The sequence below is a fragment of the Antechinus flavipes genome, chromosome 1 (assembly GCF_016432865.1).
Source record: "Antechinus flavipes isolate AdamAnt ecotype Samford, QLD, Australia chromosome 1, AdamAnt_v2, whole genome shotgun sequence".
Lineage (NCBI taxonomy): Eukaryota > Metazoa > Chordata > Mammalia > Dasyuromorphia > Dasyuridae > Antechinus > Antechinus flavipes.
In genome coordinates, this window is record NC_067398.1 from 61,154,482 (window position 1) to 61,226,570 (window position 72,089).

Sequence of the window (72,089 nt, forward strand, 5' to 3'; positions counted from 1 at the left end):
AGAGTTATCAGATTCTCCCCTCCATGATCAGCCCCTTCCATTTGCCCCTTTACAGCATAGCACATTATTCAGGCTCTCCCTGGCTGGTGGCTGTTCTTTTTGGATTGCCTCAAGCTTATCAAAGCCCTTCCTAAAATGCGGCATTCAGAGCTGAACAGAGCTCTAGATGAGGTCTAATTAGACCAGGATAGTTTTCAATGACATGTGAGGATGTATCTGAGACATTAATTGTATTTGTAAAATTATTATTTGAAGAAAATTCTGGTATGTTATTGAAAAACCAATTGAATTAAGAATTTAAGTACTTCCAGTCTTTAAAATCAACTACCTATCACTCTTGACAAAGAATTGTAGAACACAGAATAAGATCATTACCCTAAAAGTAGACATGAGGGTCTGCTGCCTGGGGATATAGATAAAAAATCTTTTAGAAAGAGTAATTGGAAAACGAATAAGGTAGGGCTGCTATAAACAAAGGTTCCTTTTAAAAAAATGAGCTCCTCGATTTTATCTTAAGGTGGACATGTGATGTTTCAATGTGATTGACTGATGGGTTTACTGATATCTCCAGTCATCCCTTCTTACTTACCGGGATAACTATGACAAGCTGGGTAGTGATGTTGTAAAGGTTTGCGTACTTGTATCAGGTCATTCGAAATAAGCGATTTGAAGAGGTCTATGTAGTCACACACACACACACACACACACACACACACACACACACACACACACACATGCACGCACGCAGACAATAAAATGATGGATTTAATGTGGAAAAACACAGATCCCGAAGGCGGGGGCCATTCTGCCCTGGCGGCCCGGGGCGAGTGGGGGCGGGGGGGGGGAAGGGGAGGAGGTTGTCGCTGCCCATTCCGCCCAGTTACCCCGTTTCGAGCTTTATCTGCCCTGGTGCCTGGAGAGCTGCGGGGTCGGGGCGCGGGGTGCGGTGTGATGGGAAGGGAGGAGGTCCTAGGGGGCCGGGCCAGAAGCACGGGATTTCCGCCTAGGCAAGGCCGTTAGGCTGAATCCTGCGGGCGAAGGCCAGGTGGAGACTCCCGGGGCCAGAGCGACCCGAGCTTGGGCCGGGAGAGGGCCGGGCTGGGGAAGGCGGGGCGAATCGCAGCATCGTCGCTTAGTCTAGGATTGGGGGCGGGGACAGGACCTGGGCCGCCGAGACGGAAGCGATGAGGAGGCGGGGCTGGGCGTAGCCAGGGACCGAGACTCGGAGAAGTCCGCGGGGCTGGCGGAAGATGACTGAAGGGACTGGCCAGGCCGGGCCCGGCATGGGGACTCCGGCAGTGCTGCCGCTGGACGGGCTTCTGCACGTCTTCTCTTTCCTGGAGCCGCCGGATCTGCTCCGCGCGGCCCAGGTGGACAAGGTACGGGCCGGCAGCTCCTGTTTATTCGCCCGCCCGCGACCCCGACGGGCATCCCACACCCTGTCTAGTCCGGGTATCCCCGAGGCCCTGTGCATCCGCGTCCCCTCCCCCACCCCGCCACCCCGAAATGCTGGGGTCGAGCCAGGCGGCGCTGTCCTTGGGCTTCCGTGGGACCAGCAGGGTTTGGGCGGAGGCACAGGATCGGAATCCCTGGACACCCAGCGTCAGAGGAGGGTCCGGGCCGAACCCATCTCCCCGTTCTGGGCTTCTGGCCCAGGAGAGGCCTATGGATGACATCATCTCTCTTGGTTACCTTGGGATTCCTCAATTTCTCAGCCCCTGCCATTTCTGTCCTTTATAATATAGAGCAAAACCTAAAAGGCTGCTCTTCGGGCAATTTGGAGAGGCTTTATATGAGGGTCCCGGGGTCTCGACCAGGCCCATCTCCTGCCCCCTTCCTCCCTCCAAATTACCCCCCTACACACACACACACACACACACACACACACACACACACACACACACACCCTGCCATGCTTCCTGAATGTAAGCTAAGTGGAATAACCCTAGATATGGGATCACGAGGGGGATCTGAAGGAAAATTACCTGGCAACAGAGGCAGAGGTGGGGGAGATTTGATTCCCAGTTCGATGTTTTTCACCACCCTTACCTCATTTTGTGGTTTTTGCTGGGAATAGGATTTGAGGACATCTAAATAAATAGATATTTCCTCAAACGCATAACCTGAGGGGAAAAGGTTGGGGGAGGGGAATTCTCTCGGCTAGTTCTCTGGTTTGCTTTCTATATGATTGGCATTTGTTTTAGATAGACCAGGGGTGGGATCTAGGAGTTCAGATGATGTCATTTTCTTTCCAGTCTTCCATATCCACTGAATAGTTCCTTATCTCCATCTTCTTTAAAGATCAAAGACTTGTATTGACAGGTAGTCTGAGCTAAGGGTCAGAAGCTCTTCTGTGGCATGAGACTTGAAGTTTATTGGAAAAGGGGGAATCAATGGTCTGGGTTTTTTTTTTTTTTCTTTTAAAATAAAAGTAACCTCAGCTAAAGCCTTTTTTTCCAAGTTGAAAAAGCTAAAATTCAGTGATTTGGCCAAAAATAACAGCTTATAGAAAAAAGAATTGAATCTAGATTTCCTGATTCTAAATTCTTTCCTTGAAAAGCTACCCTCTATGTTCCCTAGTGTTAGGGTAAATTTATGGCAACTTGGACCTGAGGTTGTTAGTTTCAGAATAAATAAGCCTGAGATTTCAAAAGAACATTGGAAAGGCAGAAGGTATACTGAGCCTGGATGGTGAGTAGCTGAGTACTAGTTCTCTCCCATTCTCCTTTCCTTCGGGATTACTCCCTGAGAAGATCCAGGACCATCTTCAGTCATCCTGATCTATATCTTGCCATTGGATCTAGATGACTCTGGAGGGGAAAGGGAGGCAGGTGACCTTGCACAGCCGTTCCTCACTTAAATCCAATTCAGTTACATGTCATGGCATCACCTCCCTGATGTCATGGTCCTCTTTGAGAATGAAGGACAAACAACAATTCCCTGAGAGGATACTTACTTCTAAATAAACCATTAGAGAATGAGTCAAGAGACCAGAGTAACAGATATTTCCTAGAATGTTTCTCCCTTTCTCTTCCCAGGTCTGGAATGAAGCTGCTGAGTCTGCCTTCCTGTGGAGGTGAGTGAGTGAGTGAGGGAAGGAAGAATGAGGTTTGGAGGCTCAGGGAAAGAAAACAATCTATTGGCCTTTTACCAAATAAATACCTGCCCTCTGCTCAGCCTTGTCTTTTGATGGGGCAATAAAAAGAGCAGAGGAGAATGATTGAGGGAGATAGGACTTGGGAAATTTTTTTTTCTCATTCGTCAGGAATGATTTGTCTAGGATAATAACATTCATCGATGCTCCTTCAGTTTTTCTGCCTTTCCAGTCATTTTACATTCCTCCTCTTCCTCCTGCATTCTATCTTTCAGGTAGACTAGCTTATTGGCCATTGAGAGCTCAGGCCTTATCTTCATTGCAGGTATTGTGTCTTCTTCTGGAATTCCCAGACCCTTGGTATATTTGAACTTCATCTCTTATTTCTATGTCTTTATTGAGGCTGGCCCAAATATCTGTAATGTATTCCTTTACCAGTGTTTTAGAAAGGTAATGCAGTATAGCTTTAGATACAGAGGACTTGAGATCAAATTCTCCTCTAATGATTTCTACCAGCATGATTTTGGAGATGTTACTAAACTTTTCTTCATCTGTAAAATGGCATCTAAGGTTCCATCTATCTCAGTATCAAGCTTCTTAAACTATGGGTTGTGATCCCATATAAGGTCACAATGGGGGGGGGGAGGTTGCAGAATTATAATTTATTATCCAGTAAATATTTGATTCACCTACCTATTTTATATACCAATATATCCAGGATTGAATTAAATTTCTCAAGTGAAAAGAGGTTGAGAGTGGAAAAAGTTTAAGCTCTGCCTATGATCCTCTGATCGTAGAATCCTTAATTTCCTTTAAAGCTCAAGTGCTGGAGCTTAAGTGAAACTTTCTTGATTCCCTCTGGTTTTTAGTGTTTTTTTTTTTTTTTCCTCTTCATATTACCTTTATGTAAATTCTTCCATACAGGGGTTTTGCTTTATTATTTATTATGAAGGGATTTTGCTTTTAATGTACAGTAGTATTATATGTCTTTTGATAATTATATGGACCATTAAAAATTCCTTTGTGTAGCAGACCCATTTCTTGAAGGAAGGGGCACTTTCTAGAGAAGAGACATATTTCCTGCCCACTTTGACATTATACCACCCTTGGAATTATATTACATGACACCCTGCTTCCTAGAACCCTTCTTCCTTCTAACCCCTCCCAGGGTGCTAATCAGACTATCTGGATAATAATAATGATAGTTAGCATTTGTATAACACTTTGAGGCTTGCAAATACTTTGTAAATACCATATTTTATTCTCTACAATCTTCAACAAAGTAACATAATTATCTCTATTTTACAGATGAGGAAACTGAGGCAGACTGGTTAAATGATTTGCACAGGATGCACAGTAAGTGTCTGAGGTCAGATCTCAACTTAGGTTTTCCTCACTCCAGATCTAGGGTTCTATTCAATTCTATACCTATCTACCTTCAAAAAGCTTACAATTTAGGTTATAGGAAAAACCATATATAGTTATATAGATACATACAAAATAGATAGAAGGTCATTTGGGAGAAAAGACTTTAGGATTTGGGGGAACATTAAGAAAGGCCACATAGAGAACATAACAATGAAGCTAAGCCTTGATGGAAACTAGGGTTTCTAATAGGTGGAGCAAAGAAAGAAATGCATTCTAGTGCAATTGTGGATGTTATATATGGAGTGTTATAAATGTGGGAAAATAAGAAAGTCAGTTTGGCTAGATCACAGTATTCATAAGGGGAAGAAATAAACGGTAAAAATATAATAAGACTGAAAAGGTAGATTGAGACCAGATCAAAAAGAGGCTTTAAATTCCAAAGGAGTTTTTATTTGATCATAGATTGTAGAAGCAAAAAGGGAACCATCACATTTGAGTAAGAGAATGATGTTTTCAGAACTGTGCTTTTAGGAAAATCATTTTGACACTTTTGTAGAAAATGAATTGGGGTAAAGAAAATCCAATTTGGAAGCTGTTGTGATGGTTCAGGGGAGGGACAATATGTGCTTGAACTAGGATGGTGGATTTGAGTGAAGAAAAGGGGTTGGATGCAAGTCATATTGTGCAAGTAGAAATGATGAGAATTGGCTAGTGACTATATAGGTGAGGTATATGAAAGGGAGAAGTCATAAGTGATAATAAAGTTGTGAGCCCGGTTGACTAAGAAGATGGTAGTTCACTTGACAGAAATATGGAAGTATGGAAAAGAGGAAGATTTTTTTGGGAGGGGGAGGAGAAATGGATTCTGTTTTAAATGGATAGAATTTAAGATGTATAGTTATCATTTGGTGATGTTGAACTGGACCTCAAGAGAGAGAATAGACTGGATTTAGAAATCTAGGAGTCATCAACATAAAGATGATAGTTTAATTCATGTTAATTGATGAGGTCACCAAGTGAGAAAGTATAGAAAAGAGAAGGGAACCTAGGACAGGACTTAATCCAAAATTAGGGAGTGTTATACAGGTGATAACCCAGCAGAGGAAACTCAGAAGAAATGATCCAGCAATAAGGTGAAAAACCAAGAGAATAGCTGTTTCATGAAAAAGAATGAATTCAAGAAGGAAGTAGGGAGGGGGGAAGGAAATCACTTAATGACAACATACCCTTCAGAGAGATCAAGAAGGATAATCAGAGAAAAAAGACCATTCATTGAATTTGGCACATAAGAGATAACTGGTAACTTTGGAGAGAGAAGTTTCAGGTGAGTGATCAGGTTGGGAGCCAGAATACTGAGCTGAGAAATGAGTGAGAAGAGCTGAAGTGGGTTGAGATTGTAATGAGTATAGGCAGCTTTTTCAGAGAGTTTGGTTGAGAAAGAGAGAAGGAAAATAGGAAGATAGTTTAAGAATGATGTAGGGTTTAATGAGGACTTTTTAAGGAGGAAGGATGCTTGAATGTGTTTGACAACTAGGAAAGAACCAGTAGGCAAGGAAATGTAGAAGGTAGCAAAGAGAATAGAATGCTGGGCCTGGAGTCAAGAAGGCTCATCTTCCTGAGTTCAAATCTGGCCTCACACAAATAATAGGTATATAATCCTAAACAAGTTTTACTTCGGTTCCTCATCTATAAAATGAACTTAAAAATGAAATGGCAAACTATTCCAATATCTTTGCCAAGAAAACCCCAAATGAGGTCACAAAGAGTTAGATACGATTAAAACAAAAATGGGGGTATATATGATCAAGTGCAAGGTTGTTTGATACAGCAAATATTTTCACAATTTTCCATAAATGGCATGAAAGGCTATGCCTTAATTCTGTCTCCTTTCTCACCTCAAAAAATGTAAGAAGTATGAACAATGAAAGAAAGGAAGGAAAAGGACTTTCTCAAAGATAATTCATATAGACTTTAAAATAGCAGGACCATGTTGTCACCTTCCCACTGTTTTGCATGACTACTTGGTTCCTGCCCCTACCATACCTTTCCTGCTCCTCCCACACCCCTTGATAGGGAGTAAGCAGGCTAATAGCCCCAGAGATTAGACTAACCTCAGGTGGGCCAGTTACCTACCAAGGAAACTTTACCAGTTCTAGAAGTGTTTGTCACTACTCTCAGACTCCTGCTGTTTTTTTTTTCACTTTGGTCATCTGGTCTTTCCATTCCCACCCACCCTTCTCTAGGTCTGGCATTAAAGATTCCATGTGGTGAAAATTCAGAGGGGCTGCAGAGCAGGAGAATGTTGGAACATTAGCAGCTGGAGTGTATATCCAAAAAGAGTTTTTACCAATTCTTCCCCCCCCAAAAAAAAAAAAAAATTCATTGTAACCTGGCAGAAATCTCAAATTCCTCTCCTAAACAGGTTTGGGAGGAAAAGAAATTCTCCATATCTCTTTCTTTCTTACCCCTCCCTCTCTCTCCCTCTCTTTCTCTCAGCCTTCTCCTCTTTTTCTCTGTCTCCTACTTCTTCAATATCTCTTTCTTCTCTGAGTTGAATCCTGGGAAGATGAATAGATAGACAGAAGATGATAAATATATAGATAAATAGCCAAACAGACATATCGATAGACAGACAGATGGATAGATAGATATTGATAACTATCTATCTTTATTGATATAGTTATATATCAGAGAGCCTGAGGAAAGGATAAAAAAAGAAAATGTCCTAAAGGAGTGAAGATTGACATCAGAGATTCCCAGGATTCAACTTTAAAGAAGAAAGTATTTAAATAATAGTTAGAAGCTTGAACCCAGAAAGGAGAAAGGCAAGCTCACAAAGACCCCAAGAGTGTCTGGAAGTCCTAATAGACTAAGAGATCCAAAGCTTAGAACAGAATTTGGGAAAATAGCTATGGTATATACTTAAAAATCAAAGAAATAATTTTTAAATTTGGTAATTCAGCAACAACTATTAGAGCAAAGGTAAAATATATCAAAATTGAAAGAAGTTGAGAGATATCCATTGTGGAAGACAAGTGACCTGGAAAACAGGGCAAGGAGACCAAAACAGTGATCCTAGTGCCCAATTTATGAGGGGGAAAGAGTAAAAAGGAAAATTAACTATAATCCAATGTCACTAAGGAATATATAATAATATTGATGCACATATATTAAATAGCATTATAGTAAACTGGCATCAGTGATATATTTAAGGACTTTATTGTTATGGTTAGATTCATGCAAGGGATTCAGGAACTGTTTTACGTCAGAAAAAAATTGAAATAGAATCATATTACCAACTAAACAATAAAAATACATGATTACAATAAACCCTTTGCTAAGTGTAGTAGACATTAATGATCACTTTGTTTTTTCTTGTAATATAATCCTCGGAGAATTTCATTTTTCTTAAATCACTTTCTTTCACAAAAGTACAATATTTTGCTAGTCTTTATACAATTCAACTTAGAGAATTTCACTTTTTCTCAATCATTTTTTAAAATAACTTTTTATTGACAGAACCCATGCCAAGGTAATTTTTTTACAACATTATCCCTTGCACTCACTTCTGTTCCGATTTTTCCCCTCCCTCCCTCCACCCCCTCCCCCAGATGGCAAGCAGTCCTATACATGTTAAATATGTCACAGTATATCCTAGATACAATATATGTGTGCAGAACCGCACAGTTCTCTTGTTGCACAGGGAGAATTGAATTCAGAAGGTATCTCAATCATTTTTTATAACACTCTAAAAAAGCATAGGCATATGAAGACCCTTTTTTAGGATCAAAAGCATCCAAAATCAAGAGCAAGCATTATTTGTTACGGAGAAACATTAAAAGCTCTTCCAGCTGTTAGCACTAGTATGTAATTATACTACTAATTATAGCATTAAAGTAAGGGAAAAAAAATGAAGGGTGTAAGCAGAGGCAAGAAAGAACCAACATCTGGCTTTGCACATGATTATAGGACCATAGATCTAGAACTGGAAGGAACCTTCCGCGCCTCCCCCACCCCCGGGGCCTCCAGAAACTTTAATAGCACAAACTTTACATCCCTTGCATTCATCCTTTTCTCTCCACTCATGAGTCCACCCCTGTAGCTCACATTCTTATGCCCTCTTGCCTGGACAATCATGGCAGACTAATTGGGCTCTTGCATTCAGTTCTACTATATACACTTCAATCCATCCCTGCTGAATAGCCAGATTACTTTTCAGCCCAATTCTGACAATAATACTCTTACACTCGGTAAACATCCTTGACTCTCCATTGCCTCCAAGGTCAAATACAAGTTGCTATTTGGTCTTTAAAGCCTTGCACAATATGATTCCAGCCTTTTCCAGAATTACTTCACATTGCCACCTTCACCTACCCTGTGGTCAAGACAAAATGCCCTTCCTCCTGCTTTTTTGTTCATGACATTCCAGCTACCATCTTTGTGATGGCTGTTCACCATTCTGGGAAATGGCCTCTTCCTCCCTTCTCCCAAATTACAAAACCTTTTCTGTACCACTTAGCTGGTGATATTTACCTCCCTCCTTTCTCCAACTTCATATTGTCTTCCATATATTTAATATACGCCAGTATATGTTACATGTTGTCTTTCTCTCAACTAGACTATGTATGCTCCATAATGAGACGTGGTTTTGTATTTTGTTTTTGGTTTGCTGTCTCCAGCACCTAGCAAAATATTCTCAAATATTAGACTCTAAACAAATTCTTGTTGATTCCTTGATATTCCGTAATAAATGCCAATGGAAGTAAAAAGGGAATGGTATGTAAAAAAAACCCCAGAAGAATGGAATGAGGTATGTGTTGAATATTTGATTAAGGAGAAAATAACTAGAGACAGAGAAGATTCCACAAAAGAAACAATTTTAATCATTTGAAATGGAAGGTCCAAAGATGCCTTGAGATATGGCATTGTGGTAGGCATATATGTATATGGCCTCCCTTGGGGAGTATCCTAAAAGAGAATATTTATGTTTTAAATAAAACAAGTTCAAGCATGAATGTTAAAAATCAGCTGCATTATTTTATGGTCACACCTGGCTGATTTTAATTAACCTTGGCATTGACTCCTAGGTGCTTTTGGTTGAATTACTTACTCTTCTTTGGAAAATGGTTCTTATTAAGCATTTAGTAAGAATTTGAGGTTGTTTCCTGTGGCCAAGGACAAAGATCAAAATGGTTATGAATATCTATTGCGTATTGGCCATAAATTTTTCTATCATTTAGTGTTAAAAGAAGATGATGGGTCAGAATTATGTAAGTATATATAATAGACAAGTGACATTTAAAAAGAACCTGTGAATTTGAAAAAAATGTATATTTAGTATAATTGATGCCTTTCCCTAGTAAATAATGTTCTTCTGATCTTTATGCATTTTCCTGGAAATAAACCTGTGAGATATGTAGTGAAAAATACTATAATCCATATTTTATAGGTAAAGAAATTGCAGCTCAAGGAAGTCACTCTAGTAACACTTTGGATTTTTTTTTTTTTTTTTTTGCTTTCTAGTTTCTAACACACTGTTTCCTAAAATGTCCTGTGATTCCTGGGACAAAGATCATTTCATGATCTCTCATGAAAGCCATAACTGTTAAGCTTCTCCTCTACCTTTTCCCCCCAATTACTTTGTATTTATTTTGTATATATGTTTGCATGGCTTTTTTATTGTTTTCCCTCAATGGAATGTAAGATTTTTTGAAGGCATGTACTATTTAGGGGTTTTTCCCCCTTTTGTCCTTGTTTGTATCCTTACCACTTCAAACACAGTAGGTGCTTAATAAATAATTGTTCAATTTAACAATATGTATTTCAGATTTCTCCTCCAGTGAGGTTCACCTAAGCCCAAAATTTTGCACCTGAATGTTATTTTTGTGATAATTTTCCTGATAATGAAAACATGTGACCTCCAAATCACAAAGTTTCCCCTGCTTTATAGTCAAGAATAGCATCACTGTAGGCATTGTAGGATCATTCTTCCCACTCCAGCCCTTCTGTCAAATTAAACTTCCTCAAGAGCAGATCACTCTCCCTACACTATAAATATCTAGTTCCCTAGCCCTTCCAGGATCAAATATAAAGTCATCTTTTTGGCATTCAAATCCCTTCATAACTTGTCCCCTTCCTCCCTTTCCAGTCTTCTTCTTCTTCTTTTTTTTTTTTTTAATTTTTATTTAATAATTACTTTATATTGACAGAATCCATGCCAGGGTAATTTTTTTTTTTTTACAACATTATCCTTTGCACTCGTTTCTGTTCCAATTTTTTTCCCCTCCCCTAGATGGCAAGCAGTCCTTTATATGTTGGATATGTTGCTGTATATCCTAGATACAATATATGTTTGCAGAACCGAACAGTTCTCTTGTTGCATAGGGAGAATTGGATTCAGAAGGTATAAATATCCCGGGAAGAAAAACAAAAATGCAGATAGTTCACATTCGTTTCCCAGTGCTCTTTCTTTGGGTGTAGCTGCTTTTATCCATCATTTATCAATTGAAACTCAGTTAGGTCTCTTTGTCAAAGAAATCCACTTCCATCAAAATATGTCCTCATACAATATCGTTGTCGAAGTGTATAATGATCTCCTGGTTCTGCTCATTTCACTTAGCATCAGTTCATGTAAGTCTTGCCAGTCCTCTCTGTATTCATCCTGCTGGTCATTTCTTACAGAACAATAATATTCCATAACATTCATATACCACAATTTACCCAGCCATTCTCCAATTGATGGGCATCCATTCATTTTCCAGTTTCTAGCCACTACAAATAGGGCTGCCACAAACATTTTGTCACATACAGGTCCCTTTCCCTTCTTTAGTATCTCTTTGGGGTATAAGCCCAATAGAAACTCCAGTCTTCTTTTTAAAAAATAGCATTTTATTCCCCCCAATTACATATCAAAACAATTTTTAGTATTCATTTTTACAAGATTTTGAGCTCCAAATTTTTCTCCCTCCCTCCTTTCTCTCCTCTTTTCCTAAAATGGTAGGCAACGTGATACAAGTTATATATTGCAATTATTAAAACATTTTTATATTAATCACATTTTTGAAAGAAGAAACAGATCAAAAGGGAAAAATCACACACAAAATAAAATACGTGAAAAAAGTATGCTTCAATCTGTATCCTGAGTCTATCAGTTCTTTATCTGGTTATATGTATATAGCATTTTACATCATGAGTCTTTTGTACTCCTTGGATCATTGTGTTGCTGAGAAGAGCTTTCATCTTTTCAGACTCTTTACACCTTCCTCACCACCATGAACTTTGGGGATCCAGGCTTCCTGGCTATAGCTCACATATTCCATCTCTAAACTCCAAGCAAGGATTCTCACTCTTTATTTCTGCCTCTTGACTTTCCTGGCTTCCTTCAAGTTGGGACTAAAATCTCAATTTCCACAAGAAGCTTTTCCAGATCTCTTCCTTCTCTCTGCTGATTATTTCCTTTTTTTTTTTTTTTTTTTACTTTGCTAATTTCTTTTTTTTATTAAAGTGTTTTTATTTTTCAAAACATATGCATAGATAATTTTTCAACATTAACCCTTGCAAAACCTTGAGTTCCAATTTTCTTCCCCTTCCCCCATCCCCTCCCCTAGATGTCAAGTAATCCAATATATGTTAAACATGGTAGAAATATATGTTAAATCCAATATATGCATATTTATATATACAAATATACATATGTATTTATATATATAAATGTGTATACCTACTTATCCAATTATCTTGGACAAGAAAAATCAAATCAAACTGGAAAAAAAATGAGAAAGTGCAAACAACCAACCCAAAAAGAGTGAGAATGCTATGTTGTGAACCATACAGTTCCCACAGTCCTCTCTCTGGGTGACATAGCTCTCTCAACTCTCTCCCAAGATCATTGGAACTGGTCTGAAACATCTCATTGTTGAAGAGAGCCATGTCCATCAGAATTGATCATGGTATATAATCTTGTTGCCGTGTACAATGATCTGGTTCTGTTCATTTCACTTTCTGCTGATTATTTCCAATTTGCCCTGTATGTAGCTTGTATTTAAAAAATTATTTGCATGTGTCTCTCTAGTTGTTAGACTGTGAGTTCCTATAAAGGTGAGAAGCGGGGGCATTAATAAATGCTTATTGCCCAAGTGCCCTGGCCACCCTCTTCCCACAGCTTGCTTGTGAGAGGCATGAAAAATCATTTGGGACCCAAATGAAACCTTGTCGCTCTCTTTTAGGAGTCTGAGCCTGAGCAGATGGACTTTTTGTAACATTTCTCAATCAAGTAAAGGACCACAGACATGGAAACAGTACTATCTCCAACGTTCTCAAGTGGAACACCAAATGGCCCGTGGGAGGCCCTCACAAGATTTCACTTGCAAAGCCATTTCAGGGCACGAAGGTAATAAATACTAAGAGGAAACACAACAACCAGCACACACACACACACCCTGAAAGTTTGTAGAATGCCTTCCATACATTATAATCTATGGAAGGCTCACAGCAAGTAAGAGGTGCATTATTTCCATTTTTGCAGAAGAGAATACTGAGTCCGAGCAAGGTGATATGACTTGTTCAAGATCATACCTCAAAGAAGTGGGATTTTAATATCTTCTTGATTCATAATCCAAGACCCAAAGAAATATTCTGGCCCCCACCTCTTTTTCCCATTCCTTTTATTATAGTGACCATGGGACTGTGGGTTAGAAGAAAACAGATTCACCTTGGGTTTTTTAATATCAGGAACGATTATAACATAGGATTTAAATGCTGAGCTGTCTCTCAAGGGAGGAATTCTTTCTATCCTGAATTCTTTCCTAAATGATACTTCATTTAGAATCATAGAGCTGGATTCAGGAAATGTGTTTTTTCTGCCTTTAGTGAGCTATGTCATCCTAGTCAAGTTATTTAATCTCCTGGACCTCAGTTTCCTCATCTGTAGAATGGGGACAACAGTTTCTGCCTTGCCTAACTCATAGTTTGTCATGAAAAAAAATAAGATGATATATGGGAGCACCTTTTAAGTAAGCATCAAGGGCTATAAAATTAGTATTTTAAAACAAGGGACAGAAGGGAGCAACAAGAGAGAAATGAGGCGAGGGCTATATTTGTGGACCTGCAAAGTCATTTGTTCTAATAATGCTCATATTCAACAAAATTTTAGGATTCTTTGACTTAAATACATTTTCCTGAGCAGATTTCCATGGATTCTAACATGGGCTCACATTCTCAGGGGAGAAATTCTATTTGGAATTTTTCCTGAATTCATTTAGAATCATAGAGTATCAGGTCTGGAAGGGGCCTTTTAATATAGAACATTAGAGACTTTAGACTAGAAGTTTCAGCTGGAAAGGACCTTCAAATATTAAATACTTAAACATCACATATGACTCTAAGGCTTAGAAGGAATCTTGCAATGTAGAATGTTAGAGTTACAAGGAATTTATATAGGGGTGTGTGTGTGTGTGTGTGTGTGTGTGTGTGTGTGTGTGTGTGTGTATTTTTTTCTCTAATCCAACTTGATTGTGCAGATCAGGAAACTAAGGCCCAAGCATAGGAAAATACTAGGATTCATTGCATTTCCCCTAAGCAAGTCATACTTACTGAGGGACCTCAAGCCCATTTTCCTAGTCATTCTACAGCCAAGTCAATTTTTTGAAGAGAGGGGCAGGCTGAGTTTCTCAGATGCTTTTTATCATAATTTAATAGAGAAACTCAGTTATTTTCATCCTGTGGTCAAAAGGGGTCCACTTGCTTTTCATTTCAGGAAAGATAGATGGAATAGCTTACCTCTCCGCCGGTGAACACACGTTTGATGGGCAGAAGAAGTCAGTGGTGTGCACTGTGTCAACAGACTGTACTGTCCGGGCCTGGAATGTGCAAGAGGTAAGTCCAGCAGGAGGCTTGGAGGTGCGGTGTTCCCAGCCAAAAACCTAATTGATGCAAAGGCTGTGTTGACAGATTCCTGGAATTGCAGTGGACACTGCTCAGTATTTTAAATTTAATTGTGGCCAGCCCACATTTTTAGAAATAGTCCTGCAAAGAAAGAGATCTGTGGTAATTCTCAGTAGGGGGATAATGCTTCCTCAACAGCAATCTTGGTGCAGCTCATTTTCAGTTCTCTTCTTGTGATTTTGTCACCAAAGAAATTCCAGGTCTGGGAACTGCTCCCATTAATATGGATCAAAGCCTCTGTGTGACTTGCTAAATAAGTTCTGTGGAGTTTCCTGAGAAACACAAATGTTAAGGTACTTTCTCAGGTCACGGAGTTAGACAACGTCAGAGGCCAGCAATTGAACCTGCCTTCTTGATTCCAAGGTCAGTACTCTATCATTTATGCCAAATTGGCTCTAACGTTAGTTAATAAGAATTACTTTTAAGTGCATGGTAAAGTAGCATCTTGATATGCTCTTTAGGACTCAGTATCCTAATTTGCAAAATAAGAAGGATGTACAAATAACCTGGGTTTCTCCTAACTCTAATTTTATCATTCTATGATCCCATCATAGGGACATCTAGGTGGCACAGTGTTGGGTGTTGGGACTAGTCCAGAACATTCCTTCATCTTCATGAGTTCAAATCCAGCCTCAAACACTTAATAGCTGTGTGACTGTGGGCAAGACACTGAATCCTGTTTGCCTCGGTGTCCTAATGTGTAAAAATGAGCTGAAGACGGAAATGGCAAATCACTCCAATATTTGTTGCTCCCCCCCAAAAAAAAACCCAAACAGGGTCATGAAGAGTTGGTCACAACTGAAATGACTCAACAACATGGTTTTTTCAGTAAGACTTTGCCCACTGATTCACTAGTATAAAATTGGTACCAAGTGATATATTCCTGGACATATCCTCGGGGCATGTGTAAAATTGTTAATTTAATACTAAGTTACGGATAGGAGGGATGACCATTTTTTAATGGAATGTTGTGGTGACATGCTTTGTAAACCAGATAATCTCTTTGTAATGCAAATAATTACCCCGGCTTAACTCCTAGATCTAAACTCAAACAAACATTCTTTCAGTGCCGCTTTTGTGCCAGACACCAGGCTTGACTCAGGGAGTACAAAGTTAAAAACCAAATAATCCCTACCTTCAGGGTGCTGATAGTCTATTGTGGAGAGGACGCAGGGCAAAGAAACCATACAGAAACAATTAAATACATGAAACTATGTATAAAATCATTTTGGGGAAGGGTGAGAAGGGCTCTGGATCCGAGAATCAGGAAAAGATTTGGCACTTGAATTGAGCCTTGTTATAAACTAGGCATTATAAGGTGTAGAGCTAAAGAGAGAGCATTCTAGGTAGGGGAATAAAGCCTAGATGCAAAGGGAAATGGAGGTAGCTAAGTGGTACAGTGACTAGAGGACTGGGTACCTCACCTCCTAGCTACAATGAAGGTATAAGACTGGAAAGCGGGAATCAGGAAAGGGGAAGGACAGAGGTACACACTCAGGGTTTTCTACAACATCGCCATAGATCTGGAAGCTGCTGGAGAGTTTATCATCATCTCTGATGCACCCAAACGCTGGAGTCAAACACATACTCAACTGGAATCAGACAGAGAATATCTGTGCATGTTCTGGATAAGCCATTTGACATATAATTTGAAAATTAGCTTAGATGGCTTTTAAGATCTCTTCGAATTCTAAATCTCTAAGCTTTTGACTTCTGTGAAAGACTGAGCACATTTTTGCATCATTTGATGCATCTGATCCTTCTAGTGTTAAATGTACTTGGCAAACTCCTATTTTCAATGCAATTGTGGTGAGTTTAATGAAAGAGCAAAGACCTTTTGTATTGGGAATAATGACCTCTTTTCCACCCTCCTAGTTGCTTTCTAAGTCTGCTTGCCATTTCAGTGGTTCTAGGACTCTGTGACAGGAGGCCTACTCCAATAGGCAGATTAATTCATGAAATACTCAACTTAATCTATTAATTGATTTCATTAATCAATTAAAAACAACTTAATTCATGAAATACATAAGCCTGTTTCATATGAGAGGTAAAAACAGAGACTAAAGAGACCTCAAAATGGGTCCTTTTGTTTTATAGTCCCAGATCAGGGGGTGATATCTATTAAGAACTAAAGAAAGCCATATTGATTCCCACATTGTCCAAGCCAAGGATCCGTTTCTTTGTCTTAAAAATCATAGAAAGTTAGAGCTGGAAAGGACCTCAGAGATCATCTGGTCTGACACTCAAGGTCATGCTTCTGGTTAAAGTCAGAGCCAGACCTCCAACCAGGATCTCAGAGCTAGAGTGCCCCTTAGTTCTCCAGCTCAGTAGATATGGAAGAAAGTGAAGGGCACAGAGGGCTTGTGATCCTGAGAATACTTCTCATGGTTTCATTTGATGATGTAATCTCTGGAAACTTCATCTGGCTCTGAGTCAAGATTTCCAACATGTTGTGGAGGTTGGCTGAATCACTGAGGTGACATAAATACAGAGACAAAGTTCAGGGAAGAGTATCAGCTTTGACACTAATTTTCTAGGTGACCTTGGGTAATTTACTTCCATTTTTTATTGGGTTCCCAGGGCCTCTTTAGGGCAAGGAAGTTTGACTAGATGGTTTTTAAATGTCTTCCAAGCGGTTCTAGAATTTGAGAACAAGAACAAGAAAAGTGTTTGAAGGAAAGATAATTTTTATTAAGCCAGAAATTGCAGAGAACATTCTGCTAAAGTTTTTCAATTCACTGAGCACTTAACTAAGCACCTACTATAGGCAAGGCACTGTCACATGCAAGAGTTAGGAAATTAAATCTGATATGGACTCTGCTTTTAAGGAATTTATAAACTAATGGGAGAGGAAAAATATACAGATAAGTGACTATCCTTCATGCCTGGAGCGCTCTCCCTCCTCTGCTCCTCCCTGCTTCCTTTTTTTAAATTTTTTTTTTATAATAATAGCATTTGATTTTCCAAAATTCATACAAAGGTAGTTTTCAACACTCGCTCCTATAAAACCCTGTGTTCTAATTTTTTTTTTCCTTCCTCTTCTCCCCTCCCCTAGACAGCAAGCAATCCAATATAGGTTAAACATGTGCAATTCTTCTAACATACTCCCACATTTATCATTCTGTGCAAGAAAAATCAGATCAAAAGTGGGAAAAAACATGAGAAAGGGAAAAAAACAAGCAAACAAATAACAACAACAAAGTGAAAGAACTATGTTTTGATTCACATTCAGTCCCCATAGTTCTCTCTCTGGATGCGGATGGCTTTTTCCATCACAAGTCTATGGGAATTGCTTGGCTTCCTTTTAGTCCCAACTAAAATTTTACTTTCTATAGGAAGCCTTTCTCAACCTCTTTTAATTTCAATGCTTTCCTTCTATTAATTATTTCATAATTATACTATGTATAGCTTGTTATATATATATATATATTTGCTTGCATATTTGATCCTCCATTAGATTGTGAGCTCCTTAAGGAAGAGACTATTTTTTGCCTCCTTTTGTATCCCTAGCACTTAGCACAGTGCCTGGCACAAAGTGGACACTTACTAGATGTTTGATTGATTGATGTGAAGACAAATGAGCTAAATGGAAAGGAGAGATCTCAGCAAAGGGTTTTGACAAATGTGAGAAGGAGGAAATCCTGATCATTGATAATTTTCCAGAGGGGGTAAATGAGAAGAACAGATTTTTAGGAAGCTTTTGTGAAAGAGTTAGCTTCTGCATTGGACTTGAAAAGCTACAGATTAACAGCCTTTATCTGTGTTTATCTGACAGATAAGGGAAGGTGGTCTGTTTCAGGAATGAGGAACTTCCTGATAAGTAAACCCCAGAGAAGAACAAGAGAGAAGAGGATAAGGAAGGAGCACTTGGTTCTCAAGTCAGGGGACTGCCTTCAGAATTGATCTCTTACATTTACCACCCAGTTTACTTTTCTTTAAGATGATGGTGTTGCACTAACTGACCTTCCACTATAAATCTGAATATAAGTTGGAGTAGTTGGGTGGGAATAGAGTTTTTCCTGGAACAGGAGGCACAGAGTGACGCAGAGCAAAGCTAGAGAGGTTGGTGGGAGGGCCTTGAATGCCAGGATAAGGAATTTATTTTATTTCATAGGCAGTGGAAAGCCCTGGAGATTGTTAAGGTAAGAGCAATATCAATCTCAATATTGCTGTAGCAGTTCTCACGAATGGTAAATGATGATCATTTGTTTTCCCAGGGCACTCAGATCTGGTCCAGTCCTATTCAGCGGGCACCGCTGAGGAGCATCTTGACTATCCCTGAGCGTCAGCTGGTCATCACCGTGGATGGGCAAGGGACTGTCAAGGTGTGGGATGGACAAACTGGGAAGGAGCAGGCCACCTTTGTCACCTCCTCTTCCTGCTGTAATCTGGTGCTCTGTGAGGGACCAGAAGGCCCCTTCTTGACAGTAAGTAGGCTTGAAAGTGTTTGACTTTGAGCAGTTTATTTTCTCTCTATGTACCTGTTTCCTTATCTGTGAAATGATGACGCTCACACCATCAGTTTTCAAACTTTTTTGTGCCCTGGACCTCCATGGGTAGCCTGATAACTCCTACAGACTCCTCAGAACAGTGTTCTTAAATACAGAAAATAAAATCCATAGGATTATAAAAGAAACGAAAATCTAGGGAAATAAAGATGTCTCTTTCCCCATTTAAGTTCACACTACACCCCCTCCTTCTAGATTTACCTACAGATCCCTTAAGAGTCTCACAGACTCAACATAAAAATCCCAGAACTAGATTGGCTCTAAGGTCCCTTCTAACTACTATATTATGCCCAGAATACTGTGTTCTGAGGTCTTTTCTATTTCTGACATTCTGTTTTTAGGTACCTTCTAATTCTGTGCTCTACTTCTTTTAGTTTTAATTGTCTATGTTCTAAGGCAACCTCTATCTCTGGCATTGCATTTTAACGTTTCTTACAGCTCTGACACTGTGTTCTAAGATTCCTTCTAATTCTAACATTCTGGTTTTAAGGTTTCTTCTAATTCTAATAGGGTTGGATCTAAGATCCCTTCTAGCTTAAACATTCTGTTTTCTAAGGTTTCTTCTAACTTTGACATTCTGCTTTCTAAGGTCCCTTCTAAAAGGTTGCTTTTAGCTCTAGCATTCAGTGTTTTATAATAGAGTAGAATTAAAGGGAGACGGCAACATACCATAGTGGAAAGCAACTCTCAGTAATCATAAAGTGCAAGAAGTTGATGATCTATATAGATAGAAGGAAGGAAGAAGAAAGATGGGCCGATCATAGGCAGATTATTTATTCTTTAAATAGCTATTTGGCTCTTATGACTCAAACAGATAAACATAAGAATTTATTTTCAATCCCAGAGAGCCCTTTCCATCTTTGCATGAGAATGGCAGCCTGAAAGAAATGGGAGTTAAGGATGTTAGGAATCAACTAGAGAATGGCTGAAAACATTGTGGTATTTTAATATAATGGAATACTATTGTTCTATAAGAAATGATGAGCAGGCTGATTTCAGAAAATCGTAGACTTACATGAACTTATGCTAAGTGAAGTGAATAGAACCAGGGGAATATTGTACACAGCACAGCAAGATTATGTGATGATCAACTATGGTAGACTTAGCTCTTCTCAGCGGTGCAGTATCTAAGACAATTCCAATAGACTTGGGAATGCCATCTGCATTCAGAGAGAGAACTATGGAGACTGAATGCGGATTGAAGCATAATATTTTTACTTTCTTTTTGTTTTTCTTTCTGATGGTTTTTCCCTTTTGTTTTGATTTTTCTTTTATAACATGACATATGGAAATATATTGAAAATTACTGCAGATGTATAATCTATATCAAATTGATTGCCGAGTTGGGGAGGGGGGAGGTAAGTGAAGGAGAAAGAAAAAAATTTGGAATTCAAAATCTAAAAAAAATTAATGTTGAAAATTATTTTTACATGTCATTGGAAAAAAATAAAGTACTATTAAGTGGAAAAACAAAACAAACAAAAAGAATCATTCCTTAATATAATAATATACCTTGATATATAAAGGCTTCAAAGCAAAGATAGACATGAGAAAAGACAATAAAAAATTTCAGAAAATACAGTTCATTATTAAGAAACGAGATACCAAAAGACATCAAATGAAAAGGAAAAGGACAGACATGAACAAAAATATCTATAGCACCTCTTTTTGTGGTGGCAAAGAATTGGAAATAGGAGAAATGCTTATCAAAGGATGGTTGAACAAGTAATATTATATTGGAACAGTAGTGTTCTGTAAGAAATGAGGAACAGGATACTTTCAGAAAACCTGGGAACACTTAGATAACTTGATGCAGAGTGAAGTGAGCAGAACCAGGAGATGATGTATACAGTAAGAGCATTATGTGTGATGATCAACTGTGAATGTCTTAGCTATTCTTAGCAATACTCATGATTCAAGAAATTCTGAAGGATTCATTATGAAAAATGCTATCCATCTCCAGAGAAAGAACAGATGGTGTTTGAATGCAGATCAAAGCATACTTTTTTGAGGGGGAGAAGGCAGGGTTTGCTCTGTGTTTTCTTTCACAATATGACTTTCACAACATGGAATATTTTTGTATGACTGCACATGTATAACCTATATTGAATTGCTTGCCTTCTCAAGAAAGAGAAATAGAGAGAGAATTTGAAATTCAAATTTTTAAAAAATCAATATTGAAAATTGTTTTTACATGTAACTAGGGAAAAAAAAGGGAAAAATTAGTAAAACAAAAAAAAAAAATCTTTCTTTTTTACATGTAACGAAATGAGAGACCCAAAGGTTTGTCAGTTATTCAGAAACATACATATACATACACACACATGCACGCACGCACACATAACGTTATATTACTTTTATGTATAACATTGTTTAGCCATTATCCATGTAATGGTCATTAACTTTTTCCCCCATTTCTTTGCTATCATATCAAAAGTGTTGATATGAATTATTTGGGGTATTTATGACACCTTGCTTGAAGCAGATGGCCAACTATATGATCTTTGAATGAAAGAGCAAATATTTTGGTCACCAGAAATTTTAGCTCATAGTTCTATCACAGTATATAAATACACTCACAATCTGTAATTTCTCTTTTTAACTCTTGAGTTTTTTAATTTTTGTCATTTTTGTCAATGTTATCAGCGTGAAGTAAAACCATAGAATTAACTTAATTTGTATTTGTTACTGTTTCTTATTTGTCTTTTGTGTAGTCATTAATGTTTGCAATTCTTTGCATAACTCTTTTCTATTTTTAACGTAAGTTTTCTTCTAAGAACTACTTTAACTATATACTGTTTTTTAAATTTATAGCTTTAATAGCTATAATTTGTGTTTTCTCATTGTGTTCATTAATATAATTATTTCTATAACTCAGGGATCCATTTATTACTTAGAATGTCATTACTAAATTTCCATATTTTGTCCATATTTCTTTTGTTCATTACTATTGTTCTAATCTATATTTGTTTATAATTCCTTAACATTCCAATTCATGACCATTTTTAAATAAAATGACAAGATAGATACATTTTCTTTAATGTTCCTATTCAGAATAGGTCATAGATCAGTCAAATCTTATTTTTCTAACAATTTGTTCATCTTTATATTTTCCTTCTTGTTTTTCTTTTTATGTTTCTGAGAGAAGAATATGAGTTTCCTACTGTATTTTTGTACTTCATCTAACTTTTCTTTTAATGACTTTGCCACTATAGCATTTGATGCATTTGGTTGTAAATATGGTATATTTCACTGTCTGTAGTACCCTTAATCATAATATTGTTTCTGTATTTCCTTTGATAGTACTAATTTTTGTTGCTGCCTTATTTGAAATCATGATTTTAACTCTCTCCCCTAGAGTTGCCTGAAGACTAATAAAATTTGTTTTCTCCTCTCAATCTCATCCTATATGTGTACATATATTTAAATATTTCCACCTAAGTATAATTCCTCTGTATTATTCTGCCACTATAACATTGATTGGCTAATAAGGGAATAGTATTTTATATGAAATATTAATTTGCTTCTTCCTTTGTTCTTTTCTTTGTTTTTCCTAATATCTTTTGTTCTTTAGATTATTTGCCCCATTGATGCTTTCTTTACCCTCTCAGTGGCTCTCAATGAATAAAATTTAAAATTTTTTGTAGTCATTGTTTTTTTTCCTACTTTTATATTTAAAATACATTTTTATTGATATCTTTCATTTTTACATCACCTGCATTTTTCTTGTTTTATGGTTCTGTTTATTTCACCTTTTAATTCTTTGGAAGCGTTTTCTTATTTCTCTGTATTCAAATATTTGCCATTTTTAATACCATATTAATTCCAGTATGTTTAAATATTATAATTTATTCAGTCATTCCCAAATCAAGAGCCATTTACTTTATTTTCAGTTCTTTTCTACTACAAAACATACTATTATAAATATTTTGTAGCATATGGGGCTTTTCTTTTTTGTTAATGACCTCCCTGGAGTATATACCTAATGGCATCTCTGAGTCAGAGGCTATGAACATTTTCATCACTTTTTTCTTATAGTTCCAAATTGCTTTCCAGCATAATTGGACCAGTTCAAAGCTCCATTAACAAATATATCAATGTAGCAGTCTCTTCACAGCCCCTCCAGTATTTTGCTTTTCTTACCTTTTGTCACCTTTGTCCATGTGGATATGAAGTTAAACCTCAGAGGTGGTTCAGTGAAAATAAAGTGCTGAGCTTGGAGTCAGAAATTCTTGAATTCAAATTTGTCCTCAAAAACTTACTCGCTATGTGACTGTTGGCAAGTGACTTAACTCTGTTTGCCTCGGTTTCTTTATATGTATAATGGGGATAATAACAGCACCTAACTCCCACTATTGGTAAAATCAAATGTGAAAATAATTAGAAAGTTTTTAGTTTGGTGCCTATCACATAATAATCCCTTTATAAATGTTAGTTCTTTCTCTTATTTTTATTATTTCTATTATTTTCTTATTATATTGTTTCCTTTCATATGGATAATATGATAATTAGTTTCCATTTCTTTTTAGAACTTTTTAAAAAATCCTATTTGACCCTTTATTGAAAAATATTTCTTATATGTTTGTGTTAGTTATTTATATATCTTGGTTATCAAACAATAGAGATTTTTATTATTGTAGCTTTTTATTAACAGAACATGTGCATGGGTAATTTTTCAACATTGACCCTTGCAATCACTTGTGTTCCAACTTTTTCCTTCCCTCCCTCCACCTCCTCCCCTAGATGGCAGGCAGTATCATACATGTTCAACATGTTAAAGTATATCTTAAATACAACATATGTGTATATATTTTTATAGTTCTCTTGTTGCACAAGAAAAAATGGATTTAGAAAGATAAAAATAACCTGAGAAGAAAAACAAAGATGCAAGAAGTCGACACCCATTTCCCAGTGCTCTTTCGTTGGTTGTAGCTTCATCACTGATCAATTGGAACTGATTTGGATCCTCTCATAGCCAAAGATAGCCACTCCTATCAGAATTGATCCTCATACAGTATTGTTGTTGAAGTATATAATGATCTCTTGGTCCTGCTCATTTCACTCAGCATCAGTTCATCTAAGTCTCTCCAGGCCTTTCTGAAATCATCTTGCTGGTCGTTTCTTACAGATCAATAATATTCCACAACATTCATATACTATAATCTATTCAGTCATTCTTCATTTGATGAGCATCCACTCAGTTTCCAATTTCTAGCCACTACAAACAGGGCTGCCACAACATTTTTGCACATGTGGATCCCTTTCCCTTCTTTAATATCTCTTTGAGATATAAGCCCAGTAGTAACACTGCTGGATCAAAGGGAATGCACAGTTTGATAATATTTTGAGTATAGCTCCAAATTGCTCTTCAGAATGGTTGGATCCATTCACAACTCCACCAACAATGCATCAGTGTCCCAGTTTTCCTGCATCCCCTCCAACATTCATCATTATTTTTTCCTGTCATCTTAGCCAATCTGACAGGTGTGTAGTGGTATCTCAGAGTTGTCTTAATTTGCATTTCTCTGATCAATAATGATTTGGAAATCCCATTCACATGAGTAGAAATAGTTTCAATTTCATCATCTGAAAATTAACAGAGCTTTTTGATGCAAATGTTTTCCCCCAGTTGACCACTCGCCTTCTTATTAGTCTGTTTGCATTAAATTTGTTCATCAAAAGGTTTTCAATTTTGTGTTATCAAAATTATCACTTTATCCTTTGTAGTTGCCTCTGTCCTTTAGTTAAATATTAGCCCAAGCCACAACTATGAAAAATACCTGATCTAGTTCTCTTTTAATTTTTTATTGTTGTGATCTTTAATGTTTAGGTTGCATATTCATTTTGTTTATTGTGGTATGTGGCATAAGATGTTGGTCTAACCCTAATTTCTAACAGTTTATTTTTGAGTTTCTCTAGCAATTCTTGTCAGATACAGAGTTTATCTCTAGTTAATATATGTTTTAGGTTTATAATTCTGGATTCTTGAATTCAATTATTTTCAATTATTCCTTATCTAATCCATTCCACTAATCTAGTTTCTATTTTTTAACAAATGCTGGATATTTTTTGATGATTATTATATAATTTAGGGTCTCAAAATGCTATAGTCTTTCATTTCTACTTTTTTAATAGTTTCATTTGATATTCTACATCTTTTATTCCTCAAAAAGAGTTTTGTTATTATTTTTTTTCTAGCACTGAAAGAATCTCTTTGGTAGTTTAATAAGCATCTGTTCATTAATGTCAGTAGTATTGCCATTCTTTTATGTTACCCTAGCCTTGGCATGAACATTGATTATCCCTTCATTTATATGAATTGTTCTTTATTTCTTTTAAGGAGAATTTGGCAATTGTATCTACACAGGAACTAAATGAACTTTGATGGATTCATTTCCAGATTTTTATGCATTTTATAATTATTTTAAATCATTATTTCTAGTCTTTACTCTTAGTTTTCCTTGTTGCCATGTAGAAGTACTGTAGGTTTATCAATTACTTTCATTACCAATCCCCTAGAATTTTCTAACTAAACCATCATGTCGTCAGCAACGATTTTTTCTTCATTGCCTATATTTATGCCTTTGATTTCCTTCACTTATTTTTGCTATTGCTAGTCTTTCTAGACTATCTCAAGTTGGTGGGAAAAGGAGAGCACCCTTGCTTTACTCCATATTAATTGGGAAAGCGTCTAGTGTTTCCTTATTATGAATTATTATTTGCTCTGGTAGCCTGTCACTGCTGTGTTTTAAACTGTGGTCTACAAATCCAAATCCCATCCTTAAGTACATTTTCTTAACCAGCTCTTCATTGTTTTTAGGCCAAAGTTGGCAGTAACCAACAGATAGAAACCAGCAGCTTATTGTATGCGACTTCAATGCCATAAAAATACTTTGAGTGCCAGATAAGTCTCCTATTTATCTGCTTTGTGAGTTCTATTTATTCCCACTGCACTATAGATATTTCTAATTTTTTTCTTTTTAGGTGGCCATCACAGAAGGTGTGCTTTATACCTTAACAGTTCCCTGCTTGAAGGAGGTCTCCCAAGTTACTGCATTTCAGAACTGTCATATAGATTTGCTACGCTGCTCACAAGACAAGAACTGGATATTGGTTGGCTCTACCAAGAATCCGGATGTTTTGGTAAAGGTACGGTCTTTTATGAAAAACATCTCCCATTGGTTGTATTCTTTAAAATATTGATGACATACTGCAGCAATACATTCCAGCATTTGGTTCCGTTCAGTCCAGCATGCTGTTAGTAGTGTCTGCTCTATCAAAAGCCCTGTATTCTATGATGGGGGATAGAAACTTCCACTCTAATGGGAGAAAGAAAACAAGACACAAAATAACTCAATACTCCTTAGAATATAAGTGCAACAGAGAAGTCTGGCAAAAAGACAGATCAGTTCTGGCCTAGAAATTATTTCTTAGAACCAAATGGCCTCCAAGCTCTTTTCTCAAGAGCATTTAGGTTCTTTCTGTGAGTTACTAGAGAGTTAGGTGGTATGAGTACAGAATAGATCATGGAGCCAGCAAGAACTGATTTCAAGTTTCATCTCTGACAAGTACTAGGTAGTGAGAATTAGGGCAAGATCTTCTACCTATCAGTGGTCTGTGCATCTTTATAAATCTTTAGGTTCCAGCTATATTGTCAACACGCATTGATAGAGGGAGTTTCCACATCTGAAAGTTCCTTATTTCAATGAAAACACTGGTCCAGTCTCCTGGGAACATATGCCTTAGTGAGAGAACAATATCAGTCTGTGGTAGGGCCAGAACCCAGACTTTAGGGAGTTAAAGAAGACACAAAAGAGTGAAGGAAGGAAAAATAGAAGTTTTCCCTCAAAATTTTACTCTAATCCATTCTTTCCTTTTTTCCTCTCTCCAAATATCCCCAAGATAAGACTATGATCACTTAATGCTTCAGGTGTGTCCTTCCTATTGTTCACCATTCTCTAGTCTTTCCTCCTTTCCTGGTTATTCTACCTAAGTTGCCAGATTTTTCTTCCAAAGCAATATGATCACATCACTTGTTCAGTGCTCAAAGCCCTTCAGATACTTGCCATTGCCTATGGGATTAAAAAAATCCTTAGCTCAGTAATTCAGTACAATCCTTTTTTGACCCTATTGTACTCAAGCAGCCTCATCATTCCCACATGAAGCATACCTTCTATCAAGGTAGGAAATAGAAGAGCATGTATAGGGGATGGCAAGCAAGGTAAAAGATAGCCATCTTGTTCGGAGGGTAGATTTTATGATGGGGAATAATATTCAATCAACATGCAAAGGTAGGTTAACACCACACTAGTTTTCCACACAAAGTATGTATTTGTCTCAGAGGCACTGGGGAGCCACTGCAGCTTTTTGAGCAGAGGAGTGACATAGGAAAATTTATATTTGAGGAACAACAGTCAGCTGTATGGAAGATAGACTGTATAGATGCAGAATTAGATAAAATGAGGCCAGTAATGAAGTCATTTCAATAGTTGACAGGTGATCAAGCTGGCTATGGTATGAATGAGAAAAGGAGGAGGGTCTGAGAGATAGAAAAAGTGAAATCTATAAGACTTGGACACTTAATGGATATGGGTGAAAAATGAGCAAAGATCACTGGCTGTAACAATAGAGAGACCACTGGTGACTTTGGGAAGTTTCAGTAAAATTATGGGGTTCAGAAGGGAGTGGGATGCAGGAGGGTAGATAGAAATTTTCCATAAAAACTTTTCCAGGAATTTGGGTATGAAAGAAAAACAAAGTATACAAGATAACTTAAGGAGATGATAGGACCAAGTGAATTTGTGGGTTTTTTTTAAGAGACCTTGGATATGTTTTGCAGGCAGCAGAGAAGGAATGAGGGGAGGATAATGAGGAAGAAAAGCGGTGATCAAAAGGGCAAGCTTTCAAAGGAGGCAAATGGAAGTAGAATCAAGAATACTTGTAGAGGATCTGGGATTAGCAAGGAGAAAGGCAACATTATTCCCCCAACAGTGGAGTAAAGGAAGAGAGAACTGAGTGCTGGAAGTGGTGAGGGGGACAATCTATGATGCTGAGGTGACTTGAAGTATTGAATTGGATAGGAGGAAGAATTTATTTGAGATGATCTCAATTTTTTCAATTTAGTATGAGGCAAAGTCTTTTGCTGAAAGTTAGGTAAAAGGAATGGTTTCAGTGGCTTGAAATGAATGAATGAATAAAAAAAGCATTTATGAAGGATTTACTATCTGTCAAGATGTACTTTGTGGGGGATTCAAATATCAAGAAAGTATGTGAGGTACAGGAGGATTGTGAGATAGATAAATTTGAGAAAGGAAGAACAATAATTTGGTAAATACCAGTTACCTCTATGTGTTGTTATCCAAGAGTGCTTCTCTACAAGGCAAACATTATCTCCTGAGCCCGGCTTCCTATTTTTTCCCTCACCAACTGAAGCATCCAAGTGCACCCCTGGGCCATTGCTACCACTAGGGTCTCAAGGTCCTGCTAGGCGAGCTCCTGACTTTAATTTGCTCCATGCACAGATATTCCTGGAATGGTTCTGGTTATACATGCAGTGGTGTTTGTGATGTCTCTGCAGGTGTTTCACACAGATTCCTTGATCAGACCATCTCAAGATAAACCTCTTTCTACTTCCCTGCCTGTTGGAGGATGTCGGAATGCCAGCTGGGCACCCAAAGAAGCAGGCAGGTTAATTGTGCTGCATCAAGATAGAAGAACCAGGAACCTGTCTATCACCACTTTTGATATAACATCAAAACGATCCAAGAATAAAATGGAAATTCTGGGTAAGCTTTATTCTTTCCCTCAACTATGTGCTTTGCTGTTTATAACAAATGAACTAATTTATACTTTTCTCTCATTGATGAAAAAAATATATAAAACATGAGATAGAGGAAAGAACCCTGCCCTAGAAAACAGGAATTTGTATTCTAGAATGGAATATGCCAGTAAGTAGCTAGCTGCTTGATTCTTGACATATCACTTCATCTCTGAACCTCAATTTTCCCTTGTGTAAAATTGAAAGTTTGAATTAAATGAACTCTCAAATCCCTCCTAACCTCCATGCTTCTATGGATTCTTTTTATATATTTGCTAGCCTCACAGGGCAGAATTAGATGCAATCAGTAAAAAATTATACAGAGAAGCTTTTAGGCTTGATGTCAAGGAAAGTTTCTAAATATTAAGCTATTAATAAATAGATATTAAGGTAATTAGGCCCTTTAAGTCTGTGGCTTAGGAGACATGACTTGGATATATAATATCTGAGGAATGTGGATATGGTGGAGGACAGGACTTAAAAATCAAAGGGATTTCCAAAAATTGGAAGAGATTTCAGTAGTCATGTGGTCCAATACACATCCAAAAGAATCCCAAGATTACAAGTGGTTTTTGAAGTGTGTATGTATATGTATATTATATACATATATTGCGTATTTATACACACACACACACACACACACATATATATTTAAAGTGAGAGAGAATATCTTGTGATATATAGACTATCTTGTCAAGAATCAGTAAGTACTAAAGCTGTACTCAAGAAGGATTTGATAAATTCATGGATAATTCATCCATAATGGGTTATTAATGGGAACTAAGATGTTTTGAACCTTCATGAAAGTCTCTTCTGCTGTCTCATTATGGCATAATCAAAGCCAACAGATGACAAACCTCTCTAGAAAGTCTTACAAAGCAGGATGTCAAAGTAGACTTTATATCTGTTATCCAAGAATCAATCTACGTAAACCCGGAGATTCATAACCAGAAAGCAAATTCCCTATTGATATCTTTTTTTTTTTTTTTTGAACACAGCAACACATAAAACTCTAAATCCTAATATCATGAGATTGGGTACCAAATAAGTATTTGCCTCAAACCACAGATCTTTTGAAGTTTTTACAATATGTATTGGAGTATTTCCCCAACTTTTGTGGTTGACATCATTAAAAGCCATTAGTTCTTCTCACCACATATCCTTAGATGCACCTTTCAGAAAGTTAATCTTGGATTGGATGGGCCACTGACTGGGGGTTTACTATTATATAAGATGATCTTTCTTGATCCCTAGTTCAGTGAATAACAGTAGTTCTCACATTGGACAGGGTACCCTTCCACAGTTTTGACAGGTCATTACAAATATCTCACACAGTAAGTTAAGTGTCTCAGACCAGTCTTTGAGATAGGTAGATACTCTCATGTTCTTGATCTTTTTCACACTAATACAAAATTGTTTTTTTTTTCCCTGACACTTTTATGTTTATTATATTCATTGTCTTTTATTCAGAATGCTTCAGTCAGTCAGGGTAGAAATAGCATAGTTCTTTGACTCAGTTTTAAAGGAATCTTTTTTTTTTTTTTCAGAAAATGTAATTGGTATTTGATTTCTCGATTAGGGGATAAATTTTGTACTAAACACAACCCCTTTCTCTTGATAATAACTTGGATTCATTACTATCCCATTCTAGCTCCCTCTTAGGAATTAAAATAGAAAGATCCAGGCCCCCACATTCTGAATAATTGTGGAGCCATAAATATCTCATAGAGGAACTGGAGCTAACCAGAGTCCATTAAGTTCAACTTCCTCATTCTATTACAGATGAGGAAAAAGAAATTGTAAGACATGAAAGTAGTAGTAAGTTAAGAATTACAACCTAGGTCCTTTGATTTCAGAAATAAGTCTTCCTTCTGTACTATGATGCCTCCCAGAGCTTATCTCTAAACTTTCTTCATCTAATTTTTAAGTACATACTATTTACAGTGCTCTGTGGTAGGCCCTAGGTGAAAACTGAAGACATGTAAAATAGTGTTCTTTCTCACTTTTGCTTATTCTTACCACCGTTCTCACCAGTGAAAAGAAAGTTTCTCAGATTTTGTTCTCAGAAAAACAATGGCTAGGAAACACTGATATTAATGAAAATGAGTCAAGCTTTAAAAATTTTGAATACCTCACTCTATTTTGTTCCCTTCTTCCATAAAACTTAGTTATCTTTTGGTACTTAACAAATGCAATAAATGTGTTTGTGATTCATTAGTTACTGTAGAACCAGTAATTTTTAGATATTAAAAGCTTTAATAACTATGGGAACTATTGACTATTTTGTTTTGTTTTGATGATAAAAGCACAACAGGTTGCAAGTTTCACATTGCCAGAATCCATCAGAACACCTCATATACTGGAAAGCCATGGTACTGACATCATTCTTCTAGGATGTGGATCAGAGCTGACAATCTTTTCAATGACTGGCAACCTGTTGGCATCCTTTCTAGACCATCACCAGACAATCACATCCATATGGGTGGTATGATGATTCAGGTACTTAACCATCATTCTCCCTTTTCTTTTTTAATTTTGGGTAAACTCACTTCCTATCTTCTCATTTTAAGGACAGTTTCCGTGTTGTCACCTCCTCCCAGGACATCTCTCTCCGAGTATATACGTGGAAAAGGGAAAAGAACACTGTTGTTCTTAAAAGCTGCTATCATTTACTAGGGGGATCTCACAGGTGGTCCAGGTAATTTCTCATTGTCTGTTTCTTCTTCTGGAAAATAGATGTTAACTAAACTGTCCTTCAAAATTGATATGAAGATTGAACAACAGGAAAGAGTTTTGAAAAATTTTAAATGACCTAGAGATACAGATTTACTAATAATAGCCATTTCATCTTCTTTTTATTAGTATCCATTCTTGTGAGTTCAGCTTGGACAACAAGATTAGCATTCACAAAAAGAAGGGGTTGATGAAGGCCATACAGACCTCTGGATAAGCCACTTGGAATATCAGTGGTCTAAGACCTAGACTCAATTAAACAGAATAAATCTGTTTAAAGTGGTAATGCCCTTGGGAGAATTAAAATTCTTTTGGGACTTACTGTTTCCTGCCTTTATTCCTACATTTAGTAAGACATAACCTGGGGCAGTTTTGTGTATGGTTCAGGTGTTCTTTACAGCAGCTTCAAGGAACTATTTTCAGTCATTTGGAGACTTTGGAATTTTGCTGTTTTGCAGTTTACTTTAAAATGGGTTGTCACCTAGGGATAGGAATAGGATCTTTTAAGAAAACTTAGAATCACTTCATGAATTTTCACATAAATCTTGAAATTTCAGCTCTTTGGTACACTTCATTTTGATATTCTGAAGCATTGTGGAATGCTTTTTTTCATTTGAATGAATACTACCTTAGTTACTGAACCAGTGGACCTTACAAATTCAATAGAAAGCAGCCTTTGTTTGGCAAAGATCCAGTGAGTGAGTGCTCCTTGAGATTTTAGTGCCTAAGATTGGATATCTTAATATAAAAGGTTGTGATTGCCACTCAGTCTGAAACATCCCAACAATGGCTTCTTGCTCCATAGTAGCTATTTGGGTTCTCAGAATCTCACATCTAGTGTCCCAGGTGTCCATCAAGAGCCAGAAACCCTTGGAAAGATGAAATTATCTTTATAGAAGTGACTCATTCCAGAAAGTATTTAGTAACATTAAACTTTTTTTTCATTTACAAGGATTTTCTCTTTTCTCCCTACAGTGGATTCACAGATGTGGTATGTGACAATGTGAGCATCGTGGCTGTGGAGTCCAGAAAATGTGGCATGAACATTTTAAAAGCTTATCTCTTCAACCTATAACATATTTACCATGAGAGTAGTTATAGTTTTGTCTCTCCATTCTGCCTTTAGTAAGGAACATTAAAAATTAGAAAAAATCTTGACCAATAAATTGGAAAGAAATCGTAATAACATTCATTTAAACAAATATTTGCTTCTGTGCTATATCTGAGGCTGTATGTACAAAGGATGTAAAGTGCGTAAGATTTTATGTTATGTAAAGAATTGCATTTTCTGTTTTCTGTTAGTAGCATGTATTACTTAAGCATGTACCTATGTGATTGAATCCTTGGAACTTTTTTTTTTATTTGAATCTGTATAAGTTGGGCAACTTAAAAGTGTGTAATGTGATAAATGTCTTCTGTTTTAATGGCTAGATCTAGTATTCCTTGAGATCATATGCAAACTCGGTACTCCCTTCTTCAACTAGGCAATGAATATTTCAATTACTGAAGGTTCTTTTTGTTAAGGGAAAGTACAACTCATCATTACCCACTTCAAAAGAGTTTATTCTGCATGCTAATGTGACCATTCCAACTGCTTCACTCCAGTACATTTACCAAACACTTGACCCACAAAGTTGCCTAGGTATTGTAAGTGATGTATTTCTGCTGCCAAGTTCTCTTTAAAGTGCCTGGGAAAGAAGCCTTTCTTCTGATTTCTCCTAGCAAGTGTTTTCCTAATCCCTTTTATTTTAAAAGCAGTACAGAAATGGAAGAGTTTGAATGTTAGCAATGATATGTACATAGGTGATCTTATTCTTTTGTCCAGGAAAAAGCCTGATACTTTTTTTTTTTTCTTTAGGTTGAATTTAATTCCTGAAGTTGTATGTCACCACTAGTTTTTCCCTAGATGTCTTTTGCATTTTGCATAAAATGGTATTATTCCACTTGATAGTGAGATGTAATTTAAATTGCTTTTCTAGTAAGAGGAATTGGTTTACCTAACTATTTCTACATAATTTTATATGGTTCCTCTTTTTTATTTAACCTTTTAAAACTTATTTTATTTTTTCCCAATTGTAGACAGAGAGAATTTTTTTTAACATTTTAAAAATTTTTTTGAGTTCCAAATTTTCTCCCTCTTTCCTTTCCTGAGAGGGTAATTTGATGTTACATACATGCAATCATGCAAAATACATTTCCATATTAGTCATGTGAGAGAAAAAACCCCCACAGATCTTCCCCCCCCCCCCCAAAAAAAAATCCCACAACGAAAAAGTGAAAAACAGTATGCTTTAGCATATGTTTGGAGTCTTTAGGAGTTCTTTCTCTGGAGGTAGAGAGCATCTTTCATCACAAGTCCTTTGTAATTGTTGCGGAGCATTGTATTGCTGAGAATTGTTAATTTATTCATTTGATCACTGTACAATATTGCTATTTCTGTGTACACTGTTCTCCTGGTTCTGCTCACTTCACTTTGTATCAGTTCATGCATCTCTCCAGGTTTTTCTGAAAGCGGTCCACTTATCACTTCTTTTATAGCACATTGTAATCATATACTACATGTTTAACCAATCCCCAATTGATGGAAATCCTCTTGATTTCTAATTCTTTGCCACTACAAAAAAGACCTAAAAATATTTTAATGTATAGTAAATCCTCTCCCCCTTTCCCTATTTTAGCTTTTTAAAAATCTCTTTGGGATAAAAATCTAGTAGAGTTATTTACTGGGTCAAAGGGCATGTTTATAGTTGAGTATAGTTTCAAATTGCTCTCCAGAATAATGGGATCAGGTCACAACTCCATCAATGGTGGATTAATATCCCAATTTTCCCATATCCCCTCCAATTTCCATTTTTTGGTCATATTAGTCAATCTAATAGATGTGAAAGGATACCTCAGAGTATTAATTTGCATTTCTGTAAACAAACTCTAGTGGTAGAACATTCTTTCCCTTATGATTATAGATAGCTTTGGATTTTTCATCTGAAAGCTGCCTGTTTGTATCCTTTGATATGATTTATCAATTTGGGAAACAACTTGTATTCTTATAAATCTGACTCACTTATCTAAATATCTGAGAAATAAGGCCTTTATCAGACACTTGCTGTTTAAAAAAAAAAAAAAGTCCCCTAATTTTCAGCTGTCTTTTGATCTTGGCTGCATTGGTTTTATTTGTGCAAAACCTTAAATTTAATGCAATCAAAATAGCCCATTTTATATCTTGTAATGTCCTATCTTGGTCATAAATTCTTCCTTACCCATAGATCTTACAGGTAAACTATTCCATGCTCCTTTAATTTGTCCATGGTTATCACCCTTTATGTCTAAATCATGTACCCATTTTGACCTTTTCTTGATATATAGTGTGAGATACTAGTCTATACCTTGTTTCTGCCAGACTGTTTTCCAGTTTCCCCAGTAGTTTTTGTCCAATAGCGAGTTCTTGTTCCAAAAGCTTGGATCTTTTGTGTTTATCAAACACTAGATTACTATGGTCAATTATTATTGTGTATTGTGCACATGGTACCTGAAGTTCAAGATATACATTTTTTGTTGTTACATGGGTCTTCAGCAGTCTTCTTGTGTGAAACGTTATTTAATTGTTCTCATCTTCTAAATGTGGCTGTGTCCTGGTTCCTCTTCTCCCTCTATCTTGCTTGGGGAACTAATCAGTTCACCTGGGTTCACTTGTTTCTTACACAGACCAAATAACCCCACATCTACCTATATCCAATCATAATACTCCACTTGAGCTAGTGTCCCAAACACCAATTGCCTCTTAGATGTCAAAGTAAATTTCCTAAAGCAGTTCAAGGATCTCTGTATTTTCCCCTTCTAAACCAACCTTCCCATCTCAATTTTCCTTTTACCTTTGAAAGTACCTTCTTTCTTCCTATTCACCCAGGTCTACAATCTGTCATCCTTGACTCATTTGAATTGACCCCACATAACAAATGTGTTGTTTTTAACTTTAATTACTTCTTTTTCACTACAATTATCACTCCTTGCCTAGACCTCATCTTAACTATTGCAAAAATAGCCTGCTAGTTCAGGAATTAGCAAACTACAGCTTATTTAGCCCTCTACCAATGTTTTTCATAAGGCCTTATGTAAGGCAAGTAAGACTTTAAAAATATTTTATTTAAGAATGTAAAAACCCATTTTTTGCTCGCAGACTGTACAAAAATGGGCTGGTGAAGCTAAGAGAATTTGCCCCCAACCTGTTTTTCCCATAGATGATATTCTCCTTCAACAAAATTCAGTGGCTCCCTGTTGTCTTCCAGAATCAAATAATTTCCCTATTTGGCAGTTAGGGCTTAACAATAACTTTTATATATGCACAGGCTGCCCCCCACCCCCAAACTTTAGACTAACTAAAAGGCTTTAAATTCCATAAGCTACTACAAGAAACCACACCCAGTTCTCCCAGCTCCCAAGGCATTTTGCCTATAATTTGCATTTTGTCTCCATGAATGGCTTGGGCAGCGCATTTCTACCTTTCTTTGTAGCCCATGCCTGGCACCTAGTAAGCATTTAATGACTGACATTTATCACTATATTTTAGTGAGGAATTAGTAGGACACTGAAAGTTAATATTAAAGGCCATATCCAGTGATGGCAATGAATTTATGTATTGCTATAAGACTGAAGAGAAATTTACAAAACGTTGGACATTAATAGGCAATGAAGCAAAAACCAAGGATTGTCCTATTGTATGAAATAGCCATGTACTCAAATTAGAGTCCAAGACTCACTCTCTATCCAAGACATATTACTATGATGATAAAGTCACTTTAATGGTTATGAATCTTTTAAGAAACTGTCTATAGAGCACAGGACTGAGGAAGACCATGTTCAAAGCCCACTTAAAAACATTAGCTGGGTAATGCAGAGCAAGTCACATTACATCTGCATTTGTTTCTCCATCTGTAAATTATGGGGCAGGACCCGATGATTTCCAAGTTCCTTATCTGTACAGAGAAAATCTTTACACTGAGCCAGTTTGATTGAATCAAACTCAGTCCCCTCCCAACCCACCCATTTCAATTCGTTTATGCATTTTTGTAAATCTTGAAACTGGAGCTCTTGAGTCAAACACAAAAAAGTAGATTTGGAACAGAATTTTATTTGTTGATAGCTCATTCTCCTTTACATGTAAACAAGAGTCCACAATAGGCAAACGAAATTAAATTGAACATTCAACATTTTTATTATACAGCTTTAACTCAACAATTTTTTTTAAAGCCCAACAAATTAGAGATGCTGTCTATTCTTTAAGGAAGCAAGAATAGAGAATGTTAACATTCACATGCACCTGGTTTTCAGTGAATCTACACAAAGCTCCAAGGTCATCTACTTCCATTTAGCACTAAAAAAGATTCTAAGCATTACATCACTAAAAAATTTTCTCAACGTCCTAAAAACATAATTTTTAGCATTAATTCTCTTTATGGTATTAAAGTTCAACATCCTGATGTTCTAAGGAAATACACAAATATTTTAAAAAGGCAATTTGAGGCCCAACATAAAAAAAAAATCAAAATTAAACAATAAAAACAAACAAAACCATGTGAAAAATCTAGACCAAAGTTACCTGAGCATGTAACTCATCAATGATAAACGCACTGATCTCTCTGGGTTAGAGAAGTGTAAGTTTATAAAACTAAACAAATTTTTGGCCCAAGTTCATCTTGTGAACGAACCCAAATGCTATTTTTGGATTATTGGGCTAATACTTTTAATATTGAAATAAATCTAGTAGTTATGATTTTTACTGAGGAATTCTAATAATTGCAGGTTGTGACCAAACCTGCTGTTACTTCAAAATACATTACTAATTATATACTTGTACTTTTTATATAGTTGTTTTCCTCCCATTCTCACTCCATTTAACATGTAGACATCTACTTTAACTGAGCCAAAAACAGGTTCCGTTGTAATAATAGAGCCCTAAGAAAGGCAGCAGGTTGTATAGTTAACTCCTTGTGGGCAAAATCCCTGCCCTAAAACTATGCAACCTACTACCTCTTCCTAGGAGCCCATTCATTCTTCTGCAGTTCTTCTATTTGGCTGCTGCACTGTAAACCATCCTGTTAGCTTAGGCCACATAATATTTAGTTCCCGAAATTTAGCAAATATTCCTTCCATTGATACTGCTCTTAATATTACAAACATTTATACTTGTTAAATTTATAGAATTATTTTTAATCAAATATTCAAAAATGTTATAAAGAAAATAATTCAATCAAGCATAGTAGGCAGTATTATAGATATTTGACAGCACCTAATTAATAAATCTAGTACAGAGAATATCCTTTATAATAACTTTTCAAGGCTCTTAAAAAGAAATTACTTAAGCCTGGAGCAAGGAAGGAAAAAAGTGCCTCACTACCAATTTTTCAAGCACACTTGCTGATTTTGTTGCTTCACATATTCCAGACAATTCTAATACTAAAACTGCAATTGCATTCTTGAGTTTAATGACTGATGAACAAACTTTGAATAAAAGTTGTACTAATGGTATATAGATCACCCAACTATTCTGCCTAATTAAAATCTTTTGAAGGGCAAAAGCATCTGTGTCACAAATTTAATCAAATAGTAAAAAGATCTTCCCCTCCCCCCAAGTCTTTTTTGGAAAATTAAGACATACTAGAGAGGGTGCAGTGTTTTCTTCCCTTTGACCTTTATAGATTTGAACTAGAAAATTGAGCAAATCCTCCTTTCAAATTTGTACCAATGTGCTTGAAATTCTGGGCTTTGCTTCCTCAGCAAGGAATAGCAAATGTTCTTGGTCATCCTGGGCACACCAACAAAGTTTGGGGAAGACTGGAGAACCAGGCAATCTTTACAATTTCAGGATACTGACAAATCATATAGTACAATCAAATGAAAGAGCAAGAAGTATTTCTGCCTGGAGGAGCCACAGCCTTTTTCAGAAGATTCAGTACCTCCTCTCTGATTAATAGCTTCATGTCTACTTTAGAAGTTGTAGGGTTAATTCTCAAACAAATGGAAATACAGTCAAGAGCACTAGCATCCATTCATTCTAGCATTCTTCAAGAGATTAGAAAGGAGGAGCTTATGTTGGGCTTGGTCAGAAAGAGTTGGAAGACAGTTGCAATAGAACTCCTCTTGGCCTTCAATTCTTGGGATTTATAAAGTTAAGAAAAACAAGCATCTAACAAACATCAAATAATCTAACATCATAACTAGTTATTTATATCAAAGCTCTTAAAGTTAAATGGGTAGACAAGATAAGCTAAGTCAATAAAAGCATAAAATATAAGTATAAAGTAAATATAAATAACATATACACATAAAAAATTGACTTAAGTCCTTAAAAAATGCAATATTCTTTCAGAAAACCACTGTCAATACAAGAAAATGCAGTGTCAATAAGTTTTTACATCATCAAGACCACTAGAGCATTACAAAAACAAATTTTCTGACAGTACAAATATGAACTGATAATGGAATCTTTGCAAAGAATCAATGAGGCCTCTATATTAAGAATATTCACAGATAAATGGATAATTTGCTTGTAAAAGGAATCAAATTTTGTGGTTATACATCAGTTTTTTAAAAAATAGAGAAGCCCAAGTAAAATATATTAGAGGCTCAAAATACTTAGTTCAATAGTAAATAACAAATTACACAACATTTGCTTTGTTAGGAATACAAATACCATGACAGTAGCATGGGAGAACAATCATACTAGATCAGCATCTATGCAACCATTTAGTACTGTAATAGCTTGTTCACTCTATGATCTAATATAAATTTTCAAAATGATTGCACAGCCCAAAGAATTATAAAACATATAAAAGGGACTAAAATAGTATTTGCTGTATAAAAATCAATTTTCAGGGCTAGAAGGGATATTTGAAATAGCCTAAGCCTAATTCAATTTTCCCAATGAAAATGAAATGTACCCAATCAGGAGAACTGTACTGAAAAGGCTAGATCTCCCTCACAACCTTCCATTGTGATCCTTCCATTATATCAAATAACAAATGATGAATTTAAAAGTATAAGAAATGAATACAAAGTATATAAAGTTTTAAAATAAGAATTTCAAGCTGTACACGACCACATAAATATGTTCAAAATCAAAATGAGAGAAATACAAGGTAACAGGTCTCAGACAATTCACACCCAGCAATGAGAGACAATGATATGGAACAAGCATACTGATATATTTGAAAACAAAAAAGGATAATTCAATTTGGAATTATGCAAAAAAAAAAAATAATAATAATGACAAATGACAATTTCCTCACCCTTACATTAGTCATCTCAGAATTTACTGGGACATTCACTAGGGAAATCAGAGAAAAATGAAATCCATATATCCTGTAATAATTGTAGTAGCATTTTGTGTTAGCAAAAACTGCAAACTAAATGAGTGTGGATTGAGGAATGTTCAGGAAAAATGGCACACACATCAGTGTATCAGTAATTCAGAGGAACATGGGAAGGTCTCTACAAATGACATACATGGAAATAAGCAAATCCAATATATAGACTGAAATTTAAATATAAAGTTCTCTAAAACATGCATTTTAGTTTCTCACAAAACATTTCAAATATAGGAAGTTGATTCTTAATTAATGAAAAAACTAATGAAGATAGAGAATAATGAAATATCATGATAGAAAAGTACGAGATTATTAAGGCTGATTGATGCACACATCATTAGATGTATATTAGATGCTTTTATTTATTTGGTTTTTCTTTGCTTCCAAGCAAAGGTTTTGGGAGGTGTGGTGGGGGAAGTTTGAAATAAATGAATGTAAAAACTAGGCATCAAGAAAATATATTTAAAGAGAAAAAATAATTATTTAAATACTATAAAAATGCAATGGGCAAAAAAAGCTCTGGGCTTTGAAAGCACTTAACAAAGATCTTTAACCAACAATAAAAGCAACAACTTTCTAAAGATAAAAAGAACCAAACATGTAATTTTTCAATGGGATTCAGATACAGCATTCACTGTGGAGTCTAATATTATTTTCTTTACAAATTGAATCTGAATTGCATTTTACTTGTTAAGACATTTTGCACCAATTTTATTTTTAAAAATTAAGAATCCAATACAATTTCACTTATGAAAACAACTGATAAACATTTTCAAGAAACTGAGAAAATTTTGTCAGTTCATTCTGCTGAAAAATTCAAGATTCAAATAAGGGAAAGTAATGCTATCACTGCTACTGCACAAAGCAAACAGCATGTTCAGAGGATAAAGTACTTTCATATTGCTGTTGAACATAGAACATCATCAGATATACTTCTGGTTGTAAACTGAAATTGTATGCAAATATCCCTCCTTGCAACTCTGATAGCCTATTATTTTATATCTTTAATTATTCCTATCTCTTTCAAGCTTTATTTTTCTGAAATATGCTCAGATTGATATACTTAGAAATATACCATATATAAAGAAAAACTGAATGGACTTCATAACTGTTTGAATCCCAACAAATCTTAAGGTCTGAAAAGATTATGATGAAAAGAACACACACTATATGTGGCATAATTTTCAGATTAGTTCATTTTTTCTTGTTGCTCTATATTCTTGACACTAAGGAAGGACACCAAGTTCAAAAATATGTAACTTTGTTAAATACTATCAATTTGTCTATTTTTATCTGTTCAAACTTTTGTTTCTTAAAAATTAGGGAAAAAAATCTAAGATGATAGATTTCTTAAGATTAGCAGCTTTTATACAATCTTACAATGTTTAATATTTAAAGGGTAAATAATCCAAGAATGATACAACTTCAAAAATTTAATTAAAAATACATAATTTTATGAGTAAATCAAGTCATGTATAATGTACTTTTAATATTCATTGAATTACTACTGTGAATAGAAAAATCCTGTGTATTGATTCTCCTTGGCTTTTTGAGGGATATGGAAAGATGAGAAAGAAAAAATATAGAAACACTTGCTTTACATGGCTATATGCAAATATTTTACATCCCTTAGATAGTCCTTTGTACAAACACAATAATAAAATCTGTGTCAATCCTGTTTAAGCAGGCTATTCTCCCAACTCTAAGTCTACCATTCCTAATTTTGCTCTCTGAGCTAAAGAGAACAGATCTAGTTGTTCCCCTCCACCCCCCTTTCCAAGTAACAGCTTCTCAACTACTTATCATTTTAATTCTAGTCTTTTCGACAGGCTAAACTTAATCTAATATGGCATTAACTCACCATTCTGTTTGCCCCCTTCTGAAGGCTTTCCAGTTTATCAATGTCCTTTCTAAAACGTGGTGTTCCATGACTGAAACCAACATACCACATCAGATAAATACAGCCTTTTAAGTAGCTAGTGTAGAATATGCTCTTGATATTGACTGCACCTGTAAAATTAGCATTTTAAGAAACTTCCCAGAAATTCAAAAATTCAATAGGATTATGAATTGAAATATTCCCAACTTTGAAGAATTGAACAGATACAAACCACAGCAAACAGTAGAATGTCTACTCCTCAGGGAAGGCAATAGATTGTATAGTTATCTCCTGAACAGGGTAAAATCACTACCCCACAACTATACAATCTACTACCTCACTCTGACAGAGCAATATTAAGCAATGGCGATCAAACCTTTCAGAAAGATGACAGGTATAAAACCATTTATCTTAACATAACTATGATATTTATAATTTTACACATTAAAAATGTTTTTGATATACACAATATAAAAATGTTTTTTTGCTTAGAGGTCCAAATGTACAGTTACAAAAAGTATGAAGAGAAAGTGCAAAACCAAATATGTTATATTCACTGTTATCAAACTGCTTTATATGGTAACTTGGGCACCTGAATCACATTTAAATCTTAAGTTGATAATTACAATGTTGAAATAACTGCTCAATTCAACAGAGACAAGAAACTAACATAGGTGCTTTTTCCTCCCCACTCAAGCAGATAGAAATTATATCTAATAATTGCTTCATTTTTATTTCTTTGTAACTCATCCAAATATATTTATGCCATTAGAGGTAAAATAACATGATACATTTAGGAAAAAATATAAACCCATGAATTTTTAAGACATAAATGTGGCAAAGTAGATTTTCCCATTACCCCAGCTACCAAAATTTCTTTTTAATGTGAAAACAAATTGATGTTGCACATTCATATGTAATTTACATCATGCACATTACAGCAAGTTATGACCAAACTATTCAATGCCTTTTAGTTATTAATTTCAAATAAAAATATTCCTGAAGATTTCCTCCCACTTTAAGAAAGACAGTAGATTGTATAGTTATCTCCCAGTGGTGGGTGTGACCCTAAAACTATACAACCTACTACCTCATCCCACAGTGGAGTTTTAGTCGTAGTTGCTGAGAAAGAATCTCAATTCAGCCAAGTCAAAAGACCAAGGAAAAAAAAACCAAATAATGGTGTTCTCTTCTGCTGATGTGATCCTGTTGCTTTCCTGTGTGTGATTTTAAACTGTTAATGAACACATTAATTTTAAAAAATTAACTTGAAATGTAAAATTGCAGCATATCATTGAATAAAGAAACCATCAAACTTATATTATACCAAAATAAGAATTCTAATTTTTTCCATGCTGTAAACCTTTTATATCTTAATACCAAATTAAATTTTAAAACATTCTTAACAGTTAAAACCTGGCATGGGGGCAGAGCCAAGAGGAGGCAGGAACTCACTCGAATTCTCCAAATTCCCTTCCAAATTGTACAATAACTTCTCAAACCAAATTCTACAGAAGCAGAACCAAACAAAATGTTGGGACTAAGACTACTGAGCAAATCCATCTCATTGGGCTGGATACCTGATCAGAGAAAGAACACAGGGAATCCTTTGGTAGCTTTGGATTCAGGACTCTTGCACTGGCCAGAAGCTGTTTCACACCAAAGAAGAGCACTAGTACTTGTGGTGGCAAGGGAGCAGGGACTCTGGTCACAGTTCCAAGATGGGGAGGAGTGCTAATGGTTGCTCACAAGGGAATAAGGGTCCTGGTCTGTTTCAAGGGTGAAAGAAACAGTAGTGCTCGAGGCTGTAGGGGACCAGGGGAACTTGTTGCTTTTTCAGGGCCAAGAGGAACATTCTCACCTGCTACTGACAAACAAGGTCCCCTTCTGAGTAAAGACCAGGCTAGGGGAACAGTGACTATATCTCACCTTAATTAATACCAGCTTGGGCGCACTGAAAACTTAAGACATCAGACCTAGTTCTGAAAAAAGCAATATGAAAAACCTGAAGCTTGGGACAGTGCCTTATGCACATGGGGAGCAGAGTCCTACTTTAACGAAAATGTAAAAGTCAAGAAATAAGCTGTAAAAATGAGCAAACAACAAAAAAGAAACCTGGCCATAAAAACTTATGATGGTATTAGGTAAGATAAAGTTACTAACTTAATGGATAAACCAAGACCCAAAAGAAAAAGGAAAACAAATGTGAACTGACACAATGCCAACAAGAATTCCTGGAAGAATTTTAAATGATTTAAAAAAGCAAGTAAGAGGTAAAGGAAAAATCAGAAAAATAAATGATATTGATGCAAGAAAATTATGAAAAAAGAATCAATAATTTGGTAAAAGAACAAAATACTGAAGCAAATAACATCTTTAAAAAACCCAGAAAGATATAAATGGAAAAAAGAGGTACAAAAATTCACCAAAGAAAATAATTCCTTAAAAATTAGAATTAGGTAACTGGAAGCTAATGACTCCATGAGACAGCAAGAAACAAAGTTTAAAAAAAAAAATGAAGAAGAAGAAAGAAGAAAGAAGAAGGAAGAAGAAGGAGGAGCAAATGTGAACTATCTCAGTGAAAAAATAACCTGGAAAATAGAACTAGAAGAGATCATTTAAGAATTATCAGACTATTTGAAAACCATAATCAAAAAACAAGGTTTAAAAAAAAAAAAAAAGCTTAAACATCAACTTTACTGCTCCAAATATTCTAGAACTGGAGGGTAAAATAGAAATGGAAAGAATCTACCAATACCTTCTGAAAGAAATAACAAATTGATTAACTCCCAAGAATATTAGCCAAGTTCTAAACCTCTTGGGTTAAAGAGAAAATATTGCAAGCATCTGGAAAGAAATAATTTAAATGTCTAAGAGCTATAGTCAGGATCACACAAGATTTAGAACTTCCACTTCTGAATCTGAGGACTTGGGAGTGATATTCCTGAAGGAAAAAGAGCTAAGATTACAACCAAGAATAACCTATTGTGAAAAACTGAGTATAACCTTTCAAGAGAAAAATTAGGTATTTAATGAAACAGGACTTTTAAGCATTTCTAATGGAAAGACCAGATAATAGAAAGTAGATAAATAAAAAAAGAAAAACACAAGAGATTTAATAAAGTTAAACTGTTTATATTCCTAAATTAGTTGATACTTGTAACTGCTAAGAACTTTATTAAGAGGATAATTAGAAGGACTGTACATAAGGCAAAAGATGTGAGTTCACTTTAATGGGATGATTTTTAAAAAAATAAATTTAAGTTCAGGGACAGTCATAGGGGAAAGGTCAGACAGGACAAATTAGGGAACTTGGTCTCTGGCTTTTATTACAATTTTTTCAGGTCTACCAAATGCTCAATTAAACTGTGCTTTACAGGAACATGGTAATAAGAGACAACTTCTCTGGGATATTAAAGAGAGTGATTTGAACATGGAATTTTGTCTATGGGCTATTGACTCACAACCTTACTATAAATTCAGGATTGCAGAGATAGTTAGCTATTTCTTTCCCCTCACCAAAAAAAAAAAAAAAAAAAAAAAAAGTTTTGTTTTGTTCTTTAAGGACACAGAGGATCTATATTACTTTGAATTGAAAGAAATACCAGCTGAGGGGAAGAAGTCTGAGGAATTATATCATACCAAAGAGATACGATATTAATATTAGGACCTGGCACAATTTGTACTTGGACTGACCCTCAAAATTACCTTGAAAAAATATCCCATTCATCTATCCAGTTCAAGGAATATATAATGAAAAGCAAGATGATTAGCTAAATCAGTGTCATTACAATACTTCATTGCAACAAAAAAGCTGATTGACAATTAGGGGCAAGGGCCTGATCCTAGAAATTTCCTTCCTTTTTAAATAATAAAAATACCTGCATTCCTAGCAGTAAATGCTAAGTGTTAAGTGTATAATAACAGAATTCAGTACTATATAATCTAATAAATGTTGCTTTGATACAGACTTCATAATACACATTATTACCATAGGCAGGCATTAAATTAAATACATACAATCTGATTTTAAAGAGCCTACAAATAAGAATAAGTACTTATAATTAAGAATAGTAATTTATTAGTTTAAGGAAGACCCTTCAGCCTTAATAAGGGGTATTAGGGAAAATTTAAATAAACTTTGGTTTCTAGTGCTGGAAATCAAAATACAACAGTCCTCAAGAAGCCAAAAATCAAGGCAGAACATCATTAGCTTAAGCAAAGTGATTAATTTTGACAAGTGACTATAAATACTAAAATCCTAATTTGTTAATTTACAATTAATCACTAGTGATAGAAAAGATCAGACACTGCACTTGAGCAGTTAACAGAAACTTGGAAGTAATTGGGCAGTTTAAAAAAAAAAAACTATGAATTCGCATGCAGATATTTTGAGTCTATCTGCCAATACAGACTTAGCAATGTTTCATTTTTCATAATACAACTTGGAAGTCACATGTAAACCCAAGATATGGTTACCTTCAATTTTTAAAAAATTTCTTTTTTCAACACAATTTTATTTTTCCAGCTACATATACAGAAAACATTCATTTTTGTAAGATTTTGAATTTCAAAATTTCCCCCCTTTTTCCTTAGCTCCCTAAGACAGCAAGCAATCTGATATAGGTTATTTTCAATTTTAAGCCAAATTTTCAGGGTAAATAGAATTCAAATAACCTTTAAAGAAAAATTAATTGATAAATAATAAAAATAAGTTAGTTAGGGAAATATTTTATTAGACAAGAGCTTTGCTAAAAACATCAGAAATACCTAGTTAAATCAGCCTTTTTATCTCTGCCAAGATAAACAAGTGCTTGCTGACTTCCAATACAAATAACTAATTAAATCAATTATTATTTCCCAGTATTAATTTAAAGCTCTTTAAAGAACTATACAAATCTGGGGAAGCTGAACAACCAAGATTTTAATTTCAAAGGAGTTTATTACTAAACTATAAAATCTCTACAGAGGAATGGACCATAAGATCATAATTAGAGTGAGAAAGAATGATGAAGACCTACTAGTTAAAACTGTATCTTTATTTAAACATCTCAATACAGCCTATCTCAATTTGTAACTCTCCTAGGCACATAGTACATATGTATTATTTATTGGGAATAGTTTAGTGGATTCAACATCTAATTAATAGTATTCCCTTTTGTACTGAACACAATTTTTTCAAAACCTTAAGAGTGCAGAAAAATTACATGGCTGAATGTATACATAGATGCCTTGAATTAAACCATTTCTTCTCTATTTCCCCCTTGTGCTTAAAAATTAAATTTTCACAGGGGTGACATTTAATAAATGCAGAAAAATCACTGACTTTTGGAAAGTCAAAGGATCTGGTTGAATTCAATTCTGGCTGTCATTAGCTATGTGATCCTAAGTCACAATCTTGGCAAGGCTCAGAACCATCTGAAAAATGAGTACATTGGCATTATGTATTTCATAGTTTTGTGCATATGGAAAATCATAGAAGGGTTGTGCATTTCTAATCATAGGCTACACACACACAGCGCGTGCGCGCCATCTCTCCAGCACAATTCCTAAAAAGTATACTAGAAAATTATATAATGTATAGGAGATCTGGGCTTGTTACTATAAAAGCACTGCTAACAAAAAACAAAAAAACAAAAACAAAACCACACACAAATCCCATAGCTCTAGATAAATCTCAAGTATGCAAAAGAATATGAGAAAAAGGCCACAATGGCAGGCCCATTCCATTCATTGCTTAGTAAGCTGTTGTCAACCATGTATTAACATTTTCACAGCTAAAATTTGTATGAGTCTCTCCTCAATCTTAATCTTCTCCAAGACTCTTAGGATCTTGATTCATTTTTAGGGGTTCTGTGCCTTTATTCTAAATAAAAGATATTTACTATATTATTAAACATACTTTTCTGTCAAAAGCAACATTAAAGAAAAAAGTATTAATAATCTTACTTGCTTATGATGACTTAACTGGAAATCCTGTTTCCAACATCATAATAGGCTGCTGTGGAAATAACAGAGGATTAAGACAAAAAAAACAAAAAAAAACAAAGCTATGTTAACGACTTTAAGAAATAAGACTTAACCATGCTTTATTTTAGGAGCTGCCTTATTTTAAAAAATATTTATTCATCTAAAATTTAAAAGCATTAACATTCTATATTATAAGTTAATCAGAAAACTACATAATAAAGGAGAACCTCATTCTACCCCCATCATTTTTACTTATCTAGGAAACTAAGAAACAATAAATAAACTTGTCATTTTTTAAATGACTACAGCTGACATTCTTTGGAAAAGTTCCATTATAAATTAAGTTGCTGGTGGAACAGAGAACTTAGTTATACAACTTCTTCTAAATCTAATTTGAAATCAGGGTACAGAATCAAAAAGGTCTTAGGCAAGCTAGAGGACCATAAGTTTTTTTATAAAGTCAAAACAAACAAAAAAAATAGATTTCTCTCAACTTTTGTAAAATATGATACCTTAGTAAACTTTTTTACTTTGATCATCATTTGTATTCCAATTTCAAAATTCTAATTGACATTCTGCCAATCATATCCTTCATGCCAAAACATGTCATTAGAAGAGGAATGGAAATTGAAGAATGCATTTCACTCTATCATTTCCTAATATGAAACTGGATGCAAAGGGTTTAGAAACCACTGAGTGGCAAAAAAGAATGCTGAATTCAAAAATAAAAAAAAAAATAGTTCAAATTTTGGCCCAACCACTAAGTGACCTCCAACATATCAACTGACTTCTTTGGGCTCCAGTATCCTCATCTGTAAAATGCAGATGGTCTCAAAGTTCCCTTTAGTGAAAATCTATAAACCTAGGATTTAAATAGTAAATGGATATTGATATAGATAGTACAGTATAATAGAAAGGATCAAGAGATATGAGTTATTTCTAATACTACGAATTAGTTTTGTCAATTTTTAAGTAATATTTTTGATCTGATTCTTCCAGAAAACACAGTGGACTAGATCATCTTTATAAACTGCCTATTAGCATCACCTTTGAACCATTCTATGTTTGGGGTGGAGAACAAAATAAAGGACGTAAAACAAAATTAATCAGAATTCTACCATTCTACTCCCATTTGAAACAACTCATCTTTAGAAAAAAATATTTATTTAGATTTTTAAAAAATAAACTTTCAAGATGTCCTGAATTCCACAGATATTCAGACTGCCTGCAAATCAGGATAAAAGAATATTTAGAATGACCTCAATCACAAAGCAAAGAATGATGTTCAGAACGGGCTAAAGACAAATGATTAGTACATTAGTAAAGTTCCTAATAATGTGAAAATTAAAGGAGTTAAGGAAATATCACTCCTTGAGCATTCAAGTTTAAAGTACTATTTTAAAATTCTTAATGGAAAGGGTCAGTGAAAGTCTGCCAACCAATTTCATTTGGATTTAATGACGTTATTTACAAAGATCAAAATTATAGTGAATATATATAAAATGAACATCACATTACTCATTTTTATTTATCATTCTTTTCATAAAATTATATAACCTTCAAAGAGTTCCTCAATTATAGGAAATGTGTAACTCTAAATAGGCAATCTAGTCAGTTTTGAAAAACACTATTTCTGCACCTGTTATTTCTAGTATTAAAATGTATAATTCGCAAGTCTACAAACATTTACAAAATATTTCAAAAACATTCAAAAAATGTATGCAGAAAGCAGAAAATATTTTGACTAATTCAACAAAGTATAGGGTTACATGATTTTAAAGATTTAAAGTTTTAAAAAATACCTATTATATATTTCTACCATGTTTAATATGTATTGGTCTACTTGCCATCTGAGAGGGGGAGGAAAGGGGGAGGAAATTGGAACATAAAGTTTTTCAAGGGCTAATGTTGAAGAATTATCCACACATGTTTTGGAAAATAAAAAACGTTTAATAAAGAAACAGAAACATCAATATAGGTAACTAAAACAAAAGTACCAATTACTTCCACCCTCCTCTATATGGACTTGTTAATTCTCCAGTGGTACAAAGGTGTATTCAAATAGTTAAACCACAAAATTATTGATCTAGGGCTTAGATTTCTTGTACTCCCTGTAAAACAGGTATGATATAAACCTACCTCCTAAGGAGTTAAGTCTTAAAATTATATACACACACTAGTGTGTGTATATTTTCTTAGAATTTGTAGAAAAAAGTTAAAGAGCAATGAAAAGTACAGTTTTTAATCTTTCAAACAATAAATTTGTTTATTCCTTTATCAGAAAACATTCTATCATGTTTTAATTCAAAAATATTGCACTTTGATCATCAGGTTTCCTATTATGGTTAAAATGAAATTGTTAACAAGAATTAAATGTTTAAAATGGAACTTTCTTAAAAGTAAACAGAAACCTGCTCAGTTTTACTTACTCATGTATTACTAAAGAAAATAAACTTATTTAAATCTATGTCCTAGATATTAAAGATTTCTATGACACTGTCAAATATTAACTAGATGATTAATCTGATTATAATACACAATAAATATTCTGGTTAGGCAAGCTTTTCCATAGATAGTCAAGTGCTATTTCTTTTCTAAAATTCACAATACCATATAATGGTATGTTTAAGTAATAGATTACTGACCTGCCCTATAACTCCAAAATAAATCCAAAACCCCCCAAAATTTTTAACTTTCTCCACAAACTTTATATAAGTGAAAGTGAGCAAAATTTTAGGTTGGTCTTCAACTCCTAACATTCAAGCATATTATACTAAAACTATTCTCCTAAGTCCTCAAAGACAATCATATCTTTGGTCACTATAAAGAGTACACCTGAATTGACTTAAATTGATTATATCCCGATTTCAAATTTGGAATAGTGTTAAGGACATATTCTCTAACTCTTTGTAACAATTAATATGTTTGAAAAAGTTAGGATAGTGCACCTTTAAACTCTTCTGAACTAAATCTAATGATTCAAAAAGATGATCATTATGACTATCAATTATCACAGGAATTTAGATCCAGAAGAAACTAGAGACAATCCAGAGCCATGTAGAATAGTCAGAATTTGAAGTCAAAACACTTGACTGTATCTAGTACCGTTCAATTTTATTTTAGTGCCCATAGAAAAACTTTGGTTGTCTCACTTTTTACAATTTAGTTTCCAGAAAACAACTTAAATGCATTTAGCTTCATTTCTGGTAATCACAATTAATTTTTTAGATGCTTCTAGATTTATTGGGAAGTTGAGGCAGTATTTTATGCAAATCTTTACTAGCTAGTATATTTAATGAAAACCTCCAAGAAAATATATAACCAAAATTTTACAGTTAATTGTATTAACATAAAAGCCGTAAAATTATTTCAACTAGAGATGAAAATACATGCTAAAATATTAAATAAAAATAATTTTTAAAAAAATAGTACAATAGCTGTCAACTGAAGTCATCATTAGCATTACTCACTTTAACACCATTTAAAGTTCTTAAAATATTCCTAAAATCTGTTAAAACTATATAATTATCATCTTGATAGTATTTTCTCGGAACATATCCTAGATCTCAGAATTCCAAACAGCCTTTTTTTTTTGTTTTGAAAGAGGAAGGAAATCTTTAATCCTTAAAATATGGAGAAAGAATGAAAATGTTTTGCAAAGACTAATTTCACAAAAAGCTGCTAACCATAGCATATCATCACATAATTCGAGAATATGAAGACATTTTGGGATATCAACTCCTTAATTTTATAAGAGTAAACAGTAAATTTAGTAGAAATTTAAATAGTAACTTTACTTTTTGAAAAACAATTTAGTTTAACTAATTTGAATTTTCTGTTGTGGCAAAATAATTTGCATCATGTAGAATATATCTCTGAAATAAAGTACATCATACTCTAATTTATTAGTCATTTTAATAACCTTGGGAAACAAAGGAAGAGTTATTCACAAGATAAGAATACCAGGCAAGGAGATTATAAAGTTACTTATAAAGTTACAAAGTCAGAAAAAAAAAAAAAAAAAAAAAAAAAAGCAATCTCCCCCACCCCAACAAAAAACCTAGTATATTTATGAACAAAATTTAAGAATAGCTTAATTCTAAAGTTATATAAAGTAATTTTATAGCTCATTCAGGAATACGATATTTTACAAAGCCATTTATACTAAAATAAAAGGCTAATTCCAGGGTAGAACAAAAAACAAAAAACTTTGAGCACTCAAATAAAAAATCATTCCTACAAACATTAAATGTATAACCCTCCTCCCTCAAGTCTGAAGATGAAATGACTAGCCCAGGATGAATCAGTGGAAACCAAGACTAGAACCTTGCCTTCAAAAAGATTACTATTCTATTATATATATGTTGGTAATTAATAAAAAAAATTAACTTCGATAAACACCAAAGTATGTTTCACAGACTGAAACACAATGCTTTTTAATACTGGAAAAGACCAGGGCTATAAATTGGAAATAAAAAGAAAATAATTTTCAAACTACCCTCCTGAATCCACAAAATGGAATTACCTAGAGAATACTGAATAAAAAAGATAAGATAATAAATATGTGAATATAAGCAGACATCCCACTAAACAGTCATGGCCAAGAAATCTCAGTGGCAACTATAAATGCTATTTAAAAAAAAAAAAAAAAAAAGACTTTGGGGTATGTGAGTACTGGTCTAGTAATTCGGAAACTGGTTCTACTTTCAGTACTACCACTAATTAGTTCCATATGGTAGTGGTCAATCATTTTAGCTCCCCCTTCTTCCCACTCTTCATGACTTCATTTGGAGTTTTCTTGGAAGAAATAATGGAATGGTTTGCCATTTCCTTCTCCAGCTGATTTTAAAGATAAGGAAACTGAGGCAAACAGGGTTAAATGGCTCATCCAGGGTCACAGCTAAAAAGCTTAAAAGGCCAGATTTAATTCAGTAAGATTCACAAGCTATTCTAACTCCTATTCAGACTCTCTATCCACTTTGCCATCTGACTGCCCCTGGGTAAAATCATTCCATTTCATTTTTCCAGGCCTCAATTTCTACTTCTATACAATGAGCTAGACTACATTAAGCCTCTAGATATCCACTCTTCACAATCTAAAATTACACAAAAAATTTAAGACATTCCAAAGAGTTTCATTAATTTCTCAATTCTGTGGGCAATAAATGCTAAATTTTCTAATTTTCAGACAACTTGTTTTAAAACAAAGAAAAGCATTTCCCTAAATTGGTTCAATGGAATATAAGAAAAAAAAAAAAAAAAAAAAAACTGAGGTAAAAGAACTGCAAATTTCCTTTTCCGTTTCTTTAATAGAGTTAATGTGTTCCTCCTTATGATGCAGAACAACTTATTCCTTCTAATTTTTGGCTTTTATCAATTACAACCGACTGCAGATGATGCCAAACTATTTTCATAAAAATTTACACCAAAGTAAAAGGTTAACGTACCGGGCAGTTTCAATTCCATATGAAAACATCAGCACAAATCTAAAGTAATTTTCCAAATGATTTTTCCAACTTTAACTTTTAGTGACTTTAAATGGCCACAAAATTAATCTTCAAATTCCCTTTACTCTCAAGCAAAAACTTTCCATACATACCAACCCTCTTTCTCACAGACCAACCTGTGGCATGTAAATTTTACTATAAACACATTGAGAGAGCAATAGATTTTTAAAGATCCCCAAAACATAGTTGGAAAATTGCTTGTTAAATGCTTATGATGAAAAAGTCGTTCAAATCTGTTTCGGAAGTGCAAGGTTACCAATTAGTAAATGTTGAAACAAAGAAAAGTATCCGTGGTCACCTAGGTGAAAGCACAATGAGTTCTCACACCACAAGTTTCGAGTGTTTGTGGATTTAAGGTAACGCATTAAATAACAATAATAAAAGTTGTAAGGGAAAAAAAAAATCTTTTATCGCTAAATATTCCACCAAGAATTAAGCACTTAATGTACAAATGGAATTGACAATTCTATACCTGCCCCATTTATTCATCCATAAGGTTTTGCTTAAATATCAGTCCACAAACTTGATTGTTTAAAAAAAAAAAAATCATTCCCCACCTCAATAAAAGTTCGCCACTTTTAAAGCAGTAGGCAGATGGTCCAAGGGAAAACAGATTAGGCAAAAAAATTTCTGGCCAAGGACATAGAGGTTAATACATTGTTCATACTAGAGCATCCTATAGTAAGTTTATTAGCTAACTATATGCAAGAGCCCCGATTTCAAGAGCCCACAGAAATGACCCAAAATGACCCCCAAATAAAATTAATTTATCTAGCTTTAAAAAGCTGAAGAGGCAAACCTCTAGGGCTGGTACTTAAAGCTGTTTCCGGTGACTCAACGAAGCAAACCTGCTGCTCAAACCCGCGAGCCCCATCCCACGAACTCAATTTCCTCCTTCCTTTCCTCCTCCCCCTCCCTCCTCCCCAAGGACGGCTGCGGCGGCAGACCTTCAGCTTCAGCGGCAGCAGCTGCTGCTCCAGGGATTGGAGGATGCAAATAGCCCGATAGATAAAGGGAGGTCAGAAGGAATGCAGCAGCCCCTCCGAACCCTCCCCCATCCTCCCCACCTCCGGCCCACCCCTTCCCTTCAAGTTTTCCCTCCTCTCTTCTACTCCCCTCCCCTCGCACTCCCTACCTTCCCTCCTTCATCCCAACCCCTAAGGCCAAGGTCTCCCCGGCCCACAAACCTGATAGCGGAAGTGACGGAGAGCTAGCAGCCCCCGCGGCCTCTCACGCTGGGGCAGTGGGCGCCGCCAGCCAATGAGCGCCAGCCGGGGAGGAGGGATTTTCAGGCGCCTCAAGTTTGATTGAAGTGCGGGGAGGGGGAGGGGAAAAGGTGTCTCTCCCTCTCTCACTCTCACTCTCTTTCCCCACACTCCCCTCCCCCTCCCCGCCGCCTGCTCCCGGCTGGAGTAACCTTCTTGGGCCTACTTCAGGCCCGGTGCGGGAGGCCGCATTTGAGAGGTCTTAGTCCCCGCTTTCCCCACGCCTAGCATTGCGGGCACCTGTCACCGCGGGCGCCACCACGGGCCCGGGCCCAGCCCGCCCCCGCTCCCACCGAAGCGGCCCGGCAGTCCCAGGCATGCCATGGAAGTGGCTCCGCCGCGGCTCCTCACCCAGCCAGGCCCTAGCTCTCCCCGCCTGGCGCGACCGCCGCTCCCCCCCTCCTTTAGCCTCACCCCATAGGCCACCACCGCCACCTCTTCCAACGCCTCGGAGGGCGAGGAAAATGGCGGCCGCTCCTGCCTCACCCACCTCAGGGCTGAGGGGAGGACCGAGGCCCGGGCCCATCGCCTGCAGTCCCGGCCTCGGGCCCCCAGCGCCGGCCGCTTCCCCGGAGCGCCGTACGGGGTAACCCGCGGCGGCGAGGACCCGGATGGAGTCGCGGGGGCGAGCGCCGCCGCGGCAGCCCGAGGTAAAGGCATCGCGGGAAGGAAGGAAGGGAAGGAGGGAAGGAAGGTAGGGCCCCTTGGCGGAGCTGGCAGCTCCCCGGCCGCTCATTGGAAGAAAAGAAAGGAATGACAGCCCCTCCGATCCATTCCTTCCCGCCGCGCCTACTTTCTCCCGCTCCCACTGGACTAAAGCAAAAGGAGCCCGCCCACCTCGAGGCTGAGATTCCCGACTCCCTTTGGTGAAGGGAGAACGCTGAGCCCGCCTTCCCCGGATCCCATCCTCCTTTCCCATTTGTGTAAACCGAGGAGTGACAGGCCTCGTGGCCACCCTCACTGCTGTGTCCCCAGCTCCGCTCCCGCCCGCTGCAGATTGACAGGCCCGCCGTCACGTGGCCGCGGGGAAGCCGTTAGGCCTTCTGTGATGCAGGGGCTGAGGATCGGGAAGAGGCCCACGCCAAGGGGGCTTTCCTCGGCCAGCTCCCGGAGTCCAAGATTGCCTAGATTTTGCTTTCTGTGATAATTCCCTCCCAAACCTCTTTGTAAAGGGAGCGGCAGAGCCAGAGCTGGCATTCATTTTCATTTTTTTCAGAGGAACCAAGGCCCAGAGAGGTTCATTGATTTCTCCAAGGTCACACAGCAGGGCCAGGTTTTGAGCACTGGTCTCCTGCGAAAGCCTGTGGGCAATGGAGACAAGGCGTGGCTGGCTCCGGGACAGGGCAGACCAGAAATGATGGGGGGCGGGGGGGAGGGCAAAGGTGAAGGACTCGTTCTGTTCAAGCTCTGCCTTTGATCAGCTTTGGGGTAACCTCTGGCAAAGAATGTAGAGCAGGAAGGAAGCTTCAAAGATGATGCGGGAGCGCTGCGCTCCATCCCGGTTTCTCCTCACTCCCCCGCCCCCCAGTCCCGCCCTAACCCTTGGGATCCACTTTGTCCAGCCCCAACCGGGTTCAAGCCCTCCCATTTCCAAAGAGCCCCTATGTGTCCCTGTGGGGCCCGCAGTCCGGCTGCCCACCCCCTTCTTGGGACACCCTTCTCCTTCAGGGCTCCAGCCCCACCTTGCAAGGGAGTCGTTCTCGGTCCTCCTCCCCGCCCTCCCCCTCCAACTCCCCCCCCCCCCCCCCCCCCCCTTCTTGGGACACCCTTCTCCTTCAGGGCTCCAGCCCCACCTTGCAGGGGAGTCGTTCTCGGTGCTCCTCCCCGCCCTCCCCCTCCAACCCTCCCCCCCCCCCCCAGCTTCCCCAACACCGGGAGAGCCCCGCCGGTTGGGTGCTTAACAAATGCTCTATTTTCTACCTCACCGGCTGGAAGAATTTGGGTGCAGTGAGTGGTCAGCTTGTAGTTAGCAAGATGGGGGATTTGAGATGAGCCAGCCTGGAGGCACCCTCCTTAAGCAGCAGATAGTACACTTCGATTGAGCTCTTGTGAATCCCAGTGCTATCCTGCTTGGAAGCCGCTAGTGAAGGTACCCTAGTTTTGTTTCTGATGCCTCAACGCTTTTGCCTTAAGACGTTTGAAATAGAACTTGGCAAGACATGGAATTGGAAAGACAAAGCAGAAATATTTGGCTTCTAACCCTGCTTTGTATACCATGTGCATACCAAAGTAATTTCTTCAAAAAAAAAAAAAAAACTATTACAGCCATGGTAGGGACAATTCTCGTTGAAAAATAGGTAATGAAAATCTCTTAGAATCCTGTTCTCTTTCAAGGGAACTGAAGCTTTAAAATATGGTAGAGTTGTAACAGAAGTTTGTAAAGTTGGAAAGGTCCAGGGACACCCTCAGATCCAGGTACTTCTATTATAGATTAGAAAACACTAGGTCCAGAGGAAAGTGATAGACCCAAGGTCACACATGGACTCTAAATTGATGATCAAACTAAGACAGTCACCTTTGGCTCCTAACTCCAGTTACTGATTTGTTTAGGAGTTTCATCATGGTTAAAGACCTTTAGGAGATATATACTCTTGCCTTCTAAAACTACTATATGTACTGTAAACAAAGCTTGACAGAATAGAAGCTTTGTGTGATGGTGAAGACAGCCCAACAAGAAATGGAATTGTATGGAAGTCCTGGTTGGTGGAATTCCTCATGACAGCCCCAAGCACATTCTCCTTGATGAACCAAAATACCCACATGCAAGATTAGACTGCCATAAGTTGGCCAATGTTTTACAGAGAAGGATTTTTTTTTTTTTAAATAGTATCCTTAGCTATTCAACTCTACCTAGTCTCTTTTTGATAGGATTGTGAAACAATCAGAAACAGCTCTCCAAAAGAACAGCAGGGTCCAGCTTGTGTAGGTAGAGGAGAGCAATCTGGACAGAAGTTTACTCAACTATAGTTTAGAGAATGACGACGTGGGAACCCACTGAAATGTTACATGACTTACATGTAGGCCCAGGACCCATATGTGGTAAAATGTATTTACTTATAGTTTTCTTTTTCTCCCTCCCTATACTTCATCTCCTTTTCTCACTTTCCCCTTCCCCTTGCCTAGAGTATTTTGCTCTCCTGGATTCTTTAAGATGCATCTGACCACTCATGTGGTATCCCATTCCATTTATCTTCCATGATAGTCATATTCCAGGGTTTTTTCCCCCCTCCTCATTGACTTAGCTTTCCTAGGACCTTTTCCTTCTGCAATTTGTACTTAGCTAATCTGATAGTTAATCTGATAGTTTTTCTTTAATTGGTGCAGGTGCTCCCTTCTCTGATGCTGATCACTACTCCTCTGTATCATAGTACAGTTTCACTGTACTTATAACTGAAAAAGTTAGTTGCCCCATGATCAACTCTCTAAGCTGATCCACAGATGACTAACACTCCATTCCTGAGCCCATAGTCAAAAGCTTTTTTAGCTTGCTAGGACATGTCATAGCTTGCACTCTATTAGTCTAAAAAGGTAATAGTGAATAATTTTGGTGGAGGTGTTAATGTAGCTGTAGATATTAATGGGTTACTCTTTCCATTCCTGGTTAACAAATCTACTCTTTTCACTCTTGGGACTCTTAGACTTATAAAGTACATAGCCTATTTCTGATAATTACAAGTTTTAAAAAATCCTTGAAAAACACAAAACTTCTTTAAAACCTCAATACCATTGTGTGGGAGAAACATGGATGCTTCCAAGTAGATTATAAACTCTTGGATGGCAGGGATTACGGTTTACAGTTTACATTTCTTTTATAGACTCTTCAATCTCTAGCTCAATGCCAAATACACTAGAAAGAGGCTTCAGTGGAAAGGGGATTAAGGGGAGTCAGGAGACCCCAGTTCCAGTTTGGGTTCTGCTTCTCATTCACTGTGTAAATGGAGACAAGCCCCTTCACCTTTTTTAAACTTCTACCTCTATAAGATAGTGCTAGCCACCTCCTAAGACTATTTGGAGGAAAGTGTTTGAAGCCACTAGAAAAATGTGAGCCATCACTTTTCCCCTTCCTAGACTGAGGCTCTTATGAATGCTTTTTTTTTTTTTTTAATGGAATAGAATGTAGAACTAGAAGGAACTTGGAATTATTCTAGTGTTTTAGCAGTTAAAGAATCTGAGGAAAAAAGGAAGTGACTTTCTCTCAAGATCACAAAAGGTAGTAAGTGGTAACGTCAGAAGTGGAATCTAGACTCTGGTGTCCCTGAGATTGTGCTGTCCACTAATTGAGACTTCTTCTTTTGATAAGAATTTAGGAGGTAGAAGCATTTCCTCCACTTCTGCAAAACTACAACAGAATTCCTAAGGGAGGCTTTTCCTAGCAGTTAACTTCATTCAATAGAAGGGGAAAACAAAGGGGGAGAAAGCACAAGCAAGGATCTCTCCAAGGCTTTCATTGCTGTGGAAAGAAATGTGTTAATAGAATTTCTAACCAATGAAAACTGTTCTTAGGCCAACCCCAAGAACTGACATTCTATGGCAAGTGATCAGAGATAATCACTCCTCTACCCTCTTCTGCTTTTTTGTCCTGGTATATTTCTCCTCTCGTTGGCCAAAAACTCAGCTCCCAATCCTTCCAGATTGAAAGCACTTACATGCTGACCTGAGACATAATTAATCCACAAGAAAAGCTTGAAAAAAGATCTACATGAAGTTTCCATTAAAAAATAATTCTCATAAGCTAAATTCCCAATGAAGCCCTTTGGTTCAAAGAGAGGGAAAAAATCACACCTTGAAGAGTCTTTTTTTTTTAATGTAGTTGTGTCTTTCTGACTGCATTTGCAGTGATAGAAGCAGCATTCATCTTCATGCACTAAATATTGCCTTATACTGTTGACTCTTTTGACCCAGCATCACTTTCTTGTGTGGAGCTAATGGGAGTAGATGGACTACAAGCTGAACAGGATGGGTTTCGAGGAAGGCTGAGCTCCTTTTCATTAGGTTTTCGAAACAAACCCAGCACAGTCTTGCAGAAAATCTCATCTGGTATATCTCCTGACAAAGTGCTTTGTGTCGGACACCCTGATCTCCAGGCTTCACACAGTTCGGCAGTATTCACCAACACCTGGTCTGTTTTAGAAAGAACAAAATCAGTGATGTCCATGCCTTTGATGAGCTCTTGAAAATAGTGCCTAATGGAAATGTTATCTTTTATTGGCACCTTTGGGAGAGAGTTGCCTTCCATAAGTCTCTCCATTTCTGTCCTGAGCTTTTTATCTTCATGAAGGAATTGCACTGCGTTCAGATGTTGCTCCAGAAGAGTTTTCATCTGTTGGTAAAGCTGTCTGGGAGCTTGAAGTTCCCTGGCAACAAGCTGTAATTTCTCTAACTTGGTAGAATGTTCATTGTCTAATTTCTTTTTCAGGGTAGCAATCCTAAATTTGATACCATTTAATAGGCTGCTTCCAATAGTGTCGATCATAGCTCGAGTGTCTGCTGTGCTGGTGATGAGCTCGCTGATCAATTTTTCTGTTTCCTGTCAAAATGATATACACACTTTTTTAATGAGTCACTTCCACATCTCTTTGTCCTAGTCAGCAAATATGTGAAGCATATAATATTCAGGTACTGAGTTATGGACATGGAGAATATTGTTGTTGAGATCTGTTAGTCTGATATCTCAGAGAGACAGAGGATCTAAGTTCTAATTTTGAGGCTCTGTTCTTTGTGTGTGTTTGATAAAGTGTATGTTCTTAGTAAACTCACTTGTCTGTGACCTTGGTTTATTTATTTGTTAAATGAAGGTTAAAGTAGACGGAAGGAAATCTTAACTTTTTGTGTGTGTGTGTCATGGATCTCTGAAGTCTGCTGGACCCCTTCTCAAAATAATGTTTCTTAAATATATGGAATATTACAAAGGAAATCAAATATATTGAAGTATAGTTATCTATTTGTTTTTTTAAAAGAAGCATACAGATCTTAAGAATCCTTGAATTAAGATTTGGGGAGAAAAAATATCATCTTGGATAAAGTGCTTGCTAAACGTATGAAGAAGACTTAATTCTGAATCCCATTTCAGACTTTGTGATCCAGGGCAAATCATCTCTCAGGCAGTTTCCTCATCTGTAAAATGTGGATGATTATAGCACAAATCTCGTAAGGTTCTTGTGAAGACTGAACCAGATGTATATAAACTGTTTTCCAAACATTAAAGCTTTATTTAAATATGAGCTATAATTTCTATGTTCTGTTGTAGTTTTAAATCCTATGATACCTTTATTGAATGTGTGTGTCTGGGGAGAGAATAGCAAGGAAATATTATTCCTGTTTAGATTTGGGGGCAATTCAGAGTGGACCCAGAGCTGAAAGGAATCTCAGATCATCTACTGATGTCTTCATTTTTTTGAAACAAAAAAGAACATCTTAAAAAAAAACAATCACATGTGTAGCAAGTATCAGAAAGAGCACAAGATGGGAAAAAATGCTGAATTTAAAATCTATAGACTTGAATTCAGCCTTGGTCCTAATAATTAGAGCTAGTTGTTGGATCAGTTGACAGTTAAGTCCTTATCAAGCCTTCTATATGCCGATTACTGTGTTAGGTATTAGGGGATTTAAAAACAAAAATGGCAGTTTCTCTAACAAAACATTTTGTTGGGGAAAATCCATGCACACATGTATGTACCTACAAAATAAATACTGGATCATATTGGAGGAGGGGAAATTTTAGTATCTGGAGAGATCACAAAACATCTCATAGGGGTTGGTCACTTGAGCTGAACTTTGAAGAAAGCTAGATATTCTAACAGGGAAGTGAGGAAGATATGCACTTCAAGTGTGGAGAATGGTCAGTGGAAACATAAGGGTGGAGTTGGGTGATGGAGAGCCAAGTGGAAGGAACAGGGAGGCTAGTTTGGCCGGACCTTAGAATGCATGCAGGGAAAGGAAGTAATAATGAAACTAGAAAGAATATAGGTTTAAGTTATAAAGGACATTAAAAGATAAATAGAAGATTTTATTCACTTATATTTTATCCTAGAGGCAATAGGGAGCCACTGGAGTTTATTAAGTAGGAAAGTGGCATGATTAAGGAAAATCACAAGTGGAAAGACAGTTTGGGAAGGCAATTAAGAGACCATTGCAATAATCTTAAGTGAAAGATAATAAGGACTTGAATGAAGATGGCAGCTCTGGGCGTAGAGACAAAGAGTTAAATTGGAGAAGTGTCATGGAAATAGAAATGACTTAGCCACTGATTGGTTATATGGAGTGAAGAAGGAGAAGGAATCAAGGGTGACTCCATGGAACTTAAGAGCCAGACTCTTCCATGTCTCCAGTGCATCCCTACCTCATCTCTACTGCTTATAAGTTTTTACCTTCAAGGCTCAGCCCAGATGCCACCTCCTAAGCTAAAGATGTTAGTGCTTTTTCACTAGAATTACTTTACATTACCTTTACTTATCTATTGATCCTGCAGTAGAAAAGTTCCTTGAGGTCAGGGTCTCTTTTATTTTTGTCTTCCATTAGCCCAGAGTAGAACTTTAATAAATGTTGGTTTAGTTAAGGTCACTGCCCACTCTGGGTCATAGTGGAGGAAACTGGGGATTGGGGCCAAGCATGGTGTGGTGGCTGGATTACTGGATTTAAAACCAAAGGATCTAGGAAGAAATCAGCTCTGCTATTGATGATCTTGAAAAAGACCCATTTTTCCCTGACTTGATTTTCTCTAAAATGAGCTAGGGTTGTACAACATCTCTAAAATCACTGCCAGCTCTAAGTCCTGTAATTCTATTGTGGGGTGTGGGAAGCTGCCTAAGGGCTTCCCACAGATGTAAAATAACATCTAAAAAAAAATCTTTTCTATTCATGGGAATTGCTAGAACTACAGTCTACCTCTCCAGTTGGAGATGTAACTCCACAATGCATCAGGCTCAACAGATATATATGAGAACTAGAACCCCAGGAGGCAGTACAGAAATATAGTTGGTGGTTTGCTCATTTATCTGAAATAATCATTCTTCCCTAACAGCTCTGGAGCATGAGACTGTAGAACATTGGGTTGGCTCAATGTTGGAAGTTTATGCTGAGCATCTGGTGAACATTCAGGTGATGAAACACACACACACACGCACACACACACACACACACACACACACACACACATTTAGTGGTCTACTGGCTTTTGGAGCTTTCCCTTTTCTCCTCTCTTCTATCTCCACTCTAACCTTCAAACTATTTCCAGAATAGACCTGGCTATGTCATTCCTCTAAACAAAATAGGGCTTTTATCGCTTATGAAATTCAAAGCTTTCTGGTTAGAATTGAAGGCCTTCTAGCATTGAACATCCTGTGTTCTGGGTTCTTTTTACATGCTAAGTAACATTTTATATCCTAAGTCCTTTCCAATTAATACTGTAATGATACAATTTAATATGTGTGTGTAAAATAATGTTATTATGCATATTCATGTAATAAATCTCAATATATTTCACCTTTTTTGTTTGATTTTTCTTTCTGGTGTTTCTTTTTTCCCTTTTGGTTTGATTTTTCTTGTGTAACATAACAACTATGAAATATGTTTAAAAGAATTGCACATGCTTAACCTACATTAGATTGTTTGCTGTCATGGGGAGGAGGAGAGGGAGAAGAAATTTGGAACACAAAGTCTTACAAAAATGAATGTTGGAAACTAAATGTATTTGGAAAAATGAAATACTACTGGGTAAAAAAAGATAAAAGAAAAAAAAAGGCAGTCACAAACTTTCAGAATTAGGACAGTCTTCACTGGACAGTCTGACATGAAGAATGCCTGGCTTTCCTTATTCCGAAGTTTCAAAATATCTTCATATTTTTTGGTAGAATATAAGTAAATATACTCACAAGTCTTTGGTCTGCCTGAATTATGCATTTTGTCATTTAGGAGAGGCACTAGAGTGTTAAGTGATCAGTGAACAGAGCCCTAGGCCTAGAGTCAGGAAAACTTGAGTCCAAATGTGGCCTCAAACACTCACTAGCTGTGTGACCCTGGGCAAATCACTTAACCGTGTTGCCTCAATCCACAGGAGAAAGAAATAATTCACTGGAGAATAGAAAACTATTCCAGTATCTTTGCCAACAAAACCCTTTGGACAGCATGGTCCATCCACATGGTCATGCAGAGTCAAATACTACTGAATAAAGAACAACTCGCATAGAGAGAAGCCAAGATTTATATTCAGGAATCCCAATTTCAAATCCTGACTATCACAGAGCTGTAAATAGGAATTCTCGTTTCTGAGGCAAATTCGCTTGGGGGGTAGAGATAGAGAATTAATTTTAAAGTCCAAACACCTAGTTTAAGACCTCAGTCCTGCCATATTCTAATTGTATCATATTGGACAAATTAATTTAATTCCCTATATCTCACTTTCCTCATCTGTTAAATAGAAAGTATTTGCTTTTGTACTTCACAGGGTTATGGGGGTCAAATTAGATACATTAGGCACAAATTATTATCTAAATAAGATGTGGTTTGTTATGTTTAGGATGAAAGCTTAGACCCATAGTGTCTATTGCCAGATGACAGCATAGTTGTCCATAGAGATCTATAACTTTGATCATTTTCTTTGGTTGTCAATTATATGCTTTCCAGATTTACATTTAACATAGCTTACAAGGGAAAACTACATGAATGCAAGAAAAACAATGGCCTGACCTATATAGAAGCTGAGATGTGGCTAATAATTTGGACTTGAAATAGCATAACTCACTGGAGAATTAATCAACAGTTGTCTATAGCCTTTAACACAAACCATGGTCTTTTGTACATAAAAATGAGCAAAATGTAAAAGTTAACACATTTCAGAGCAACTTGATGAAAAACAATTTGCTGCTAAGTGAAATGAGCAGACCCAGGAGATCATTGTACATGACAACATTAATATCATACGATGATCAATTCTGATGAATGTGATTCTTTCCAACAATGAGATGATTGATACCAATTTCCAATGATCTTGTGATGAAGAGAGCCATCTACACCCAGAGAGTGGACTATGGGAACTGAAAGTGGATCACAACATAACATTCTTACTCTTTGTTGTTGTTCACTTGCATTTTGTTTTCTTACTCATTTACTTTCTTTCTTTCTTTCTTTTTTGGATCTGATTTCTTTTGTGCAGCAAGAAAATTGTATAAATATGTTTATACATATTGGATTTAACATATATTTTAACATATTTAACATATATTGAATTGCTTGCCATGTAGAAGAGGGAATAGGAGGAAGGAAGAGAAAATCTGAAACATAAGGCTATGCAAGGGTTGATGTCAAATTATCTGTACATATGTCTTGAAAAATAAAAAACATTTTCTACCAAAAAAACAAAACAAAACAATTTACATAGCTTATGCTGTTATTCTTTCCTTATGTTTGGCCCTCCTCCCTCTCCCTTCACCTCGGTGCCCCAACTAGAATACATGTTTAAACTTGAACAAAATGTGATCTGGCTGTGTCTGTGAGCTCAGGGGAACAAGTCACATAGTCCCCTACCTCTGTTGCTTGAGTTGTGCTTTCAGATTTCTGAAGTACCAGCTGTATATCCTCAGCAAAAGTAATTTTCCTTGCTGAATATGCTTCTGAAATTTTTGCAATCCTGTGAGGTTTATGGTCACCAAAGAGTTTACAGATTCCACATATCGGTTCATCATCATTCAGGCACATCTGAGATTTTGAGAAAAGAAACTGCCATCAAATTCTTGATTCAGCTCTGAGTCAGAGTCCATTTCCCCTTAAAAGATTCCATCAGTGAATGGGAGACAGTTTGACCCTGAGATGAGGTTTTCCTGTGTACCATATACTATGAGTATTACTGAACAGGAAATATGGAGGCCTGCCAAGACTTGTGAAGTGGGTGAAAGATCACTGGTTTGGGAATGAGAAGATCAAGGTTTGAGTCCCCAGCTTTGCCTCCTACCAGCTATGGGCTTATAGACAAGCCATTTAGCCTCTGTGGGACTCAGGTTCTTCATACACATTCGTGAAATGGGAATAGTAATCCTTTGCTGAATACTTGCCCAGGATATTGGGAGGAAAGCCCTTTGTAAGGTGCAAAAACTTGATAAAAAACATTTTGGTTCAGAACACAAGTTTAATATGGCTGCCATTCTATAGGATAACTATTAAAATGTGAATTTAATTCATATATCTTCCCCAACCCTTATGTCAGTATTTGGTAATAAGTGTCTAGGGTTATGTCTATAAATCAATTTCATCAATTCTGTGAATTTGGATTGGGGAGGAAAGGGAGATTGATATTTTTATTTTCACTAATCTTTGGTTTCTAAGCTTATTACCAGCTTGATTCATACATGGGAATTACAAAGCATAATTAGTCACCTCATAGTGTGTCTATATCGCCATGGTTGGTTAAAAGAACATCAAGTGTCTTGTAGGACATTTCTCAGTATATCTACTTATCACATGAACAAAACCCCAAACCATCCAAGCCAAATCAGAATCTTTCCACCTTACCCCAGAAGCAATTAAAGAGGCTACTATAGATATGCTAGTAAATGATCACTGCCTTTTAATCACAAGTCTTATAATATTTTCTACCCTCATTCCTTTATTCTTCAATGTTCTTATTGACCACGAGTTGTTGCTGGTTAAGATCTTAGATAGACCGAGAGACATATCTGCAAGGTTCTTTACAATGTCACGACAAAGGGTATAGTCAGCATGAACTATAGTTTTGGCTTGAGGGAGTGCTAACTTTTTCTTCATGGAACTTAAGGTAAACTGAGATGAAGAATTTTGAGCTTTATCAGTTTATATGGACTGTTAACAAAGTGGGTCAAATGGCTACCTCAGGTCAATGATCCAGAGGAGGAGGCACAGCTCCTTTTTATAAGCACAGAACAAACAATAGAACTGAGAGGTGAGGGAAAAAATTAATAACATGACTGGCAATGTCATGGGAATAAGGACAACACAACTGATTGAAAACTGGCAATGAGGGCCTGGCAACAATTCCCTCCTTTCCTCTGGTGATTAAGAAATGTTCATTATTTGAATCTGTCTGTAAAGACAGAGATCATGGACCAAGCTTCTTTGGATAACAAACCAGACATCCTTGAAGGGTAGCTTTGTGGTGTAAAGATACTAGACCAAACCCTCTGGTGGCCACCTGCATTCCTCAAGGATAACAGATTTTCTTAAGGCAAGACTAGAACAGTGAGTAGCAGGAGAAATGAATTTCGAAACTTAGCTCAGAGGCTAAGAGACAAAGAAATGTGGCTTTTGCAATCATACAAAATGGGGCGATAACACAAAATGGAATTGGTTACAAAATAGAATCAAGTATAAAATGATAGATTCAATTTAATTTCTTTACCTTAAAGACTAATACCCTAAAATATGTACAGGTATTTCTGAGGCCCCACCACTCAAAATGAAAATGTTTCAAATTCAGTATCCTCCTTCTTGCTTAAGAGTTGCAGCTGTTTGGGGGCCTTTAAAACTCATCTACGATAAAAGTTCAAGGGGGAGGCTAAAGATGAAGAATCACTCCAGAGCAAATCGATTCTTGACTTTGCCTCTACCCCTTTATCTGCCTACAAAATGTTGCCAAAAATCTGTCCTCAGATTCTCTGCCTTTGTCTTGGGAAATCTTTACGTAACAATCAGTGTTATTATATTTTTGAAGCTGATTTAAGTACGTAACACATTGAAATGAAAACATTAGGCTAAACACAATTAATTTCCCTGAGAATAGAGAGATTGCACTACTAGATATATTACTCAAGGAGGATATTGATAAGAAGAAATTTCCCTGAACTTTCTTCCCTGAAATCTAAATATTTATAGCCGCACTTTTTGTGGTAGCAAAGAACAGGAAACTTAAGTAGGTGCCTATTGACTGAGGAATGGATAAATAATTGTGGCACTTATGTTACAATGTTTCAAGAACCCATGAATATGATGAATACAGAGAAGCATGGATTTAAGCATAGACTTAAATAAACTGATACAGGCTGAAATAAGTAAAGCCAAAAAAAAAACCCAATATATGTAGCTACATGTTAATGGAAAGAACAAGAATGAAACAATTGAAAGTGAGTGTTGCAGAAAGGAAAAAAAAAAAAAACCTAGCATGGACCCAAAGAACTATGAGTAGGTAACTTTTATCACTCATTTGCAGAGATTATAGAGGTCCAAAAATATGTAACATTGAGTGTATGTTTGGACTTTTTTGATGTATTGATTGGTTTTACTGATTATTTTTAATCTTCCTCTTTTTCTTTAAAAAGACATTCTTTGTTTTATATGTGATGGCTCTCTGGGAAGGAGGAGGGGAAAAGACAACTGAGAGAAATTTAAGTGATGGAAAAACAAAAGATAATCAATAAGCTTTTATTTTTGAAAAAAGAATGGAAAGTATATGGCATTTGCTAGCTTGACTTGAGACAGACACCCATAGTTGTCTTTATCATAATGGACTAAGGTCAGTATTTTTTTTTTTGGGGGGGGGAGGACGATTGTTTACTGTAGTGAATCATTTGATTAACTGTATGTACCCTTTACAATAACTTGACTTTCCTTCATAAACCCTGACTAATGGTTTGAGAACCGTTGTTTTAAGGCATATCTATGGGAGAATACATTCGAAATTCCAAGCAACCAGTTTGCACTGTTTTGTTTCTTTATTTTTAAACACGAAACTGATTATATAACCAAGATTGGGAAATTCTTATAGTGGTCTTTAGGATGGGGAGAAATGGTATCTAAACAAAACAGTTTATGTAGAAATGTAATAACATATATTCTTATAAAATAATACTTTAATATAAAATTGTGATTGTAAGGCCAATTATTTTACTCTTTTACCCCCGAACTATACTTTTTTTAACTGGCCTTCTTCCTGCCCCACCTGCCACTTACATGTGTGACATATTAACTGCCGCCATGTTGCTACAGACCATTTGGAGTTATTATATCAACAATGTATAATGGACTTGGAATAAGGAAACTCCAAGTTGGAGTTCTTGATCTCCCACACTGGCTAAATGACCTTACATATGTCATCCTTTCAGAACTTCATTTTTTATATGTATAAAATGAAAATAATCATCCCTATACCAACTTATCATATATTATGAAATACAATAAAGCCATCTATAAATTTAAGTTATTATTATTTTTTTACATTTGGTAAAGCAGGGCACAGACAAACGACCTGAAACTAGCTGTATAAAGACTAATTGACAAAGAACTACTGGCTTAAGGAACAGCTTGATTTGCTCAGAGTTCTCTTTCCTTGCCAAGTTTTTGCTCTAAAGAGGCATGTACTTACTATATGTAATAGGAGTCAATCAATCAATCAACAAGATTAATTAAAGCCTAATATGTGCCAAACACTATGCTAAGTGTTAGGAACAGAGAAGAAAAGCAGATTTTGTGATTTCCCATTTATTACAATAGAAATATCTTGTCTTCTGCTTCCAGGGAAAGGTTGCAGATATACTTAGGTGGCCAACTTGGGTGGTGATTTTAAGTCAGGAACATGAACATTTAGTTACTGACTACAAGAATGGCAAATGTACTATTTAGAAAACAAATATTTTGCTCAGTCTTCCACTCTGACACTTCAGATAATATTCTCATTATTGCTTCAACCCCATTGCTACCACTCGTTTTTATTCTACTCTGCTTAAGATACTAATAGTTTATAAGGTTTCTGGGTATAGGGACTGTGTATTTTTCATCTTCCTATCACTATTTCCTCGAACCACAGTGCTCTTCACTGTGCTACAAATATGTGTGTTGAATTGAATCAAATCCCATAACAACTTCCTGTGACTCATCAGATCAGGAAAAAAAAGTACTGATTTTGGAAGCAAAGAAGCTGGGTTTGAATCCTAGCTTTTTACTACTGGAGTGACCTTGGGCAGAAGACTTAACTTACCTGGCCCTCAATTTCCTCCTCTAGAAAATAATGGGACGAACTCAAGGATTTTTAAGGTCTTTTTCAGCTCTGAATGCTACAACTTGAACGTCTTTGTAACTTTCCAAACAGACCCGCCATAATTTAACCCCATTCTACCTTTTCAATCCTACTTAAAACAAAATTTTTGTAAACACTTTTGAGCTTCCATGCACATATCATCCTCATAGTGAATCTTGTGCTTCATTCAGTCATAACCAAGCTGGGGCTAGGGCAAGCCAGGTATGCAGCTGCCTAATACACAGAATGTGAAGGAACTGGGGAAACAATGAGGGACACTATGTAATTAATTTTTACACATGCACATATTTTTAATACTGGAAAATTCCTCCCTGGAATGTAGCATTTTATCTTATAATAAATCAAGTGTGTACAATAATGTCTCAAAGCTTTTAGTGGACAAGAAACAGTGGGTGGGGACCCACATTTTCAAACTTTGCCTGAGGTATCCAAAACCTAGTGTCTATTCTGATTTAGAATTCCATCTCCTTAATCTTTTCATAAGCCCTAGCTATATATTCATCATCCATTTCCATCAATGTCTCATTTTTATCCTCATTCTGTTCCCTCTACTTAAATGGCCCCTCTGATCTTCCATCTCTTAAATCTTGTCCATCAAAAGCCAATTTAAATCTTTCTTCTCCATGAAACCTTTCCCAACTACTCCAGCTATACAGATTTTTTTTTCCTTCTTCGCAGTTATAGAACTTTGTTTTTATCATGCGCTTTAGTACTGACATATTAGGTTGTATTATGCTGTGGCCTTGTATATACCTGAGGAGCAAGACATAGGAAGTACTTATTAATAATAAGTAATAATTTTTTTTAGTAATTATGGTTTTCTCTGTTAACTTTTTTACTTTTCTGAAGTAGACTAGTACTCCTGAGCCATTTATCTTGGATAATTTTGTCTTTGGAAGTTGAAAGGATTTAGTTAAACTTTTTATCCCCCCTTTAAGGGGACCAGAAGGCTCTGATATTTCTCCATTTGTCTGACTTCCTCCCTCGCTCCTTTCCGCCCTCTTTCCTCCTTTGAGACATCACAGGCTAATCCTAGCACTGATCTATACAGAAGCTTTACAGAAACTTTAGCCTTCCTTTTTTTCCTAACCTGAGCTGATTTGTTGCTCCTTACACAGCCTCGTAGCCCTTTGCTTCAGAGAATTCATCATATTCAAGTTGGATTCAATGTGAACACATAACAGGCTTTAGATTTTCTGCAGCTCAAAACCTCCATATTCAAGTGACTCACCAGCATAGTAGCAGGAATCATAAACTTTGGCCATTGTGCCTGGCTCTGATAATTATTTATAAATATTTCTTCAACTTCTTTCAGTAGCAAAGCTTTTCAGGTACATTCTTTCCTTTAATAAATATTTACTATTATATAAAGACTTTGTGCTAAATGCTGAAGATATTAAAAAATAAAAGTTGTCCTCTGCTTTCTAGTATAGGAGGAGTCCCTTCTACTGTAAGATAGAAGTTAGGGTATATATAGGAAATCAATATAAGGCATTGTCTGATAAGTTAGGAAGGCTGGGAAAAGAGCCAAAATGAGAGTAAAAACATTGTCTTAAAATCAGTTTTGTCATGACTACATGTGAAAATTGGGCAAGTTATTTACTCTCTCTGGGTTTATTTCCTCATATGGGAAATGGAAATTTAAGATGATGTTAGGATCCCATCCTATTCTGAAATTCTGAGCACCACATTGGGAGTTTAGAGGAAGCATGGGTCATTTCTCACAGTGGTGATTAAGAAAAGGATTAAAGGAGGAGGTAATATTCAAACTGGAACTTGAAGGATGGGTTTCTCTTATAAATACTGGGATCTACTTAAAAAGTAGAGAATGGAGAATTAGTTTATTTGGGAAAGTCCAATCCTCCTATAATTCCTGGCAAATATCAGACCACTTTGAAATGAGTAAAATTACCGGTTAAAGATTGATTAGTTGGGCAGCTGTGTAAAAGGAAAACGTAAGATGATACCAGATTCATAATTTCTCCATGTTTTTCACACATTTGAGCAAGCTGGTTTTGCTCCTTGGCATGGATAGTCTCCAGTTCATCTTTAAATTTTTCCAGTATGTTTTCTGCCAGAATGTTCCTCTGCAATCCATTTGTCCCCCTTCCTCTCAAATATATGACCTAAAACACAAAAAACATCATGAGTTTGCTTTACCACATCTCTTCTTGAAAAATTCAAACACAATATAGACAAGATAGAAAAAATGTACCTGCATTCTTCACCTTTTAGAATGCCTAAACACTTCAGAAAACAAACGCCATTGAAATTATACATCACAGCATTGCAGCATCTTTCCCTCAGGTGACTCTATTTTACCAGCTGCTGGAAAAGTGATGTTGTATAGAAATTGATCACCTGTCTAGGAATCAAAATACTTGTGGAACTTGATTCCCAGTACTACTTCATATTATGTGACCTTGCCTTAGTCAAGTTGCCTCCCCATTCTGTCCCTCCACTTTTTCTTTTAAAATGAGGGAATTGGACATGATTATATCCAAAATAGTCCTTCCTGAATCTATCATTCTAAGATTCTCTGAATGGTGTTTGTTACCTGTGTTAAGTAATGTCCTTTTTATTTGTCCTAAAACATCTTTAAGGTCATATGAGCACCCTTTGCTGTACTATATAAAACTGAATGAATGTAT

At 36.4% G+C, this 72,089-nt stretch overlaps 2 protein-coding genes across 2 annotated transcripts in view; one reads left to right on the forward strand and one right to left on the reverse strand.

Moving 5' to 3' along the window:
* The first annotated feature begins 872 nt into the window (after window positions 1-872).
* FBXW12 (F-box and WD repeat domain containing 12) lies at window positions 873-35,020 on the forward strand. Its single transcript, XM_051983819.1, has 10 exons — window positions 873-1,379; window positions 3,039-3,076; window positions 12,688-12,851; window positions 14,217-14,335; window positions 18,622-18,831; window positions 25,897-26,061; window positions 28,490-28,697; window positions 31,036-31,214; window positions 31,300-31,427; window positions 32,438-35,020. The coding sequence occupies exons 1-10, from the start codon at window positions 1,251-1,253 to the stop codon at window positions 32,535-32,537; spliced, it is 1,440 nt and encodes a 479-aa protein (XP_051839779.1). The 5' UTR covers window positions 873-1,250; the 3' UTR covers window positions 32,538-35,020.
* A 20,816-nt stretch (window positions 35,021-55,836) lies between these two features.
* LOC127553257 (tripartite motif-containing protein 54-like) overlaps window positions 55,837-72,089 on the reverse strand; it is an 18,357-nt gene continuing 2,104 nt past the window's right edge. Inside the window, exons 2-5 of the mRNA XM_051983850.1 lie at window positions 71,406-71,564; window positions 64,965-65,135; window positions 56,237-59,970; window positions 55,837-56,125 (exon numbers count right to left, since the gene is read on the reverse strand). Of these exons, the coding sequence (XP_051839810.1) occupies window positions 59,320-59,970; window positions 64,965-65,135; window positions 71,406-71,564 (981 nt within the window). The 3' untranslated portion in view covers window positions 55,837-56,125; window positions 56,237-59,319. The remainder of the gene's footprint in view (window positions 56,126-56,236; window positions 59,971-64,964; window positions 65,136-71,405; window positions 71,565-72,089) is intronic.

What these genes read in the sequence shown, in the direction of transcription:
- FBXW12 (XM_051983819.1), top strand. Translation starts at nt 1,251, where the DNA reads ATGACTGAAGGGACTGGCCAGGCCGGGCCCGGCATGGGGACTCCGGCA. An exon ending in GGGCCTGGAATGTGCAAGAG is followed by an intron (nt 14,336 to 18,621) that starts GTAAGTCCAGCA and finishes TTGTTTTCCCAG; the next exon opens with GGCACTCAGATCTGGTCCAG. An exon ending in GAATAAAATGGAAATTCTGG is followed by an intron (nt 28,698 to 31,035) that starts GTAAGCTTTATT and finishes TGATGATAAAAG; the next exon opens with CACAACAGGTTGCAAGTTTC.